Here is a 72,089-nt window from a genome sequence, read left to right on the forward strand (position 1 = left end):
CGGAAACCCTTTTTCTACCCTCCAGGGGCACAGGAACCACCTCAATCTCCCCACACAGAAACATACACAGGGTTCTGATAGGTTGCTGCAATGTAATGTGCTGGTGGTGCATTAGCCCTAATGCGTGCTCTCTGTGGGGGCGTTTTGGCAGCAGGCACCTGCTTAGGGAGGCTGGCTGTGGGTTGCCAGGTTGTCTTGGTCCAGAGCGCCTGAGGAGGATGACACCATTACAGAGCTACAGAGAGACGGTCCTCATTTGCAGGCAGAACCCGTCGAGGTCGGGACCCTGCTGCCTCCGTCGCCATGGCAACCCCGTGTAATGTTGAGAGAAGAGCGCAATTCTAAACTCCCTGGTCTATCACTCTGTCTCTCTCCCCTTTGCTCCTTCGGTGCCTGTCTTATGTCCTACTTCTTCTTTGTCTTTCGGTCGCATCGTCATCCTTTCTTTCTACTCCGACTGTATTTTCAGATTCCTCTGCAGGGCAGCTTTGGTCAATGAATCAATGTTCCTATTTTGGGTTGTTTCGGTTCATTCACCAATTCTACAGGCCTATCCTTCTCTCCATGGCCATTTCTCTCTTTGTATTCTTCTCTTTTCCTCTCATCCCTGTGGGTCCTTCGCTTGCTGCCTTCATCTCTCCTTTCTTGACTCCCGACCTCCCTCGCTTTGATAACTCCAAATGATAATATCTTAGATTAACTTAGACTTACGCAAGCGCTTACACACACACACACACACACACACACACACACACACACACACACACACACACACACACACACACACACACACACACACACACACACACACACACACACACACACACACACACACACACACACACACACACACACACACAGCTTTGGCTTGCCTTCCTTCCTTTCCTATCTGTGGCAGAGGGTTGTTGAGGTCACATAGTGAACACCAGTCTCCTCTGCTAGCTCTGATAAGAGAGCGGCAGGTAGAGATCTGAAGGTAGAGGCCAGAGCAGCAGGTCACTGGAGACTCACACATAGCAAATTGGAGCCTGTGTGAAATATGGTGGCATAACTGGTAACAATACTGCTCTGATACATTTCCCCCCTGCTTTTTAATTGCCTCTATTTAATTGCCTATGAGGCTACTGTAGAGAGATTGTGAATGCACATAAACATACACACCTGTGAAGGTACACAAAGTACATACACACCTGTGAAGGTACACAAAGGTCCATACACATAAACACCTGTGTGGTTCAAGCACTCTTACCTTTGCACTGTGCTCCACCCTCAACTATGTCAACCCTGTCTCATCTATCCAAACCCCATTCCCCCCGCGTCCCCCCCAGTCAATAAGCCCATTCCAACCTCTTAGCAGGTCTATGATTCAGGTTTACAGTAACTTCCTCTCCCTGTCCAATCTATTATACTGTCATGTATCTGGTTTTGGGGAGTACTGATACAAAGTCTGTGTCCCAAATGGCACCTGATTCCCTATATAGTGCACTGCTTTTGACCAGAGCCCTATGAACTGGTCTCACTGGGTGCCATTTGGGACCCACCACCGCCTTTGCTGGTGTAATGGTCAGTGAGCAGTTAGGAGTGTAATTGTCATTCCCATGTGGGCGTATACTGGTCAGGGACAGACAGATCACCCCTTGTGTCCAATCACTCTCCCCTACTGCTGCAGGGAGTCTGGGCTTTGTGCACTACTGCTTATCTACCATGGGACAGTTCTGGCAGGTAGCGACAGCAGGGGGAGAGAGAGAGGGAAAGAGGGAGAAGGAGAGAGGGAGAGAGAGAGAGAGAAGGAGAGAGAGAGTGGAGGAGAGAGAGAAGGCAGATTGAGGAGAGGGAGGGGAGCGAGAGTATGGAGTCAGAAGAAGAGTTGGGGGATGCGAGAGAAAGTGATTGTAGGTCAGTGAGAAATAGAGAGCAGACAGAAGAGTAGACAAGGGAGTGAGCATGGGCGAGAGAGAAGGACAGGAAGAAAGACGGAGAAAGAGAGGGAAAAAGACAGAGAGAGGGAGAAGAGAGCAGCACTGTAATGGCTCTCGTCTTCTTGCAATCGAATTCTCACCGCTCTGTCGCACAGAGGGACACTAATTGACAGGCAACCACTTAAGTCTTAATTTTCTTTTAAGATTGCAGGGTAAAAAGAAAGAGAATGGAAGAAAGGATATGAGGGGAGAATTCTAATGAGAGCGAGAGTGTCGGAGACTGGGCTCTTAAAATGTGATTTTGCTTCCATTTCCCTCCAGACCCCAAACTCTTATTACCATGCATTTGGGATCTGTTATGGCAGGTATTCCCAAACAAGGGTACGCACAATGCCTGTCGGGGTTAGGCCAAATAAAAATGTGATTCACATTTAAAAATAATAATAATTATTATTATTTACATTTTCAAACAGTCCATTTATATTTTCCAACGGGGCTATACATTTGGGTGAGGTTTTTTTCTCGCCTGAGTAGCCTCGTTTCACTACCAATTTTTTTTAACCATCTAGCGTTCAGCGAAATAACAACACAATGTCAAATACAGGTAGCCTAGTCAAATAACGATCCATATGTAGCCAAACGTAACTGCTGCTCATTCTGTTTGCTCGAAAATTGATAAATTGTTAAAAACAGTAAGGCCCGCATCCATAGAGACACATACCAGCTCTACTGGTAGTACTGCTACTACCAGCAGTACTACACCTGCACCTGTTGACGACACAAGTTGTTCTGCTTCCATGAGCACATCCAATGCTAGCATCAGTAATTCTACATTTGTTGTTCGCCCAGCTAGCATGGACACTGACAGTTGTGATTCTGATGCAGCCAAAGAGCTACTGCCCCCTTACCCGGGAAAGCACCGAACAACAGACAGGGACGTTAGACCATCGAAGAGGCGCAAATATGATGAGAACTACATTGATATGGGGTTCACTTATATTGGGAGTAGTGCCTTTCCTCAGCCACAGTGTGTTATATGTGCAAAAGTACTATCTCACAACTCGATGAAACCTTCACTCTTGCGCAGACATTTAGAAACAAAACATGCCAATTTGAAAAATAAGCCACAGGAGTTTTCTGAGCGAGAATTAAGATGACTTTCGAGTAGTAAGACATGCATAAAAGCAACATATACTATAAATAAGAAGGGGTAGAAGAGTCTTATATGGTGAGCTACTGAGTGGCTAGGACAGGCAAGCCCCATACTACTGTGGAGGACTTAATTCTTCCTGCTGCTGTGATATGGCTGGGACAATGCTGGGGGAAAAGGCCAAAAAAACGACACAGATAATGCCTTCATCAAACAACACTGTTTCACGACGCATCAGTGACATGACAGGAGATGTTTTGAAACAATTACTGCTTCGCATACAAGCCAGTGAATTCTATGCGTTTCAGCTGGATGAGTCAGCAGACGTGGCGGGCCTGGCACAGCTCCTGGTATATGTCCGTTACGTTTATGGGGGGTCAATTAAGGAAGACATCCTCTTCTGTAAACCACTGTAAACCAAGACAACAGGAAAGGATATTTTTAAAGTACTGGAAAGCTTTGTGACATCAAATGGACTTTGGTGGTCAAGATGTGTTGGTATCTGTACTGATGGTGCAAAAGCCATGACAGGGAGACATAGTGGAGTGGTAACACGCGTGCAAGCAGTTGCTCCTGACGCCACTTGGGTACACTGCAGCATCCACCGAGAGGCTCCTCCTGCCAAAGGAATGCCTGACAGCTTGAAAGAAGTTTTGGACACTACAGTGAAAATGGTTAACTTTGTTAAAGCAAAGCCCTTGAACTCCCGTGTATTTTCTGCACTATGCAATGGTATGGGCAGCGATCATGTTACACTTTTACAACATACAGAAGTACGTTGGTTATCAAGTGGCAAAGTATTTACACGTTTTTTAAAATTGAGAGACGGGCTTAAAGTTTTCTTTACTGACCATCATTTTCACTTGTCTGACCGCTTGAATGATGACGAGTTTCTCACACGACTGGCCTATCTGGGTGATGTTTTTACACACCTGAATGATCTGAATCTGGGATTACAGGGACTCTCCGCAACTATATTCAATGTGCGGGACAAAATTGAGGCTTAAGAAGTTGGAGCTGTTCTCTGTCTGCATTAACAAGGACAACACACAGGTCTTTCCATCATTGTATGATTATTTTTGTGTGCAAATGATCTCAAGCTTACGGACAATATCAAATGTGATATAGCAAAGCACCTGAGTGAGTTGGGTGCGCAATTACGCAGGTACTTCACGGAAACGGATGACACAAACAACTGGATTAGTTTTCCCTTTCATGCCCTGCCTCCAGTCCACATACCGATATCTGAACAAGAGGGCCTCAACAAAATTGCAACAAGCGGTTCTGTGAAAATTGAATTTCATCAGAACCCTCTGCCAGATTTCTGGTTTGGGCTGCGCTCAGAGTATCCTGGCTTGGCAAATCTCGCTGTTAAGACACTGATGCCATTTTCAACCACGTACCAATGTGAGAGTAGATTCTCAGCCCTCACTAGCATTAACATTAAATACAGGCACAGACTGTGTGTGGAAAATGACTGAGACTCTCTCCAATACAACCCAACATTGCAGAGTTATGTGTATCCTTTCAAGCACACCCTTCTCATTAACCTGTGGTGAGTTATTCATAATTTTCGATGAACAAATAAAGTTTTATATTTAAGATGTTTTATATGCAAAATTTGATATGCAAAATTATTGATTATGATTATTTGTGCCCTGGTCCTATAAGAGCTCTGTCACTTCCCACGAGCCGGGTTGTGACAAAAACTCACACTCATTCTTATGTTTAATAAATGTATCGTAGTTATTGTGTGGCAGGCTTACAATGATGGCAAAAAACAACATTTGAGAGTGCGCTGACCCTGGTACTAGAGGGGGTACGCAGGTGGAGGTTGAATGTTTGAAGGGGTACGGGACTATAAAAAGTTTGGGAACCACTGTCCTATGGTAATAGTCCACAGACTAGACAGTAAGATCATACCAAACGATGCTGTTCAAACCAAATTGGTTACCGGATGTGCTGAATAGACTGTAAAACGAATCAATATTATTTTTAGTGTTAGAACGGATTAACTCGTTCAGCAAATAAGATGTTTACTGTGTGAAACAAATATGCACTAGACATATTTAATTGGGGAGGACAGGCTCGTGGTAATAACTGGAGAGGAATGAGTGAAATGGTAACAAATACATCAAACATATAGTTTCGAGGTGTTCGATGCCATTCCATTTGCTCCGTTCCGTCCATTATTATGAGCCGTTCTCACCTCACTAGCCTCCTGTGCTCGACAGATACATGGACCGGGAGAAAAATGTATAAAGCTCACACACACACACACACACACATCAAGAAGCTCACACACACACACACACACACACACACACACACACACACACACACACACACACACACACACACACACACACACACACACACACACACACACACACACACACACACACACACACACACACACACACACACACACTCTTTATGAGGCCTCAACATCAGTGTGAAAAGGCCACCACACATTTTATAATTATCGTAGTCAAATAACAAACCCATCCTGTGTAAAGTGTCAGGATGTTTATTGTCTAGTAGTGACACAACGGCCCCAGTGGTGGTTAGCTGTATTACTGCTAGGCTACGTCCCCTTTAAATCTCTCCAGCCCTCTGCCTCTCTCAAGCCCGTTACCCTCCTATTAGTCGGCTCACAGACAGGACCCAGGTCGCAGACAGTGAAGCTCGCCCCCTAGTGGCTAAAACATGACACTCCAAGATGCTGTGATCTAAACCTGGCTCAGCCAGCACAGAGGGAAGCAGAGAGGAACTGGAGTCTAATAGAAAACAATGGGCCAGTGAGATCACAGCCCTGGCTGCTGACTTCTATCTACTACTCTATCTTAGAAAACTCTTGTCACATAAAACTCTACAATACTAAAACGAATGATCCGCAGAAGGATACCATCAAATGAAAAATCCTTAATTGCTAATATAATTACGAAATTTTGATTACTTAATTATTAGCTTACATAATTGGTTAATTTTCACTTTTGAATTAATCCAACATTTTTCAGTTTTCAAAGTGGCACTGCTTTTCACTCCGATTTAAACAATGTCGCTTTGATTCTGTTGCAGAGGGTCTTGTAGTTGTGCCACCCACAGAGAAAGACATAAAAGGCATCTTTCAGGGTCTGTATCAGTGTGTGAGAGAGGGGAGTGTGTGAGTGTTTATGGCTTGGTGGGGATATGCCACTCCTTTCTTATCAGGCTGTTTTGGAGACACAAGCAGTTTAGGCAGCTTTTTATCTCCCTCAGGCCTCTTCTGCCTCCTCGTAACGCAGATATGATATCTGGGCCATATCAGTTAGCGCCCCCTCCCTAACTCTATTTTACCGCCCCTCATCAAGCCTTTTCGGATCCTGACAAGGCCCAAGGCCTCTGTGTCGTAGATACAAAGCCGGGCACTCGGCGAAAGCCCATGAGAGAACCAAAAGGCTATTCCTCATACCTTGTTACAGAACCTCCCCTCTCTCCCTAGACCCTCAACCTTTCGCCGAGGCCACCCAATGCCGTCATGGCCCGTTGCCATGGAGACCATACCGTTATCACTGAGCACTAACTGCAGCCTTTCAAACCCTCTCAGCTCCAACCTGAAAACGAGGCCTTCGCCGATTAAAAAAAACAGGGCAAGCAGCCAAGAGAGGTGGAGGTTGTGAAACCGAATGCTTCCTCTGAAATGGCTGAGGTGGAATGGTGCACGCGAGGGCACAGCTCTGACTGAGCAGATTGGTCAGGTAGGGAATATGGGTCAGTGGAATCTGGGTCAACTAGGGTACAGTGGAGATGGCACAAAAGTACCCAAGACATTGTGGGTGCTGTGGAATGACCAACTAACAAATGACCAACTACCAATCATGTCAAGGCTGAATATGCTGAATTTAAAATGCCCTCAAGCTCAACGTCATTACAATAATCAATTGGTCCAACCACTGCACTGTCATACCAAATACATCTTCCCATTCAGAGCGCATCAGTCCCCTACTGCATCAGCTAAACAACGCAAACCATCATTAAGCGGTAATCAGGACTGGAATATGGCGTCTGCGGTCAGATAGGTCCGTTTACATTGTATAAAACCCACCTCTTTATCTGCATGCTGCATTGTTGACACAACAGATATGGTGGAGAAAGCTTATCCCTCTGTAAAGCTTACGTTATCAAGAGCAAAGCTATTACTCCTCACTGATCAGCTACCGATTGACAATACGGTAGTTAGACAGTGTTTACCACAACTGTTTAAGGTTCACACAGGTTCCTATGTGAGACAAGGATAGGCATGTTGTTGCCACCCAAATGGGCCTAACCTATAAATAAGCACCACAGGTATTACTGCAGTTATAGTCAACCACTACAAACTCAGAAAGTTTTACATGCGACACACACCACACAAACAGAAATTCTTTGGTTGCTGCCATTTCCAAAAAACAAACATTGGTTGAGTGACATACAAATGAGTATCGGTTGTTCCATCTGCCACAAAAGGGAGCACAGCATGAACTCTACATCCGCAGTGACTACATGGTGATGCAATTGCACCATAGTCACCCTTTCTCTCAGTTTCTATCGCACCAGCATCGCTACTGTCGGTCTCTGCTTGTCATCCGCAGACACAGACACAGCAGCCAAGAGTGTTGAGTTGAGTGAAGACTAATTTACGCAGCTTCGCCTCGAGCGGCAAAAAGGACATTAGTTCGCTAACCTGCTATTGGGAAACAAGTTCATGTGCGAATGTTTACGATGAAGAAACGCCTTGTCTGCCACGCCCTGTGCCCTGAAGGGAATGAGAAGAGGAGGCTCCGGTTGGTCTGTCTGTCTGACAGGAGAAAGAAAAATAAACAGCACCTGATTTTTCTCGCTCCTTTCTGTCCGTCACCGGGTGTCAAATCAACGTCACGTCCCTCGTTACTTTATCTCCTGCGCTGAGTGTCAGATGCTTGACAGTGTCTGCCACAGCAGTGGTATGATCCCTGGGCCAATGTCCTGCAGGGAGAAACAAAATGGCTGCTGGTTGGCGTTAGCTCCCAAGAGGGCATCAATGCAGGGTCTAGGTGTTAGAGAGGAGATGAAGAAAGGTCAATTGGGAACCCACAGTCACGTCATGCTTAAAATGGATCTGTGACTCAGTGGTGTGTGTCGTAAAAAAAACCTATGCTACTGTCTGTTAAAGTCTTCTGATACTGTTTTTTCAAAAGCTACTTGTAGATGTTGCAGCATAAAACCACAAAGATAGCAATAAAAAGTCACAATAGGTAGCCTATGAAACCAATCTAGGACACTAACTTCGCTACTTTTTCGGGGAAGGTTAAAAAGCTGTTTGACCTCAAGTCTAATTTGCAATTTGTGCATGTGAAATGAACATTGCAAGGGCAAGCACTTAAGCCAGTCCAGGCTTAGTGGTAGAGGCATACACTGAGCCTGAGGGAGGCTCTTAAGGTGTCTCTGTCATTGTGTCCAACATGTCATGGCGCACGGTGTCAATGGGCTTCTCAGACACCAAGCACAGAGTGCACTGCACAGTGAGTGTGTGTGTGTGTGTGTGTGTGAGTCTGGTTTTGGTTTAGGTGCGTGGGTGAAAGGTTCAGATGTCAACAGGTTTCCCTCAGCTCCTGGTCATTAGCCTAAGCGTTGTCTTAACCTCAGGCCATGCATGCTCTTGATCTAGCACAGACAGGCTAATGTGATTACAATAGGGTTGTTTTTTTAAGCCTGGTGTTGCAACGGTAGTTGTAGCTCATCCTAGCCATTCATGTTTATGATCTCTATACAGTATTTTACAGTTGTAGTTGTAATCCACCAAATTGTAGTTCTAGTTCAACTGTAGGCCTAGTTGTAGTCCACCAAGTTGTAGTTCTAGTTCACCTGTAGGCCTAGTTGAAGTTCACCCAGTTCTAGTTCACCTGTAGGCCTAGTTGTAGTCCACCCAGTTGTAGTTCTAGTTCACCTGTAGGCCTAGTTGTAGGTCACCCTAGCCATCCATGTTCATGATCACCATAGTATTTTCCTGACCATGGGAACTGACCAGGACAACCTCCTGTTCCTAGCATCCAATCTTCAATTATTAAAAAAATTATAAATAATGAAAGGTGCCGTATTGTTAGGTAGACAACATCCGATTAATGACGCTAAATAATCAACCACAAATAAACCAGAAAGACCACAAATGTTTGTAGATTCATGCTAGCTATACTGAACAAAAATATAAACGCAACATGTAAAGTGTTGGTCTCATGTTTCATGAGCTGAAATAAAAGATCCCAGAAACTTACCATACGCACAAAAAGGTTATTTAGCTCAAATTTTGTGCACAAATTTGTTTACATCCCTGTTAGTGAGCATTTCTCCTTTGGCAAGATAATCCATCCTCCTGACAGTTGTGGCATATCAAGAAGCTGATTAAACAGCATGACCATTACACAAGTCCACCTTGTGCTGGGGACAATAAAAGGCAACTCTAAAATGTGCAGTTTTGTCACACAACACAATGCCACAGATGTCTCAAGTTTTGCGGGAGCGTGCACTTGACATGCTGACTGCAGGAATGTCCACTAAAGCTCTTTCCAGAAAATGTCATGTTAATTTTTCTACCACCATTTCTCTCCAACGTAGTTTTAAAGAATTTGGCAGTATATCCAACCGGGCTTACAACCGCACACCATGTGTAACCACGCCAGCCCAGGATAGTCTGAGACCAGCCCCCCGAAAGATGATGCAATTGAGGAGTATTTCTGTCTTTAATAGAGCCTCTTTAAGGGGGAAAACTCCCCAGTCATGTGAAATCCAAACATTAGGGCCTAATGAATTCATTTCAATTGACTTAATGCCTTATATGAACTGTAACTCAGTAAAATCATTGAATTTGTTGCATGTTTCGCATATTTTTTTTGTCAGTAGTTATCAATGCTAATAATACCATTATGAGGCAATGTAAGACTTAATGTTATGTTCAGAAATGTGTAAGCCTAATAGCATATTTGTTAACATTTACAAAATGCATGCCAAAATGTTGTTTAAATAAAAATACTTTTAGTTTTACCACCGTCCATACCTGAAGTTTTTTGCCGCCTTTTGGCGTCTCCAAACTCGCGCGCATGGGCATCATTACTTCCGGGCAAAGCACAGGCTGGACCAACATGTAAAGTAGATTTAGTTCTGTAGTGCTACACATTCACCAACTCTGTTTGAAAAAAATCTCTTGTTGGTATTTTATGGAAATTTTAAACAAAGTTGCATAGGCATGACATGCAGCATTTTTTCCTTCTCACCTACCGATAAACATTTGCGTTTTGATCCAGAATGTCTATAGCCCAGTCAGCTGCCCGTGATTTGCATCACGTTCATGCGCTCGAGTTTGTAGACGACCAGAAGGCGCCAAAACGTATCTTTAGGTAAATATAGAGGTACCAGTAAAATATATGAACTACAATTGGGCATGCGTTTTGTATATGTTAACAAATAATAGGCCTATAAATGTATTAACATAAGGCGTAACCCAACTCCTTGATTTATACATAGGCTACTTGCCTCAAATCTACCTGTCCAACCACTAGTTACTATCGATTTTCAAACATTTTGACTAAGGTGAACAGCTGAAAAACGATTTATGCTTGTCAATACATAATATTTGTAAAGACTTGAGAAGTAGGCCTATATGTGTTTTGTTTTAGAGAAAACATTTTGTGTAGGCTACATGGACTGCGTCAACACGGAATACTGTCCTAGTAATAATTGTGGCCTAATAAAGCCCACATTTGGTTCTTCTTATAGGCTAGGTTTACTGAAGGCTACATTATCCAAATGATTGTGAATATTTACGCTTTCCATGAAATTCAGTAGTCGATATATGAAATAGGCCTAGAACTATATGTGAATTTCTATCTGTAACTTATGTGACTATAGGCCTATTTCTAAAACAAATAAGAAATATATGCCATATTAAAGAAACGACATCTCAAGCTATTTTTGACCAGGGAATGAGAACAACTTTGCAATATGATCTTTTCACCGCTTTCCACCACAATGGTAGGGCAGTGGGGCCCCACTGTCATGGCGGAACAGTGATGGAGTGAGTGTGAGCCTGATGCTGGGTTCACACAGAGTGTGAGGGGAGAGAGAGGGATGGAAGAGAGAAGGCAACACTAGGCAAGCGCTGCCTGGTGGGGGTGGCTCCCAAACCTGCTAGTGACTGATGATCGCACTATACATTTAGCCTACAAAATGAGTTTGCTGAACAGCCTTGTCGAAGCCTCTCTGGCGTGACGCCAATAACGCAGCTCAAAACCGCTGCATTGGGAAAAGAGGCAGATCTGATCCCCATTACAGCTTTCAATTAAAGGGTTACTGTAACAAAACTGACCTTCTCTCCCTCAAGTCTTTATTTACCATAGCTGTAGATGTTAGTGTTAGTAATTTGAGATGTTTCATGTGTCTTTTAGTTTGCAGGTGGACAATGAAATTAAGCTGGACGTGGATGCAGGTCATGAATTCATATCAGCAAGATATTGGGTGAGTAAAAACAACGAGTTTTCTTCACTCTTGGTCATCATCTCTTGATGATTGGTTAAATCAGGTGTGTTAATGGCAGGGACAAAAGCTGACAGATACAGCAACCCTTCTGGACCAGTGAATAACACGGGTGAATAACACGGGTATATAGTATTCGCAGCACTTTCGGCCCACCAGTGCAACAGTATTAGCATGATCTATTCCCAGCCCTTTTAGTGTTGAGGAAGCTCTCGGCGGTACAGCAGGCTCTGTAGGACCCACACAGCAGATGTACTGTATCACTGTACATTTGAACCTTGTTTACTCTTCAAATACAAAATAGGGACCTAAGAAGTCACACAGGACTAGTTCTCATTTAGTTGTTCGATCTCAATTTACCTTGGTAAAGGCACATGGCACACATGGGGATTTGAACACAGCACGTGCCAGACTCCTTGTAATTGGGTAATTGATCATCAATCAGTTCACTTGAGGAGAGCAATTCAGGAGCCGGTGTAGCTCTGGTCCACTGGGACGGCAGAAGTCTTCATCACTATAGCATGGATCGGTTGGATGGTGGATTGGTCACTGTGCCACACCAATTATAAGACAGTCAGTCAGGGGACATGATGCAGAGGGATCCACACTAATCAGCTCTGGGGGAGGACCGTACTGTACAGAATGCTAGTTCTACACTGTAGGCAGTGGGGTAGGTCTACCTATCATATTGGTGGTGTCATGGAATTGTCACCGTCTACCTATATGTTTTGACATGCTGTTATAAACTAATATTGTAGCAAAGAATTATAGGGATTGTCATAGACTTCAACCTTTCACTAAATCAGTGTTTTTCAGTTCTGGTCTTGGAGGGCCACTGTGTACAGGCTTTAGTTAGTCCCAGCCCAGGTTAATAGTCTTGATGATTAGTTGATTTGTGGTCCACATAGTAGAAGAGGACCTCAGAGGCTCCTAAAAATGGAAGCCATGCACAATTTGAATGACCACCATTTGTCTGAGAGGAGGTTAATCAATGGAAAGTGGAAGATAGCGTAACCCTACCCTACAGTAGATGTGTGTTGGCACAGGGTTTCCCCATCACTGTTTGTTCAACGCCGGCCGGCCCTCCCGGTGGTCCTAATTCATCCCGAGAGGGTGTGCGTACGCCACGCCGTCTCCTTTACATTAATCGACAGGCAGAACTGTCTACCGCGCGGCACCGGCAGCACCAGGAGAGGAATAGTAATGGGGGGAATATGTGGATGTTATTAAGTCGTCTGACGGGAGGTCCTCAGCTGTTTTATAGGGATCATCCATCAAAAGGCAGGCACTCTCCTCTTTCCTCTATCCTCCTCATGTCCAAAGTTATGCCAACACCGTGGGGCAGAGACACGTTCACAGTTTATAGGAGCATTAAGGAGACGGTCAGGGACCGCACTGTAAATCCTTTCATATTAACTATCTATCTGGAGTGGGCGGCCATTACAGGGGGAGTGGATGAGGCCAAAACGTGGCCTAATTGGCTGCAGTGTGCGATGCGATAGATAGCGGCTGCTGATACAAATAGTTGTTCTAACAGCGGATGGAAGAGTGGAGGTGTGATTGCTGACATTGTCAATGTCATAACTTCTATTAATTAGGCTACCACCCACCCACCTTGTGAGTCAGGTCAAGTACCGTTGGCCAATTCGTTTCATGTTTGTTACTCTTCATACAGGCAATGTAACAGGTGAAGAAGTTGCTGTGTTTGACCCTATCGGGTAGTGGTGCATTTACTGTAAGCTTGGATTGATAGTTTTTACTGTAGGTGTTATATCAAAGGTCAAATATGGGCTGCTTATATTTGTCTTATTTCACACATGTACAAGTGGGTAACCTGCACAAGTGTGTTGTGATATGGAAATGTTTTTTTTTGCATATCCCACATAATCACATTATATCCTTTTAGTCATGATAGTCAATGCTCGACTACTGTATAAACGAATGCTTGTATCTAGCTGGTAGTGCTGAGAATACACCAATAGGACTGTCAATATTAGATATCGATCAGATGAGGAGTCGTTGAGGTATTTGACTTTCCAGTTCCTCAACACAACGTTGAGTCATGATGATTGGTCCAGGAATAACCCAATCTGAATGGCTGTGAAATAAAAGTACACACCATTTAGTAGACACTTTTATCCAAAGCCACTTAGTCATCCATGCATTTTTTTTTGTACGGGTGGTCCCGGGAACCGAACCCAGCGCCAGGGTCTATGAACTGAGCTACATGAAGTCACACTTTACCCGCTCGTTTTGGCGATGAATCATCACATTCATTCTGACTCCTGAATTATGATCCATTAAAGCAGCCGGCTCTACCTTTCATCCCTCCTTTTTTTTCTATCCTTTCACGAGAGCTAAGCGGGAAGAAGAAGAACGACCTTTAATGAAGAATTAGACTCGAGCTCCTCTAAATCCATCAGGAACCGCCAGGCCCTTAACCAAATGATGAATCCTAACCTTTTTACTCCTCAATAAAAAGAAATATCAACCGCAATGTAAAACTGTTGAAGTTTAATTACTTTTTCAATTGTAACTCAAACCGAGTGGCAGTGATATGGCAGATGGTGGCCGCTGCCATCCCACTGCTGCTGCTACTGCCACTGCCATATCACACAGAGGGGATTCTCTAGTCTATTCTATATCGTTGCTACACTTACAGTATACCTAGTCATTTTCTCCAAAACAAAATCTCAGATTTGTCGAATACAGCAGAGTCATGTTGTTTCAGAAATGTAAAGATGATCTGTCGTGATAGGTTGGATTGATAGATCACCAGATAGTATGTGTATCGGTAACTGGGTATCTACAACCCATCTATAGTCCCTAGAGCTTCGTTATCTATTGTTGAACTGTGAAAGGGAAACCAGTCCTACAGGTCCTTGGTATACGGCACGGTGCCAAAACTGCCCTAATGTAACGACACCCCTGACATTTTGTTTAACCAAGATGCTAGTTTGTGGCATTTGACATTTAGACATTGTTTAGTGAGAATAGCCCTCTCCGTCTCTCGTGTCAGGTCTCTCTGTTCAAAGCATAGATTTCTATCACTGCTCAGTGATATTTGTTGCAATTTGACACACTGTCTTGAGTTTCTTCCTACACTCTTAGAAAAAAAGGGTTTCAAAATAGTTCCTCAGCTGTCCCCAAAGGAGAACCCTTTTTGGTTCCTGGTAGAACCCTTTTCAGTTCCCATTAGAACCATTTTGGGTTCCATGTAGAACCCTCTGTAGAAACGGTTCTACATTGAACCCAAAAGGGTTCTACCTGGAACCAAAAGGGTTCTGCTTACAACCAAAAAGGGTTCTTCAAAGGGTTCTCCTATGGGGAAAGCCAAAGAACCCTTTAAGGTTCTAGATAGCACCTATTTTTGTATTTGTGTATTCCTATTCCCATATGTTTTTGTTCTACAGTATTTTGCTAAATGTGCAAAACCTGATATGCTAATATTAATGACAGAACACAAATTTAACAGAGGGCCAAAAGGAGGGGAAGACCATTACAAACTATGCATGTATATCTTTGTATGTCATTCTCCTCATTGAACCTCTAAAGGTACTTGCTGCGTGGTCGCTGAGTTCAGCAGAGGAAACCAAAGGAAGGCGGTGGTGCATGTTGGGAGCTGCTTGTCTGGGGAAGAGAGAATTCCTGTATAGCAATTATTAATTCCTGTATATGATTCCTGTATGTCTCAGTTGGTAGAGCATGGTGCTTGCACTGCCACGGTTTTGGGTTTGATTCCCGGGGCCACCAATATGTAAAATGTATGCACGCATGCACTGTGTAGGCATATACAGTATTATACATATTATTCTATATTATTCTACATATTATTCTATATTATTATACATATTATATATTATTATACATATTATTATACATATTATTATATATTCATTCCAATGACAGCTTGATAGACTCCAGACCAAAGAGAACAGACAGTAGATTTGCACTTGGAACTTTTACCTTGGCTTTAGAATGGCTTTCGAAGCGCTGTACATCTTCAACAGTTCAGATTAGAATGAGATTGAACAATGGCCATTATTTCTGGTATTCTGCACACCATATGTTTCTACTATCATGAGATGACTTTAGACTCAGAGTCAGGGGTGTCAGATGTAACCACAAGTTCCTGAGTGGGAGTGACTCTAGGTATGCATTAGGGGCTCCTGAGTGGGGCAGCGGTCCAAGGCACTGCATCTCAGTGCAAGAGGTGTCACTACAGTCCCTGGTTTGCATCCAGGCTGAATCACATCTGGCTGTGATTGGGAGTCCCATAGGGTGGTGCACAATTGGCCGGGTTAGGCTGTTATTGTAAATAAGAATTCGTTCTTAACTGACTTGCCTAGTTAAATAACATTTAAAAAATGCATGACCAATTTGGTGTCTCACCAGAAAATGCTTAGTAATTGGAATGGAAAGCCCTTATTGTATAAGGCCTTTATCAAAAAAATAAAAAAAATACTCTTCCTGTCACTGGAGTTTCTTGGAATGTGAAATCGCTCCTTCTTTACAGTAATGGTTCCAGCAGTAGTCTAAATCTATGTGGTCATTTTATGTATATGGTTGCCATGTACCTCAATGAGGGTACAGCTTGGTGTTTGACAGAGTATATTACTTGCCACTCTGGCGTCGTTTGATACCTCCTGGTGATTGCACCTCCTGCATGTCCTCAAATGACATGCATAGGATACTAGGCCCTCTTAAGGCCAGGAAACTCTGTACATGAGAACGAGAGAGGGCAGCATCAGGCAGACAAGCAGCCTGCCCACCTCAATGCTTTACCAGCTGTGTCCTTTCTCATACTTACACCCTTCACACCTCACCCTATGTGACTCCCCGGCCTGGAATTTCACCCGCAGTTGAACCTTGTTACCCTCTACTTGAACCATCCATCAACGACTAGGTTAAAACGCATCTCTGTCATACGGATGACATATCAGTCATGTAGGATGCCATCTTATCTGACTTTACTTTTTGACAACTGGTATGACTGTAACAGTTGTTTAGGTAAGCTAACCATTAAGTATTTAGTCTTGATTGTTTTTCAGGTAAGCTCAGGGGTGAAAGTAAGGCGGTCCGGTACGGCGTCTCTGCAAAATAAATAGTGGGGGTACCCTATACCGGTAGGTAAATGACGAGCCTATTACAACAAATCAAACTAAATATCAAGAAAACTGTAGGCTATTACATCACTTTCTAGCATTACCGCATGTCAGAGCCATGGAAAATGAGCGAATGGACTGGTACAATGGTATAGTCTATGCTCCAAAATGCGATGTGGTTCGACAAGAACACTGACATTTTGCCAAGGCAGAGATGAGTGGCCAACACTGAGACGCACACAGACAGCAGTGGACACATACATTCTGGCCTAATGACAATCGCCAACTTCCATTACGGATGTCTCTTTCCATTCACAACTGTTTGGAGGCTGGTAATATGTTGCGACTGTATGAACGTGCACGGGTAGCCTAGTAAAGGAGCCCTTTGAAGTGATTGTTTGACAATCAGATGAAAACATCATGACTGGTTGTGTTTATGCCACAATAGAATGTAATACAAGTTAAATGACAAATCTTTACGACTAGGACCACAGAGATCTTATTAAGCTAGAGGCTGGCTGGTTGGCTGAATTGGCAGGGTGGTGAGGTGGGTAACATCATTGCAGAGATTAGGACTTTCTTTATTCACACACACAGTACCAGTCCAAAGTTTGGACATACCTACTCATTCAAGGGTTTTTCTTAATTTTGTACTATTTTCTACATTGGTGAATAATACTGAAGACATCAAAACACTGAAATAACACATGCGGAATCACGTAGTAACCCAAAAGTGTTAAACAAATAAAAAGATATTTTATATTTGAGATTCCTCAAATAACCACCCTTTGCCTTGATTCCAGCTTTGCACACTCTTGGCATTCTCTCAACCAGCTTCATGAGGTAGTCACCTGGAATGCATTTAAATTAATAGGTGTGCCTCGTTAAAAGTACATTTGGAATTTCTTTCCTTCTTAATACGTTAGAGCCAATCAGTTGTGTTGTGACAAGATAGGAGTTGTATACAGAAGATAGCCCTATTTGGTAAAATACCAAGTCCATATTATGGCAAGAACAGCTCAAATAAGCAAAGAGAAATGACAGTCCATCATTACTTTAAGTCAATCCTGAAAATTTCAAGAACTTTGAAGTGCAGTCGCAAAAACCACCAAGAGCTGTGATGAAAATGGCTCTCATGAGGACCGCCACGGGAAAGGAAGACCCAGAGTTACCTCTGCTGCAGAGGAAAAGTTCATTAGAGTTAACAGCCTCAGAAATTGCAGCCCAAATAAATGCTTCACGGAGTTCAAGTAACAGACACATCTCAACATCAACTGTTCAGAAGAGACTGCGTGAATCAGGCCTTCATGGTCGATTGCTGCAAAGAAACCACTACTAAAGGACACCAATAATAAGAAGAGACTTGCTTGGGCAAAGAAACACGAGCAATGGACATTAGACCAGTGAACATCTGTCCTTTGGTCTGAGTCCAAATGAATGATTTTTGGTTCCAATCGCTGTGTCTATGTGAGATGCAGAGTAGGTGAACGGATGATCTCTGCATGTGTGGTTCCCACCGTGAAGCATGGAAGTGGAGCTGTGGGGGTGCTTTGCTGGTGACCCTGTCTGTGATTTATTTAGAATTCAAGGCACACTTAACCAGCATGGCTACCACAGCATTCTGCAGCAATATGACATCCCATCTGGTTTGCGCTTAGTGGGACTATCATTTGTTTTTCGCTACTTGACCAATAAGGAGAGTGATGGAGTGCTGCATCAGATGACCTGGCCTCCACAATCACCCAACTTCACCACAATTGAGATGAATTGGGATGAGTTGGACCGCAGAGTGAAGGAAAAGCAGCTAACAAGTGCTCAGCATATGTGGGAACTCCTTCAAGACTGTTGGAAAGGCATTCCAGGTGAAGCTGGTTCAGAGAATGCCAAGAGTGTACAAAGCTGCCATCAAGGCAAAGGGTGGCTGCTACTTCAAAGAATCTAAAATATGAAATATATTTTGATGTGTTTAGCACTTTTTTGGTTACTACGTGATTCCATATGTGATATTTCATTGTTTTGATGTCTTCACTATTATTCTACAATGTAGAAAATAGTAAAAATAAAGAAAAACCCTTGAATGAGTAGGTGTGTGCAAACTTTTGACTGTTACTGTATATACTGTACACTGAGTGTACAAAACATTAGGAACACCTGCTCCTTTCCATGACGTAGACTGATCTGGTGAATCCAGGTGAAAGCTAGGATCCCTTATTGATGTTAAATCCACTTCAATCAGTGTAGATGAAGGGGAGGAGACAGGTTAAAGAAGGATTTTTAAGCCTTGAGACAATTGAGACATGGATTGTGTATGTGTGCCATTCAAATGGTGAATGGGCAAGACAAAATATTTAAGTGCCTTTGTACTGGTTTGAGTGTGTCACAAACTGCAACGTTGCTGGGTTTTTCACGCTCAACAGTGTCAAGAATGGTCCACCACCCAAAGGACATCGAGCCAACTTGACAACTGTGGGAAGCATTGGAGTCAACATGGGCCAGCTTCCCTGTGGAACGCTTTCGATACCTTGTGGAGTCCATGCCCCGACGAATTGAGGCTGTTCTGAGGGCAAATGGGGTGCAACTCGGTAAGTTGGAACGTGTTCCTAATGTTTTGTACACTCAGCACGTACGTCATGCTGTCTGCCCCAGCCTTTTCTATCACTCATACTCTCTGTTTGAGTGAGCAACATTAAGTTAAGTCATCCAGGTCTGTTTTACTTCTAGAGAATGAGTTGCTGAAGGAGCATGTGTGTTATCTTCCTCTGGAAATAATGTAGCTACAGTGCACTCGTCTGGTGTTTTTTTGCAGTTGGCAAAGACAGTAGTCACATCCATGTGAGTTCTGGTTTAGATCAGGCTAATTTTAACCCAAGTAGGTCGGTGAAGTCATCTCCCCACCCCCCTCACTCTCACACACATACACACACACACACACACACACACACACACACACACACACACACACACACACACACACACACACACACACACACACACACACACACACACACACACACACACACACACACACACACAGCTTTCTTGTGGAAAATACGTGGTTTCTAATTAGTCATTTGAAGGGATTGTTTGCGTTAAATATGTTTTCCTCAGTCAGTGCAAGGCCCTTAATGAGCTAGTAACATGACAATATTTAAATCCTACAGGGTTGCCCTCATTCTATCTACCTCCTTTACTAACAATGCCCAACCGTTCCCTCTCTCTCTCTCTCCCACTATCTCTCTCTTTGTCTCTGTCTGTTAATCCCTTCATTTCCTTATTTTATTCATCTATTTTTCTTAACATTTATTTCCCCCTTCCTCATTCTCATTCACCCTCACACTCATTCACCCTTAAACATTAGGGCCTAACTTGTAAAACACTCTTTCATTCCGTCTCTTTCGCAGGGATCTGCAGCTCAGTGTTCTATCACCCTCTCTAGCATCTCACCCACCCTGCTCACCCACCCACCCAGCTGTCAAGCTGTATTTGTGTGTTAGAACAGTACAGCGAGCGAACCAGAGTGTCGCTGGTTTAAATCCCAAGTCTGATGGGAAACTAATTGGGTGGGATTCTAGGTAGGTACTAGATGCCATCTGCTGTTGTGCCCTTGAGCAAGGCTCTTAATTCCTAAGATTTGAAGAACAACTTTCTACTTTACCACACAGATTTACTCCACCCAGCCAAGCTCCACGGCAACCCTATAACACCCACCAGAATACCTTATTTTTTACAGCCACAGGCAATAGAGAGTTTATCTTAAAAAAAGGGTATCTCACAACCTTTACCTTTATGTCCATGTGGACAGTATCAGATATGCAAAATCTATATTATATTACCTTCAGTCTAGATTATATGACCCTTCGGTGCCGCCTCTGCACAACTGAGAGAGCATTAGAATAGAAGTTACAGTTGTTATAAGAATGATACCATCTTTGTTTAAACTGTGATGTACTTGTCTATTCATGTTATGTACTATGTCATGTTTTATGTTTTGTGTGGATCCCCAGAAAGAGTAGCTGCTGCTTTAGCCGTAGCTAATGGGCATGCCAAAACAACTGTTGTTGTTAGATTGGGTTGGGTTTGTAGCCAATAAACAAATGATGTGTTATGATTTAGATTTCTCCGTTTTTCTAGACTGACAAGATATTGAGATGTTGAAAGAGGACGTGGGTCCATGCATCCCAACTGTACAGGTAGGAATAGAGGTGTGTGTTAGTGCATGGCCATACTGTAGGGCCTTCATAACCCTTGATTTATTCAACATGTTGTTGTGTTACAGCCTGAATTCAAAATGGATAAAATTAAGTTTTTTCTCACCCAACTACACACAATACCCCATAATGATGAAGTGAAAACATGTTTTTAGACATTTTTGAAAATGTATTGAAAATTAAACATAGAAATATCTATTTTGCGTAAGTATTTACACCCCTGAGTCAATACTTTGTAGAAGCACCTTTGGCAGTGATTACAGCTGTGAGTCTTTCTGGGTTAGTCTCTATGAGCTTTCCACACCTGATTTGTACAATATTTGCACATTAAACTCTGTCAAGTTGGTTATTGATCATTGCTAGACAGCCATTTGCAAGTCTTGCCATAGATTTTCAAAGCTATATAAGTCAAAACTGTAACTAGGCCACTCAGGAACATTCCGTCTTGGTAAGACATTCCAGTTCCAGTGTATATTTTGCCTTGTGTTTTAGGTTAATGTCCTGTAAGGTGAATTTGTCTCCCAGACTCAGTTGGAAAGCAGACAACCAGGTTTTCCTCTATAATTTTCTGTGAATAACTCTATTGTTTATTTTTATCCTGAAAACTCCCTAGTCCTTGACGATGACAAGCATACCCATAACATGATGCATGTGTTTTACATTATGTGGTATTGTGTGTAGGCCAGTGACACCAATTCTCAATTTAATCCATCCAAAATATGTAAAAAGTCAAGGGGTGTGAATAACCGACCGTGTCCTGCTCCAATGCAGATATAAAGAAAGATGAAAGATGGGGAGGGAGTGAGAGAGAGGTAAAGGGAAGTAAAGAAGGAGAGAGGGAGGGAGGGAGGGCGAGAGACAGAGAGAATGCCTTCCAAAACCCTCCATATGACTGACAGAAAAGTATGTACGGCACAGCGTTGGCTGTGAGTGATGTCACATCACTAAATCACGGCACATCCTAGCAGACGCTCGCCGTGATGCCGGGGTCGCAAATTATCATGATGCATTATTACACTGAGTGCAACACAGTATCACGGTGTCTTCCAAATTACGCCTGAGCGATGAGCTTATCTTATTAATTAATCATGCTAATATATACGTCCTCAACCACAGTTTAGTTATTTTTTTTCTGAGTCTAAGCAAGCCGTGTAGTATACCACCCATTCACCGCAACCCCAGATGTTCATTCCATAAAAAAATACTAAAAATTAAAACTTTTTGTATCGAGATTTGTCCTCACCACAAGATTAATTAAGAAGTTTGAGGTTTAATTGTCCCATGACTAGCATCTATTTTCAGTCCTGTGCTCTGGGAGCCACAGCAATAGATTTAGTCACAGAGCAGATGTTGTGTAGTGCAGCTTTCTGGGATGCAATGTCAGTCAAGGGCTTCTGGTGGGGTGTGGGGAGGCAGGTGGACAGGTGAGGGGGAAGAGAGGTACATATACTGAACACAAATATAAATGCAAAATGCAACAATTTCAATGATATTACTGAGTTACAGTTCATAAGGAAATTAGTCAATTTCAATAAATTCACAAGACCCTAATGAAGGGGCACAGCCATGGGTGGGCCTGGGAGTGCACATGTCGGACAGACTGCCAAATTCTCTAAAATGACATTGAAGGCGACTTATGGTAGAGAAATGAACATTCAATTATCTGGCAACAGCTCTGGTAGACATTCCTGTAGTCAGCATGCCAATTACATGCTCCCTCAAAACTTGAGACATTGTGTCATTGTATTGTGTGACAAAACTGCACATTTTAGAGTGTCCTTTTATTTTCCCCAGCACAAGGAGTACCTGTGTAATGATCATGCTGATTATCTTGGCAAAAGATAAATATTCACTAACAGGGATGTAAACAAATTTATGCACAACATTTGAGAGAAATAAATGTTTTGTGCGTATGGACAATTTCTAGGATCTTTTATTTCAGCCCATGAAACATGGGACCAACACTTTACATGTTGCGTTTATATTTTTGTTCAGTATAGTTTACCCCCTCCCATGCACTGGGCCAAAAAACCTCAGTTAAACTGCCTCTAGGGGTTCAGAGTGCTTGTTACCAGGGTCAGGGGTTAGGGGTTTATGGATTGGAAATTGAACACTTTCAGTGTAGATTTGCTCACCACTTCGTTTGGTTTTATATTGACAGTGTAAGCAGGATGGGCCTCAAGCCCTGGTGGTTAGGGTCCCATTCAGTGTTTAATCCTGGTTTTTAGTGCCTGAGGTGTCACTACAGACCCTGGTTCAATTCCAGGCTGTATCACAACCGGCCGTGATTGGGAGGCTCATAGGGCGGCGCACAATTGTCCCAGCGTCTTTAGAGTTTCGCTGGGATAGGCCGTCATTGTAAATACAAATTTGTTCTTAACTGACTTGCCTAGTTAAATAAAGGTTCAATTAAAAACATGAAGGATGTGTGTTTGAAACCCCCACTTCATCAGTGGTTGAGCTGTTGTACTCATGACTGTTGTAAATCTGCCTCGCCACATTCCTCCCTCCCACCATCAGACATACAGCACACACACACAGCCTGCTAAAGAAACCTTACACACTGCACTGCCCCCCAATGGCCCCGGGAGGTAACAGCAAGTGCTCTGCCCCTCCCCCGCTCTCATCTACTCTCTGCCTGAGCAGCAGCTCCCTATTGGCTGTGGTGGAGCCACACAGTTGCATGCGAACACACACACAGACCTAGAAACTCAATACATACACACATACATCTGCAAGGACATGTCACACGAGTAAGACACAACTTCCCCGTCTTAGAAGCGCATAGAGTTTCCATCTTTCATCCAGGCAGTGTCACAGCGGCTTGATTGCTCTCCATTGCTCACCATTAGGAAACGGAACGTCATGATAGTTAGCTTGTCTCTCCATTACATTATTTGGCCGATGCAGAGCTTTCCATAAGTGGTCTCATTGAAAGAAGCTTGGAGCACGTGTTGGGGGTCAGAGAGTGCACCACATTACTCTTCAGATGGGGTTCACTGGGGGTTCTAGAGTTGAGCCGGAAGAAGGGAAATTGGAGGGTGTGTTTTTATATCAGGCCAAATACCCCCAGACCCCCCAGTCTACTACCATCCACAAGTGTGACATTTTGGGATTTTTATATCTGTTTTGTGTCCCTTTGCCACTTTTCCGTCATACAGTATTTCTCGTCGACATGTGAAACTCTGTGTCGAGTGAGTACAGTAAGCAGCAAGTGGGTTGAGCGAGAGAGAGAGAGAGAGAGGGAGAGAGAGAGAGCAAATGGAGAGTGCATGTCAGTGCACTGCCCCAACGAGCCCTTCGCGTCACAAACAGACAGGAAACTGCCAATGGAAGTGTTATGAAACGCAGCAATGGATCAAACGACAGTTATCGCCACATAGAGGGGCATAACCATATTCATAGCCTTTTAAATTGAGCATAACCTCTCATGTTTACTCAGTAGCGTATTTAAAGTAAATACGTGTCCTTAGGGAGGATTATATTGTTGTTGTAGTGTTGCACGTTCATTCACTGTGCCGCATATTGTCCCAGTTAGACCCCCCAGTGGCAGTTACAGTTTGGGGACTATTGCCATCCTGCCACTAATGAAACTTTCTGTCAACACCGGCTTGACGCGTAAACGCTGGCATGTTTTTCTATAACACACACACACACACACACACACACACACACACACACACACACACACACACACACACACACACACACACACACACACACACACACACACACACACACACACACACACACACCTACTCAAAACCTGTCCCCCCACTCCCTCAGAAAAATAGGCGTGAACACTTTTGAAAGCCTGTAAAACAAATAACTTATTTTCTTATTCCTCTTTGTGGCTTGCCCCGGCGAGTCTCTGGTTGCCAAATGTGCAAACAAACGTTTTTTGTTCATCTTTTTCCTCCGTTCACTACCTGTTGGAGTAGTGTTGACTCTGTCATAGTCCCTGCAGATGTCTGTGTATGTAACCAAGGCGTTTCATTCTGCGGTGCCTGCCATTTATGTCTCTGTAAGCGTGTCTTTCAACTCTGGGATAATGAGGGATAACAAGTGCACATTGACTTCCCATTGAATGACTTCAAACTCCAAAAAATGCAGAATATGAAAAAGCAATTACAATGAATCTGTGATGATTAGCTCAGGCATGGTGTATTGTATTAGCTACGCAAACGGCATTCAAGAGGCTGTTTTCCCCCTCTCTTATTAGACGGGAGGATAATTACAACCACAGCCTGCTTTACTTTGTGTATAAGGCCACTGGTGAAGGATGATTACAGTGTTGGTGTAGGTGAAATAACTGGAGAGATTGTCATAGAAACGTTTAGCTTACATAACCCAGTCTGTCTTGGTGGCCACGGGAGTTGTGCTCGGGCAGTACTGTAGGGTGGAAGCAAAAGCTGCTCCCATTTTCTAAGGATTAGTCATCATAATTATGAACGTGAGCGATTGTGATCCACCCTCTTTATAGACCTAGCCAGAGCTCCTGTTGGCTTTCACTGCATGGATTACAAAGGAACTGCATGGGCCTATACCAGCAGCATGGTTTGATAGGTTGATCTGCAGTTACTCAGAAGAGATTTGTACACGTGCAAATAGAGCATGCTACCCAGGGTCTGTTCACTCCTATACGTTTTTTTTTTTTTTTTTTTGTGTAAAGTATGAAATGTAGTATATAGGATACATGTAGTGTATGTTTGTGGAAATGTGGATGTCATATTGATGGGTATGACAGTCAACACCCCGGGTCTGTGTAGTTACAGTAGTATCAACGTGGAGAGTGCCAAGTAAAGGATCACTGGCACAATTCTGAGGTGATGTAACGTGACTCGCAGCAACGGCGGGGCCTGGATGAGGCAACAGTGCAACACGTCACACAGCACAATGCTGAGAGAGGAATTGTGACCTACGTGCCATATGGATCATCAATCTATCACCTTGTCAAGTACCCTTACATGACATTCACTAGGTTATTACTATATAGAGTGTTTCCCCATTTTGTCAGTCAGACTTTGTGTTCTGAGAGTTTTTATTTATCACTTTGAAATATCCCCCCGGTTTCCAAAATGGCTGCCTTCAAAATGGTCTTCTACAGATATGTCTCTCCCAGACCACCCAACATTTGACTGTAGCATAATTACATCTGCTAACGTTTCTTTCGTTGCGTTCCTTTACACTGTCTCAATTCTCTCTCGTGTCTTTTAATATCCCCTAGGATGAGCACATAAGCACTGTTGGCTGAAATGTGGAAAATGTTTCCCTCTTCAATCACACCCTAAGGAAGAAGCTGTCTGAAAAGCGTGGTCAGAACCGTTAATCATGAATCATTATCATCTAAATGTACTCATCCTGAATGTACTTATTCAGTAGTCCCATTCTAAGTCCCCATGAAAGGTGACTAGATTGGAGCCTTCCCGTGCGTTCCCTGAATGCATCAATGGTAAAAACATGAGCCTTGTTCTGTGAAGACGTGGGAAAGTCTGCCTCTCTATCCCTGAGCTAAATATAACCACTGGCTTTTTTTTGTCTCTCTCTCTCTGCTCTCTTTTGACATCCATCTTCTTCATGTTTTTAATGTTACTGTGGGGCCATAAGTCCTCCAGGCCTCGGCTGACAGCATTGTGTGCTGCCTGGCTTGGGAGATGTGCAGTCTTCTGCCCTCCCTCCCTCCCTCCCTCCCTCCCTCCCTCCCTCCCTCCCTCCCTCCCTCCCCCATCATGCCCCACGGCTGCACCCAGATCCAGGGTTCCACGTTCAGTAGCGCACAGTGTTGTGGAACGTGCAGATAGAAATATCTTGTGTAGAACAGACACGTCTCTGTGACATGTAGAGTAGGTGATTAATGTCAGTTCTTTTCTTAGCATATTTGTATCTGCAATGTTCAGCATGTTGTACACTCTAAAAAGGAAAGGTTCCTGGAGGATACTTCAGGATAATTTAAGGTTTCAAAATGAACCTTAAGGTTTCTGCAGGATCCTTTAGGTTCCCTTTTTAACCTTATATTATCCTAAGGTTACTTTAAGAACCCATACTTAGCGAGCAGTTCATTTTTTAACCATTGTAAACTTAAAGGGTGCTTTGAAGAACCCTTTTCAAAAGAGGGGTTTGTTTTGGAACCAGCAATGGGCTCGTGAGTAAAGAGTGCTCATGCGTATAATTCGAAGACGCACTGGAAGTGGGAGCCCACGGATGGCTGGAGATGCAACAGGTGAGAGACAACTTGCAACGGATCGACATGAAAGGTGAGTAAACGCTAGCTATTTGCTAGCTAATACAGTTAATCAAACTACTATATAAAAATATCAAAACAATATGTCATGTACTCTTTGTTTTTATTCAGCTAGCCAAGCTACATAGCCTGGAATGTTAGCTGGTATTTATGTATAATTGCCGGTACGTTTTAGCTAATGTTAGCTAGCTAGCAAGTTAACGTTATTGTAACGTTAGCTAACTTCAGCTAGCTAAATTCAATATTGAGAAATGTTAGTCCTCATTTAAACCCATGGTACATTTTCTCACCATCTTCTTCCATCCTCCTCCCTTTAAGACTATAGTCCCTGTCATATCCTGCCCCTGTCCAGTTAGGTTGTAAGTTAGAGAATTTGGGTGCTGTGAAAAGCTCTGCCCTTACAAACAGGTAAAGGCGTCCGCATGCTTCCCAGCCGAAACAGTTCGGAAGAGTTAGTGCATATATTCTGATGACATTTTGACATTTTAGCTCGTTTTTTATTTTTTATTTCTTGTGTCCTTCAATAAAGTCTTTGTTGTCATTCAACGAGAGATGACCCGTTTGCATGCACATTTTTTCATTGAGAAATACTGCGCCAAACATCTGAGTCAGTCACGCAATTCTACATCTAAGATTTCTGCAAAAACAGATCTCTTGAGTTATCTTTTTTTGAGTAAGTGTATACTAGTCACCTTTCCTGGGGACTTAGAATGGGACTACTGAATAAGTACATTCAGGATAACTTGAATGTGTCTAACGTTCATTTATGTCTTTCAGGCAGTGGTGGAAAAAGTACCCAATTGTCATACTTGAGTAAAAGTAAAGATACCTAAATAGAAAATGACTCATGTAAAAGTGAAAGTCACCCAGTAAAATACTACTTGAGTAAAAGCCTAAAAGTATTTAGTTTCAAATATACTTAAGTATCAAAAGTAAATGTAATGACTAAAATACGCTTAAGTATCAAAAATAAAAGTATGAATGATTTCAAAATTCTTAAATTAATCAAAGCAGATGGCTCCATTTTCTTGTTTTTTAAAAGTTTTTAAACAACTACTCATTCAAAGGTTTTTCTTTATTTTCTACATTGTATAATAATAGTGAAGACATCAAACTATGAAATAACACAGGGAATCATGTATTAACCAAAAAAGTATATTTTATATTTCAGATGTTTGTTTGAGATTCTTCATTCTTGGCATTCTCTCAACCAGCTTCATGAGGTAGTCACCTGGAATGCATTTCAATTAACAGGTGTGCATTCTTAAAAGTTCACCTGTGGAATTTCTTTCCTTAATGCATTTGAGCCAATCAGTTGTGTTGTGACAAGGTAGGGTGGTATACAGAAGATAGCCCTATTTGGTAAAACACCAAGTCGATATTTTGGCAAGAACAGCTCAAATAAGCAACGAGAAACGAGAGTCCATCATTACTTTAAGACATGAAGGTCAGTCAATATGAAGAATTTCAAGTGCAGTTGTAATAACCATCAAGCGCTGTGATGAAACTGGCACTCATGAGGACCGCCACAGCAAAGGAAGACCCAGAGTTACCTCTGCTGCCGAGGATAAGTTCATTAGAGTTACCAGCCTCAGAAATTGCAGCCCAAATAAATGCTTCACAGAGTTCAAGGAACAGACACATCTCAACATCAACTGTTCAGAGGAGACTGTGTGAATCAGGCCTTCATGGTTGAATAGCTGCAAAGAAACCACTACTAAAGGACACCAATAATAAGAGGACACTTGCTTGGGCCAAGAAACACGAGCATTAGACAGGTGGAAATGTGTCCTTTGGTCTGGAGTCCAAATTGGAGATTTTTGGTTCCAAACGCCGTGTCTTTGTGAGACGCGGTGTGGGTGAACAGATGATCTCCGCATGAGTATTTCCCACCGTAAAGCATAGAGGAGGAAGTGTTATGGTGTGGGGGTGCTTTACTGGTGACACTTGCTGTGATTTATTTAGAATTCAAGGCACACCTAACCAGCATGGCTACCGCAGTATTCTGCAGCGATGCACCATCCCATCTGGTTTGGGCTTAGTGGGACTATCATTTGTTTTTCAACAGGACAATGACCCACCACACATCCAGGCCGTGTAAGGGCTATTTTACAAAGGTGAGTGATGGAGTGCTGCATCAGATGACCTGGCCTCCACAATCCCCCGACCTCAACCAAATTGAGATGGTTTGGGATGAGTTGGACCACAGAGTGAAGGAAAAGCAGCCAACAAGTGCTCAGCATATGTGGGAACTCCTTCAAGACTGTTGGAAAAGCATTCCAGGTGAAGCTGGTTGAGAGAATGCCAAGAGTGTGCAAAGCTGTCATCAAGGCAAAGGGTGGTTATTTGAGGAATCTCAAATATAAAATATATTTTGATTTGCTTAACACTTTTTTTTAACTACATGATTCCATATGTGTTATTTCATAGTTTTGGTGTCTTCACTATTATTTTACAATGCAGAAAATAGTTAAAATAAAGATAAACCCTTGAATGACTAGGTGTTCTAAAACTTTTGACCAGTAGGGTGTGTGTGTGTATATATATATATATATATATATATATATATTATATATATAGAGAGAGAGAGATTATAATTTTTTGCTCAGAAAACTTGGGGGGGCCAAATAAAACCACCCGCTGGCCAAATTCGGTCCATGGGCCGCCAGTTGGGAAACCCTACCCTATTGTATCCTGCCCCTTTCCAGTTAAGTGGTGGAGAGTTTGGGAGCTGTGATATAGAAATGTATCAACCTCCACAAACGGGTAAGACACACACAGACAGGCAGAAATGTTTTGCTGCGGAGAGGGACAGAGGAGACCAGAGCACAAAGTAATGCGAGGTCAGTTGTAACAGACAAATTCCAAAAATTAGAAACCATCTAGAAAGATATTATACCTTTTTAAAAGGTTCCTCAGGAAAAAGGTTATTGGAGGCCCCTTTAGGGGTTCCTCCGGTGTTTCAATCTGAGGAACCCCTAAAGATGTTCATCCTAAATATAATCCATCTCTCCTGTAGTAGTATGCTACTGACCCTGGCCTGTCCCATACTGCCCCTACAGGCAGAGGGCAGGGGGAATGCCTGCTTCCCCTCCTCTTCCCTCCTTCAGTTAGTCATCCCTCTCCCAAGGCCTGGCCTCTGGCTGTATGGGCCAGTCGCAGCCCAAACGGATGTAAAGCCACATTCCCAGAATATCTACTGACCTTTTTGGCTCCAAAATGGAGTCTACTCCCACAATTTGATGATCAGTGCCTATGTGAACATAGAAGCACAGCACATATATGTGTGTTTTAACATTTTTGTGTGTATCCATTCTCTTTGCTCAGAGGCAGACTGTGGCGGCCCCCCTGCTCTGTTTGGACAAGTTTGCAGAGCCCAGGGCCCTTTCCGGGGAACACGTCTCAGCCAAAGAGACAAATTGTAAGTCAGGGTTCTTTGGGGACATTTGTTTATCCAGTCAGACATAATTCATTTCTCGGCTAATCAACAGGCAGATAACGGTTGAATAATGGAGCAAAATACTGATCGTATCTCGAAGCTGTTTGCTTAAGCTATTTAGAGGAGAGAGAGGGGAAAAAAAGGACTAATGGGGAACACTAGGGCGCTTGTATCAGTTTTGCAGTAGCAGTCGAAACATATGCCAAATAAACATAACTGAATGCCAACTGGGCTTAGCCCCTTAAAGACGGACACCTGAGGAAGGTGTCAGGACGGCTTAGCAAGCATTTATATCACACACACACACACACACACACACACACACACACACACACACACACACACACACACACACACACACACACACACACACACAGAGCATCCCACCGGCACAAACATCCTGTGCACTTGCGGTAGTAGCCAACCAACTATCCTCTCCCCGTATTTACTCCCCCGTTTGGTCTCATTATTGGCTTTTTACTCTCAATTCCATCCAGTACATCACCAACCTGTAGTTTGGTATTGACAGTGATCCTCAGCTGCTATCCTTTGTGTGCTGTGATGAAGGGACCAATGGGATCAACTCTGGTGCTGTTAATACTGGGCCTCTACTTTGGGAACAGGGCATTGATGCAAACATGGCGGCCCCCAGTGGAGCCCGAAGTCTGCGGTAAGGGGAGGAAGGGAGTGAGAGGGGCACCATTAGGACCCCCCACGGCACACTGTAACAAACTCACCAGTAGGCCTCATGCATCTTCCTAGACGATGCATCTTCCTTTCAAGGAACTCGGCTCAAACAAATTAGTCTCGCTCTCACCTTTTGAAATGAATTTCTGCCAGAGAGCGATAGCACAATTCCGCCCCCACCACCATTTTCCTCCCACACACACACATATACTCCCACACACACACAAACAAATACACAAACCCACGCACATACACACACATACACACTTCCCCAGCGAAACAACGATGCGTCTCACAGCACAACAAGCAGCACGAGTCCTATTATAATTCCACGTACCCCACAGGACCCTGGCAGGCAGCCCCACTACAGATAAAAAGGTATTTAAACATGAGGGTGCTAATTGATGGTGGTCATTACACCCCACAGTGTGTGATTGGTTTCTATAGGAAGAAAGAGCTTATTAGTAGCACTGTGGGCTCGGCCCAATTGAGCGTGGTGTGGTGTGTGTGTGTTTGTGGGTGGTGGTGGTGATGTTGGTGAGGGGGTGGTGAGTGGTTGCTTGAAGCAGTTGATTAATTACTCAGCTAGTTTTCTGTCAGAGTCATACTTTAGATAATCCGCCGAGACGGTTTATGCAGCTTCTCTATATAAGCAGGAAAATTAGAGCCGGACAGTGGTGCAGTGACCTCGGGATTAAAACTGGGACACTCTCTCACCCTCTTGGTCAAGTGGCTCGCTCATGTAATCTCAAAAGACTTGGATAAAACCTTGTCAAACACGTCCTCCTCCCATGTAGTCTCTACTACTTTAAAAGCCTTGCATGTTATGTTAGGCGGTGCTCAGACAGTGCATACGCACAGGAGACCTTTATTGGACCGCGAGCTGTATATCACTCCTTTATCTCAGTCACTTCGAGTCTGTTTCGGAGTCCATTATCTTGTTACTTTATAGTTTTTAGAGTCCTTACTCATAGTTTTCTGACCTCGTCTCTCAGATATTGCTCTCTCCCTGGCAGTGAAACAGTTAACCCCCCTTTGTAAACATCCAGAAGCAGTCTTGCACTGCTGCAGTGCTCCCCACTGGACAGCTGTTTGAACTGCAGCTAACAGGAAACTGCTGCTGTCATCAGCTCCCATCAGATATGGCCATGATCCCCCTAGCGACCAATTACAAGTGAGAACGCGTCCATTGATGAACTAGCCAAGAAATCTGTGTAGAATTTGGGAGTTGGCTATAATAGAATGATCAACTACAGCATAGGCCTATTTAAACACATGTATCACACCTGTTTGTGGTAGGCCTATATGCGCAAGCCTGTACATATATGTTTATGTTCAGTGGGCTAATGCATGAATTCACGGGAAAACAATATGTAGTTTTGACATTTGTACATACCAAATTGCAACTTTGCATCAACACTATGTATGTTTTTGTGTGTGAACACAGTATCAGCTGCTCTGTGAAATGTTGCACTCCCTGGAGAATGGTTTTGGTCAGGTGAGGGAGTTGTATGGAGCGTGATGACTCATGGCTCTGGAATCGGGCGGGGTGACTTTGCCCTAACCCCCACGCTGTGTGTGATTGGCAGTTGAATGGTGCCCAAGGTAGGCGTACTCCCCCACTCCACCTCTCCTGTGTAATCACTGTGTTTGCCCTGACCATCCACCTCCATTCTCTGAGCTCCACACACACACGTACACAAGCACGCGCACACCCACCCACACACACACCGATTCCTCCATTCTCTGCACAACTCTCAATAGGAGACCAGAGCAAACAGCTCCGCCATCACCTACAAAGGCCATGACCCCAACACTCCCATACTCATACTCACAGCCACGCCAGCTAGAGAGAGGTAGCCTTGAACCGTTTTTTGTCTGACAATCCGCAAACACGGCAACTTGTTAAAGTAGGGCCTTCAGTGTTTCTGTGAGTGTTTTTACTTGAGAAATAATTCTCTGATGTTTTGTGTTTTGCAGGTTAGCTGTTTTATTTGACCACTGCTTCCTCTCACTCGTTTTTGTGACAATAGTGCCATACAGTTTTTCTTTCTTCAAACACTACCCAAACTCACTATGCCAGAGAAATGAGTCGGATGGTTTTATTTAGAGACGTTGAGCAGAGAACTTATAATCTTGTGTACATACAGTGCATTCTATACAGTAGCTGCTTGCTGATGCTTAGCGAGGAGGGTATAATGTAGACATTCACCATTCAGCCGAGCCTTCGGAGCTGTGCACATATACATACTGGCTCATAGGTGAGTAATGACGCCCTTAAATCTTAGAAATGAAAATGAAATGAGATCCAGCCCAGTGGAGCTGAAACGCTGGCGTTGTCTTGGCAATTTCTTAACCAAATAATCACAGCGTGTAAACTTTTTTTTTTGTTGCTTCCCCCGAGCCGTGTCATGTTCATGGTTACGGACGGTAAATAATCCCTAACTTGAAAAAACAGAGCGAACGAGTGAAAGGCCCTGGATAAAAACAGGCATTCATTGCTCCTTGTGGGCCCCCCCCCTTCTCCTCCCTCCATCCCCACCATTTCTGAAATGTTCAAACGCATTCATAAAGTTTGGGGCGAACTTTATGAGTTGGAAGTCTTATTTTTTTAATACATATAAATTAACTACTGTTTATTTTAAAAACAACATTGGGGCTCCCTGAGGACATAGCTCGTGAATGATCTCATTGAGCGTGGAGCGGTGTGTAATGACTGGTTCTGCTTGTCCCGGCCTTATTGTGACAGAAGGGCTTGTTGACCCTGCAGATTAATTTAATTGCGTCTTTAATGCTGTTTACTGTATGGCTAAGTGAGGTGCAAATGGTGGCAAATCTGAAGCGATAACGAGCGTGCTGAAAACTGCCGACCGAATCTCGAGCCCTGCCACTTGGGGATAATAGGAGTTAGGGGTGTGTGGCGAGGCGTTCAGCACCCTGCCAAATACTGCTCCCCTCCACCCTCCCCCCTCCGCTCCCCCTTTCTCTCGATCTTTCACTCCAATAATAAAAAAGAAAACCCTGGAACATCAGAATTAAACTGAAACACGTGTGCCTTGTACTGCCGTCCGTCCTTATTTCCCTGCCTGCCGCTCTTTCTCCTACCTCTTTCTGTCCTCTTTTTCCTCTCTCTCTCTCTCTCTCTTGTCCTTTCAGACATAGTGGCCTCTGCTCAAAAGCTCACACGGGGTGGTCATATAGTTCAAGGCATCCTCCTGTCCTGTTTTTTTTTCTACCCGAATGATGGGGCCATCGTTTGTGCTCCTCTTCAGTGTGGAGCTCCCCCCAGAGGTTCCTGTCTGACACTGCAGCCTCTGCCTCCCCCATCTGGAAACACCACATATTTACATATCAGTTTTCCATGCATGGGTAAATACTTTCAATTAAAGAAAAATATCGAACCTTTATTTATGCAAGAAAGTCCCATTGAGATCAATGTGTATTTTGCAAGGGAGCCCTGCGTCGCAAAGAGCAGCAAGCAATAGAAAGTACACAATAAGGAATTATTGGGAGCATAAGAAATAGAAAAATACAATCATAAAAAACATTCCTCTGAGAGTAAAAAAGTGAGAGTAAACGTCCTAATAGTTTAAAATGGAGTAATTCCATAATTATAATAAAAAATGGGCATACAGTATTTCCTTAAAATATATCTAATCTCATTCAGAACATGTCAGATCCTGTGAAAAGAGCAGTCATCAACATACAAAGTAAAGCAGCTCCGTAGTGATCTTTCTTCTAGTTAGAAATAAAACTCGCCCGTCCACTTCCATTGTGTGACCATAAATATAGTCTAATGTCTGGAGGACCTACACTCTTATAAAAAAGGGTTCTGCAGCTGTCCCCATAGGACAACCCTTTTTGGTTCCAGGTAGAGCTCTAATTGGGTTCCACGTAGAACCCTCTGTGGAAAGGTTTCTACATGGAACCAAAAGCATTCTACCTGGAACCAAAATGGTTCTACCTGGAGCCAAACTGTTTTTTTTTCAAAGGATTCTCCTTTGGGGATAGCAGAAGAACCCTTTTTAGTTCTAGATATGACTTTTTTTTATAAGCTTGTACTGCTGTAAGAGACATTACATGAACCTGATTCTCAAGTACCCCCCCCCCCCCCCCCCTTCCCCCTCAGTGGTGTTTTATTACCCCTGCGTTTATTAACTGATATTTCTCTTGGGCAGTAGAATCACTGCCAGACATTCACCCCCTCCGCTCCACTTCCATACCCAGCCCTACATCATGTCACATCACCTGACTGTGCATGGTCTGATTCAAGTCCTGTGGGTCTGTCTGAAGAATGTCCCCCATGGCACTCTATTCCCTTTATAGTGCTCTACTTTTGACTGAGCCCCAATAGGTTACTGTATATATGTAATAGGGTGCCATTTGGGACGTGTGTTCTGTCTGCCTCCTACTACGCCAAACATAAATCCACCCCGCTTGGCCCTTTAGCCTGGCATGGAGCGTGGGAGGTTACAGACAAAACATACATGGCTTACACACATTAACACGTACACGCCTTGATGGCTTGTCGGAGATCTTTGGTCATGGGAACCTACATTGTGATTGACAACTGAGCATTTGAATACGTTGCCTTGACTAGTCGGCAGCATCACAGGGTTGAGGGCAGGGTAGGCAGAATATGTGAATTTACTCTACAATGTATTTGATTAAATAAGCTATTCGTGCACAGGAGTTTGGTGGCACCTTAATTGGGGAGGACGGGCTCGTGTTACTGACTGGAGCGGAATAATTGGAATGGTATCAAATACATCAAAACACATGGTTTCCAGGTGTTTTGATGCCATTCCATTTACTCAGTTTCAAGAGCATCACACTTTTCAAGATGAACTTTCAAACTGCTTTCAAACTTTGTTTACAAATAATCATCATCTGGCGAGTGGCACTGTTTTTTTTTGGTGCAGCTCGCTTGCTGTTAGCTATCTCTTTGAAAATAAAGACAGTGACCCATTGTTGCATTTAAACTTTAAATCACTGGTTAGTGGGATGAAAGTGATCAATTGTTTTTTCCAATGGGAAGTAATAGCAGGTTTGTTAATTTCATTTTGGAAATTAAATGGTTGTGCTTTCGTATTGTTATGACTTCATGGGGCCTACTGGAGTGGATGGGATACTTATTCTTTAACGTTATTTGATGCCGTGCAAGATGGCGGCGATAGACAATGCAGCTCTGTTTCTAGCTTCTAAGCAACTTTGCAGTATTTCTTTTTGTGTGTTATTTCTTACATTATTAGCGTTATTACAGTGTACTGTATTCTTGTCAAGGCCATCCTATTTATCTATTGCTGTATATATGCTATTCTATCCTACTTATTCTACAGATATACTAAATATTCTATCCACATACTGTCCATAATGTATATACATCCCATTTACTGTATTTATACTCCGGACTCCAACATTGCTCATCCTAATATTTATTTAGATATTTCTTAATTCCATTCTTATACTTTTATACTATCTCCCGGGTGGCGCAGTGGTCTAGGGCACTGCATCGCAGTGGTCTAGGGCACTGCATCGCAGTGCTAGCTGCGCCACCAGAGTCTCTGGGTTCACGCCCAGGCTCTGTCGCAGCCGGCCGCAACCGGGAGGTCCGTGGGGCGACGCACAATTGGCATAGCGTCGTCCGGGTTAGGGAGGGTTTGGCCGGTAGGGATATCCTTGTCTCAGTATGTAAAATGTAATAAAATGTATGCACTCTACTGTAAGTCGCTCTGGATAAGAGCGTCTGCTAAATGACTAAAATGTAAATGTAAAATGTAGATTTGTGTGTATTGTTGTGAATTGTTAGATATTACTGCACTGTTGGAGCTAGGAACACAAGCATTTCGCTACACCCGCAATAACATCTGCTAAATATGTGGATGCTACCAATAAAATAGTATTTGATTTGTGTGTGACTGCTGTCGTCTATCTATCAGGCATGTCTATGCATTTGACCGAAACTGTCTGTCCTTCAGCGCCATGGAGTGCACAGGTATTAAGGTCGCTGTCGTTTCAGCACCACGAGCCTGTCACTTTTGATGTCACACTGTTGCTGTCGTTATTGATGATATTGGTGTTGGGCTACCATAGGTTGTGAAAGCAGTGTGTTTTTTGTTTTGCTTGTCGCATTATTCCATGCTGTGTGTCACATGTTGGGTCCATGCTGGTTCTGTCTCTATGGGTGCGGCAGACCGAAGCGCTGTTTGATTAATTCAGAATGTCATCAAAAAGCATTGCTCCTCCTTCACTGCAAGTAGAATGGCCCGACTACAGAAGATATAATGTTGGGAGCATTGATGCTATGTTTTCTGTTATTTTCTAGATTTTTGAGTTTGATCCAACATATTGGAAGATGGTTGGTCCCTCTGAAGGTCCTATAGGCACGGTTCGTCCCTGCTCTACTTTGTATGTTAAACATATCCGAAAATACTAGATTGTATACAATACTATATCCAGTGACAAGGGGTTGGAACAGGTTCAGGGAACAGAACAGAAAACCAGAAAATCACTTAATTATACTGTTATTTTAAAAGCATGGGAGCCGGTTAATAACAGTCTTTTATGTTCCTGGAAATGTAAGTCCCACAAAAACGCAAAAATGGCGCCAATGCAAAGCCCTCACTCTGTCACTCAGAGACTTATTCCAGTGTCTGCCTGCCAGATGAAGATCGTTTCCAGTGTGTAGGCCACCTGTCCCTCTCCCTCCGAAGATTATGCTACTGTAGCCTACTGACGTTACAAGCGTGATTCAGTTTATTCGAGAAGAATGTATTACCTTTTTCAATGCTAGTTACGGATACCATAGTTGTCACGTTTCACATTGGATTTATTAACTACAAAAAGGTAAAAAACGTATTTTTAGTTCTGGTGCCGCTCTGCACACACAAGCATGTTAGCTAGCTCGCTCTGGTCCAACGTTAAGCCAACTTTCGGAAGTTCAAAGACAAAAGTTCCTCCGTAGAATTCTGTGGGCCTTATTCCGATAACTCATGTCAAAACAAGATTCCCCGTGCTTCAAAACAAGCCACCCTTTCCACTCTCTCTCTCTCTCTCTCGCTCTCTACTCACCTGCAAAATTTCAGTTGCATCTCGCACCCTACACTTGTCTGTCCATCGTGCATGTAAACAACTTGACCGCTCTATAGCAAGCTGCACTATTCTCACTGAATGGTGAAGTAATTTAATGTTGAGCTAATGTAAAAAAAATAATGATTTCAGATGTTAAAAAAGGAACAGAAAGGAACGATATAAACGTGTATTTTTGGTGGGTTTGAACCGGTTCAGAACTTTTATTTTGCAGGTCGGAACTGTGGAATGGAAAGAAAATAATGATGGTTCTGTTCATAATTTCTATTCGAACACCTGCCAGTGCTGAAACACAGCCAGTTGGACCCTGAATGAAACTCCATCCTAAAATAGAAACACAGTGTATTTCCAGCTCCAACACTTATTCTTCCTCTCTTGCTCCTGTCCTCTCCTCCTCCTGACCACCTGGTGCCTTTAAACAACGTCAGGCTTGGCTGGCAATGGTCCGTCCAGCAATGACAGAATCACACAGCCCAGGCCTGCACAGAGCTGAGCGGGCCTCTTGGCCTGAGCTGTTGGCCGGGCCAGTGGAGTGGAATGGAGTGCTGTGCTAGGCTCTGGCGTTGATGTGCTCACTGGAGAGGTCAGCACTGCATGGAGCATGCAGCCAAAGGGTGTTCCGCTCTCTCCACCATCGCAGGCGGTGGGTCCACTGATGTCTCTATCAGACACTGCTGCTTTTTAGGGTTTTATCATGTTGTCAAATGTGGCTTTTCTTCGCCATATTTTGCATGCTCTCTATTACCCCCCCCCCCTTATTTCTCTCTCTCTCTATCTCTCTCTTTCTCTCTTTCTTTCTATGTAGCATGTGACCGTGTGCTTTGCCGACACAGTGTTTAATGGGATGTTTTTTCAGAGATGCATGGGCTCACATGGCACCATGTTCTCTTTGAACCATGCCCCAGCCTGCCAATCTCCTTTCACCCTTTACCTGCTTATTTTCAAGTTGGCAAGTGTTGCTTTTACTTTGTTCCTAACTGCTCAGAAGCCCATTGGCGGAGGTCTGGACTGTATTATAGGCTTGACGTCTCGCATGTCGTTCCCGTGTATCTGTACAGTGCTTCCACATTGTCCCCTCCCCTTTTTTAAAAACCGTTTAACTGAAACCAGGGAACGCCAGCGAACATTACCGATGTCCGCCCTCCTAGGAAACTCCAGTTGACACTCCAGGACTCGACTTCCCAGAGCATGGAAACGGCATGCAAGACGTAACACAAATACTGTCCGAAGCTCCACCAATGGGCTACTCAGCAGCTAGGAACAAAGGCAGAGAAGAGGTGAGAGGTGTCCGGAAGCAGCAGCCTGCTGCTATACATGCCTGTGTGGCGCCTAGGTGTCAGACTGAAGGCAAGGCACTTTGTTTTATGTGGCTTTAAAATGGTTGCTGATTGTACTGTATGGACTTTTGGGGGATTATAATTTTTTTGTTAAATCCATCACTAAGACAACTCAAATGGAGCGTTTTTCTTCTCTGTAGGAGATGTGATTATGTAGGTCATTTAATTATAGGCTATTATATATTTATAAACAAACAACAGAGAAATAAAAGTACTTTTCATTTAGATTTTAAATATTGTACCCCAATAATGCTCCCACAAGTCACAACAGCTGGACATAGATTATCTCGTATGTCCAGCTGGAGGTCGGCTCCATCCTCAAAGCCACTCTAACCCCGCCCTACTCTGTACTCTACTGCATCTCCTGACACACCTGCTAGTGCCCCTGGCCTGACCCATCCATTAACCGTTTCAAGTAACTTTCACACACACACACACACACATAATGAGAGCCCAGATGCTCCCTCACCTCCACCTATACGTCTCAGATGTCAGGGTTATGGATGCGTCTGTGCCATCGTCTGTCTTCCTGATCCTCACACTTACTCTCCTCAACGGCCTGACTGATGGCTGCCCTGACCACCGGCCTGCAGGGCCCTGAGGAGGCACCACGCGTGAGTGTGTGTGTCTGTGTGTGCGGCTGCATGAGAGACGTTTGGGGAAAGTTCAGGTGAGATGATGATGATGATATGAAAATACACTTGATTTGAATGCTCAGTCAAATGTGCTGCAGAGCCCTCTCTCTCTAGCGGTATGAGAGAGGGAGATGGAGAAGGTGACCTGTTAATCAAGTCAATCTTAGTCTCAACGCAATGTTCTGCAATTGTTAACAGCTGATTCTGTGTAGTGTAATAAAGTTCTCTACACCACTATCTATTTTGAATGATGGTGAGTTCCATAGAATTTCAGTTTCTGTGAAAATTGAATTAGATTGGAATTCTATGATATATTTTACTGGGAAAGAATGGAGTCATGTGGAAGACCTGATAGTTCAATCCATTAACTTCCCGTCTGTTAAATTATGTGGTAGTAATGTAGCAGAATTTTAATGTGACTGAAATATGCCCAGAGATATGACTTTTTCATGGTTTCCACTGGCTACTCTTGCATATTTGATACTGTACATACATTAGACTTGTGTGAGATCTGAATTCAATATAGGAGAACAGCTCTACATATCTCCATACCATTTCACTATAGAAACATTCATTTTACATACGATCATTTGTATTAATATATAATATGGCTCTTACCATGATCTGAGGAGAAAAATACACTTTAGTTCTTGAATTTTTATACGGACTGAAAGTACTTTAACTTAGGTCTTGAGCCTATTTTTGTGTTGATTTATTGTCTTGATTTATTGTCTTGATTTATTGTCTTGATTCATAAGAAAACCGCTGGATAATATTTTGAGGAAACAAACAATAGCATTGAAGAGACAACCCGGGGTTGCTACAATCATTTTTGGACTGTTAAATGAATGATATATATAGCAATTGATTCTTGAAGAATATAACTTATTAATGCCTCATGAGCTTAGTGCAACTATCATACTGAAAGTATATACGTTTGTTTTAGCTTGTTTTTTTAGCCCAATGTTTGTGAACAAACACTGTATAGCTTCAAAATAGGGTTAAACAATCAATTTGATCTCATGGATTGCTGGGCCTTGCATCCATAGCTCTGTCTATGAATTTGAGTGCGGTTATACATTACCGGTCAAAGGTTTTAGAACACCTACTCATTCAAGGGTTTTTCTTTATTTTGACTATTTTCTACATTGTATAAAAATAGTGAAGACACCAAAACTATGAAATAACACATATGGAATCATTTAGTAACCAAAAAAAGTGTTAAACAAATCAAAATATATTTGAGATTCTTCAAATAGCCACCGTTTGCCTTGATGACAGCTTTGCACACTCTTGGCATTCTCTCAACCAGCTTCATGAGGTAGTCACCTGGAATGCATTTCAATTCACCTCTTAGTGATCCCTTCACGTGCCAATCCCTTTAGCGGGATCGATTTGACAACATCCAGTGAAATTGCAGAGCGCCGAATTCAAACTACAGAAATATCAATATTCAACATTCACGAAAATATAAGTGTAATACATCAAAATAAAGCTTAACTTCTTGTTAATTCAGCCACTGTGTCAGATTTCAAAAAGGCTTTATGGCGAAAGCAGACCATGCGATTATCTGAGGACATGCGCCCCGCATACAAACACATGAAAATAAGTTTTCAACCAGGCAGGTGCAACACAAAAGTCAGAAATAACAATATAATAAATGCCTTACCTTTGAAGATCTTCTTTTTGCAATCCCAAATGTCTCAGTGACACAATGATTGGTCGTTTTGTTCGATAAATTCCTTCTTTATATCCCCAAAATGTCAATTTATTTGGCGCGTTTGATTCAGAAATATACGGAAGATATTTAGTAAAAGTTCATATTATGGCAAGAACAGCTCAAATAAGCAAAGAGAAACGACAGTCCATCATTACTTTTAGACATGAAAGTCAGTCAATCTGGAAAATTTCAAAAACTTTGAAAGTTTCTTCAAGTGCAGTTGCAAAAACAATCAATTGTCCATCCCGTCCCTAGACTCTTCACAATAAAATAAAAGCACTCACACATCTGAGTTATCTTGTTGTATGTGCATGGGAACAATGTGATAACTTCAAAGAAAATGAAAAACCTCATCCACTGCTCTTGCTAGTATCACTTATTTTATTAAAGCTTGAACTAAATTACTGATACTATCAAGAGCAGGGTTTGGGTTCCTCCTTTCTTTGACCATATCCCTAGGCTCTTGTTGACTCTCTCAGGAATATGAAAAGACTGCATAGGTAAGAGAAATTAGAATTTCAAAATATTTATGTGTCTTAGTTCTCGTCTGTTGGCTTTAAAAGAGCAAACAGCGGTAATGCATGTTGGTCTGCAGTCTTCGATTTATATAATCAAACAAATATCCAGGAGACATTAGAAAAGGGGTGTAGGTGACAAGAAGATTCTGTCACTCCATGAACCTCTACAGCCCTCACTGTCCAGGAGAAAGCCCACTTCTTTGCACCTCATCCCTCACTCCCCACCTAGGCTTCACCATGTCACCCAGTCATTCCACTGTCTTCAGTCCTATGGCACTCTTCCAAGATGGCTGCCCGACCTGACCCAGTCAACAGCTATAAAAACAGACCTGGCAGCTACCCTTGGCCCATCTTTAACTTGGTTCAATCTGCCTGTTAGCTCTAATGCAAACATCACTCTGATGTTAATGGTAAGGCAAACGTAAGGGCCCGAGTCGGTTTCCCCCCTTTGTCCCTCTCCCTGTGATGAATCGTGTGGACCCAGAGAGGCAGAGAGGCACTCGAAGGGAAGAAAGACATGAGGAGTGTTTCCAATGTAACCATATCCTCAGGGGCTTCTCCCTCTGCTTCATTACAGTCAGGATTTTAAACATGCAACGTTACACTGAGGAGACGTTACTACCACAGTAGCAGTGTTTCAGGATGCAGTGAGCTGTGCGTCTCGTCTCCTCAGTGTAACGTTGCATGTTTAAAATCCTGACTGTAATGAAGCAGAGGCCCCTGAGGATATGGTTACATTGGAAACACTCCTCATGTCTTTCTTCCCTTCGAGTGCCTCTCTGGGTCCACAAGATTCATCACAGGGAGAGGGACAGAGGGGAAACTGGCTCGGGCCCTTACGTTTGCCTTAGGCAGTGGCTCGGGTGGTTGTTGTCCTTGATGATCTTTTTGGCCTTCCACCCGATGTCACAGGAAGGCCAAAAAGATCATCAAGGACAACAACCACCCGAGCCACTGCCTGTTCACCCCGTTATCATCCAGAAGGCGAGGTCAGTACAGGTCCATCAAAGCTGGGACTGAGAGACTGAAAAACAGCTTCTATCTCAAGACCATCAGACTGTTAAATAGCCATCACTAGCACATTAACGGGGGGCTCCCTAGTGGCGCAGTGGTCTAAGGCACTGCATCTCAGTGCTAGAGGCCTCACTACAGACATCCTGGTTGGAATCCAGGCTGTATCACAACCGGACGTGATTGGGAGTCCCATAGGGCAATGCACAATTGGCCCAGCGTCGTCCGGGTTTGGCCGGTGTAGGCCGTCATTGTAAATAAGAATTTGTTCTTAACTGACTTGCCTAGTTAAATAAAGGTTAAATAAATAAAAACATTTAACATTAGAGGCTGCCACTCTGAAATTGCTCATCCATATATATATATATATCCTTAATTCCATTCCTTTACTTAGATTTGTGTTTATTAGGTATATGTTGTGAAATTGTTAGATATTACTTGTTAGATATTACTGCACTGTCGGAGCTAGAAACACAAGCATTTCGCTACACCCGCAATAGCATCTGCTAAACACGTGACCAATAACATTTGATTTGATTTGACACACAGAGACGCACAGCTCACTGCAACCTGAAACACTGCTACTGTGGTGCACACACAGACGCACAGCTCAGCGAATGGACTCTATGAAGGTGCTTGAAGTATTTCTTAACCAGTACTAGCTGAAGGGTTTCTGCCCCTCTTCCACCCCCCATCCACGTCCCTCCTGTCTGTCCCTCACGTGAGGGGTACTTGTCCTTGTCAGAGAGTGGAGTGGAGTGGAGAAGAGGGAGGGGGGCCCTCAGTCATAAATCAGCCTTGTGTATAGCGCCGCTGTCTCACACCTGACTACCTGAGATTTAAAGGCAAGTGTGTGTGTGTGAGGATATGTGTGTGTGTATATGTTTGTGTGTGTGTGTCCCACGCCTCCGAAGCCTTGACTCCCTCTCAATGTCTGCGCTGGGTCTGGTGTCATGGCCAGCAGAGGCGTCATGCCCATAGGGGGCACAGGGGCACGTGCCCCCTTAGATATGTCCTGTTTAAAAATGTATATATTATTTTTTTCTCTGTAATCCTACTAGCAACCTAGCAATTTTATGAAGTTGACTTTAACTAGCCCAACCTCATAACTAGCTACCAAGAAGCCATTTCAGGCCATTTCAGCTTGTCTAACTATCTTAGCTGGCATGCCTGCTGGCAAGGTTGGTAGACTTTATAAAAGCAAGCAATTACTAAATGTACTGAATAAGAAGATTCCTTTCAAGCTTTTACCCCTCAAATCTTTGGGATGCACGGACACCCGACACTGTGCCCTCCAGTCCACTAAGCCACTGATGGATGGGGCTATAATCAATGCCCCTTAGAGGATTGGGGATGCTGGTTAAGAGGAGGGCCAGATGAAGAGGTGGAGGGTTGGCGTGGGGGCATCAGATGATTCAAAATGTGTCACACACATGAGCTCTAAAATTATTTCAGCAGCAAATCAGTTTTGGCCCAAAAAGTTGTATGTATTTGTGTATGCAGGGTTTATTTTTATTTTTAAAAGAGGCTTAGGTGGTGGGTGTGGCAGGGGGTGTGGCATGGGCATGGCATGGGGCGTGGTCAGCCCCTCAGCGCGGCAAATTTTGAAAGAACATTGTAGAGACCCAACTTGGAGGTGTAGAGAAATTTTTGCAGTTTTGAAGCTAATTCCCTGCAATTATACACATTTTGCCATGTAGCTGAGAGAAAATGTTGCAGTTTTAAAGCAAATTTCCTGCAACTCTACATATTCTACACGGAGCTGACAAAATACTTTGCCGTTTTAAAGCAAATTTCTATGCATTTTGGCTAATGCTGTGTCCTTTTAATCAAACAATATCACCATTTAAACTGCTAAATTCATTGTTTTTGGAATGTTACATTCTCCTTGACAGTCTAGCTTTTATTTAGGTGATTATTAGTTCTCAAAGATTTTATTATAAAAAAAGATGTGGGTCCATTATCTTTCATACTTTGTATCTTATTTGAGTCATTTAACTTTACACTGAAAGCCACCCTGAAAATTAAGTTGACATATTTTTTTACACAGTTTGGACTTCGGCGACCCCCAAAAAACGCTTAGGCGGCACGCCCAAGGATTTCAATGGCAGAGAAATCCCTGTGTATGTGTGCGTGCCTGTATGTGTGCGTGCTTGCTGTACTCGTGAAGGTTTGTGGTGGCCTGTTATCCGAGGCGTGGCGTGGTGGAGCACTATGATGGAATATGATGGAATACGCAGAATGGTCGGCCTGTCAGTCTCAAGGTTCTCCTCTCCAGCGCTGATGGCCTTTAGAACTCACTGTGACCTTAGACAGGAAACCCAGTTTCTACTCTGTATCCTAATCCCCCTGTGACTCCAAACCACTGGATTACCTCATTCCTCATCAGTCAGTCCGTCTCACGGTGGTAATCTCAGTGCTTCCTGCTTACGTCCATATCATTGTTTAAGTGTAATGTATTGAGAGAGTATTAAAGGCATTTTTAAATAAAGTTAGATTCGATTCAGTTTCATTCATAGTGAAGAATAGCAAAGGGGTGACAGGCAAACTGTTCAAAGAGAAGAGAGAAATGGAGAGGGGAGGAGGGAATGGAGCTTTGCAGTGTGGTGATACTCAGTCATCTATCAGATCCACCTCACAAAGCTCATCAAATGGAAACTGGCACAGCTTGCCCCAGAGGGTATGTGCAGTGCGGACATAGTGAAGGGAGTTGTGGCTGGTGGGGGAGGCACGTTGCCCGGTGATAAATTCTACTCCCAGCTGCCCCCTCGCTGGCACCATGGTGAATGCCACTCTCTTTGCTGGCAGTGCTGAGGCTAACAGGAGCACCTGCACTCTTCTACCCTCAACCCCACCACCACCACCACCCTCCTCCCTTTCATCGCCCTGCCTCCCCTTGACCCCCCTCCACCACACACACACACACACAGCCAAGATCCTTATTAGGGGATATTATATCATGGGAACTCCCTTGACCTCTGAGACCCAGCCCTGTGGGGCGAAGGTGGCTGGAGCCCTTTGAACCTTCTGACAAGTCGTGTGACACCCCTCCAGGCCCGGGGGGTGGTTGGTTACCTAGCTACCTTTTCAAAGCGAAGACCATCCAGGTGTCCAGACAGACACCAGCCCTCAGGGAGAGAAGCAGGAGGGCTCTTTAGTGTTGGTGGAGAGGAGGGGCAGGTGGTTTAGGAGGGGACATTACAGTTTTATTACACCTTCTGTTGCTAGCAGGACCCTCATGGACACAGTAATACTGCATGGTCCTCCTACTGTGGTTGGTTCAGAGAGATGAGAAACTAACGCTAGCTGCCCCACCTGGAAATATACAGCAAGATGACTGTCTCGGAAAGATGACATCACTTGTGTCTGACTGTATGTAATGCACCTGCTGGCCTGTCTGTGAACCCAAGTGGGTTTTCTGCCTGGTCGGATCAATGGCCGATGGGGTCGGCTTGGGGTCGTGACCTTTTGACCTCCTTGTGATCAGTTGTGCTGGATCGACGTTCTAATGAGTGACTGAATGTGATTGTAAGATGTCCGGACCCAACTCCAACCTTTCTCAGCGATGACGACTGAATGAGGAAGATTGCCTATTTTGACTGCAAGGCTCATACAGTAGATGAACGGCAGTGCCCATTATGCATACTTGGTATATAGTTTGGGGTAGTGGCTTTGTAAAGCAGGTGTATGTACGGTTCACGTAGGTTTACCCTCACTTACACACAGCGAGCGGCTGAAGGCCCTTACAGCCTTTTCCCTCTCTCTGTTCTAATGCAGCCGACGTGCCAGCCAACAAAGCCTGTGGATCACACACCTCTGTACACAGCTCCGTGGGAGTGTTTGAGCATTGGCTGCCTCACCGGTCCCCTCACAAAGGCACCTTTGTCCCACGCTGTTTGTCTATATGCTGTGTTTGCATATATACGTATGTGTGTCTATCTGTATGTTTGTGTGAGTGTTTGTGTGTGCTCGTTTGAAGGGAGGGGCCGTCGAAGGGGATTAGTTGTTGTCATGGCTGCCAGTGGCGCATCACGCATTGCTCCACCCCTCGTCAAAAATGCGCCACGTGACGCAAGGGGCTGCCCAATCCCGCCGCTCATTCATCACTGCTGACGTCGGTTGCAGAGGTGGGGACGAGGCTCTGCTTCCCTCATCCCGTCCACCCACACACCACCCCCTCCCGATTTAGCGATGATGTGGAAGCTCACTAGCTGCTAAAAATCAACCAAACCTTCCAAACACTGCCACCTCACGGCTAAGTGACGCCATCTCCTTCCCTTTCCTCTGCCCTCCGTCCCTTTTTATCTGTCTATTTTTCTCTTGCCTTCAAAGCAAATACCATCTGTAAAAGATGCAGGAAAGATGGCGTCATTACGATACATCCTCTACCCTTCAGCAACCCCCCCCCCCCCATGCCCTCCCCCCGCCCTCTGAGAGAGTGTAAATGGAGTTCAGAGTTCACCCCCTGTTCACCACCCTCACCAAATGACAGATCCCCTTTCTATTTAACCTCAAATAAAGGTGTTTCATTTCGGAAGAAGAAGAGTAACCGAGTTAGGGAACAGACCTAAATCAGAAAGAAAAATAGACCAGTGATCCCATATAAATGATTCTGCCTATGAGATCTTGCCTCTTTACCCTTTATGGATCAATTCAATTGCAACTAAACTAACCAGTAGTAAATCCCCTCATGTCACTTCACTGCTCCCTAGCCCCCCACTCACCCAGCCTTTTCCCCACAATTTGGAAACATGGCACGGAGGTTGCAGGGTTAACAACCTTTCCTCTTGTGCTTTTGGAGCTGGGGACCTTTGTGAAAAATATGTTAAATATGTCTCCTTGGGTGTAAAGAGAAAGGCCCATGCGTGTCCTGTCCTCTTGCTATGACAATGATACTGACAACCAGGATGGTTCAAGTTCAGTTCACGGGTTCAGCTCGTGTTCCCATGTTAGGATGGGAATCAAAAGCACTGCACAGGGGAGCCAATGCAGCATCTATATGCAGAGCAACTATGGGCGGGCGACGTTTTATATTCGATTGACATTTTCCTTGTTTTGTTGTGGTGCACTTCGTCTTCAAATACCCGCAATGCTGCAACTAAATTCTTAGCCGTATATATGCGTCAAAAATAGTCAGGTCTTCAGTAGCGTGTATAACTTTTTAAATATTATTTCTGTTGAAATGTCTTATTAATCTAATCAACTACACAGTTTTTTGTTTATGTTTATTTCTCAGATAAAATATCATGACCGATAAATATGTCTTTAAACCATGGTCTCAGAGGTACAATTACTCATTACGGTGAAAACTACAGCTCTTTTAAGGCAACGTTTTTCCTTCCACAAAATAACACATGAATTAGACCTCTTTAGATATCCGCCGATACTCTCTCTAGACTATAGTCTGTCTTTGTGTACGTTCCTCAGTTCCACAATCAGAGCTGTCATAGGGGATATTAATATTGTCCGTATTTCAATAAATCCCATTTTCCTTATATTGACCTGAACGTATCCATTGGCACCAAGCCATGCCCAGGTGGAGGTCACCGCATTCTTTCCCCATTTCTTTCCTCACACCAAAACCATTTTGTTTCCCAGAGAAACAGAAAAGAAAGGTAGCCGAAAAACAAATGACTCGTTGGAATCAGGAAGAGAGCCAGAGAGAGAATGAGCAGCTGGGGCAAAAGAATGGAAAACAGCTCATGCTTTAGAGGACGACGACAGACTAGCTGAGAGTGAGAAAGGGCAAACACAGTTCAAGGGTTCAAACGCTGTTCACCTAGTGACGACCGATGACGAAACAGCACATACCTTCAACCATCCCCAAGCCCCACACCAGTACCCCCCCTACCCCGACTCAGGGCCCCCTCTTGTCACTTATCAAGTATTTAACAGGGAGAATTGGCTGTTTCTCTGGCCAGGCTCTAACCTGGGTGCCAGCGCAGGGTCGACGGTGGCGCCCGCGTGCTTTATTCTTCTAATGGTGCGGCTTGTCGTCTCCACTGAGGTGGGTGACACCAGATTTGTAATCGGCGACAGGAACAGATGGAGCCGCCATTGTGGCACCCCACCCCTCCTACCCCCTCAGTCCCCTTCCCTTTGCCCCCCAGCCCCCCTCCTGCCCATATGGTAATGTGAACTGTGTTTCACCCGCAAATGGAACTGGTGACCTGACCGTGTACGCCACTTTACCCCACCCCCAACGTCCCCCCAAACCTAGACTGGATGACAACATTCTCTCCCTTACCCTACCCTGACTCTCTTCCTTCCCATATCCCATCCCATACCTCCAGGGAGTTAGGAAAAAGAGGCTTGCACGAGGACTGTAGGGGGAACGGGAGGCATCACCAGAGAGGGATGAGGGCAGTTAGATTTGGAGCAGTGGGGTGGGAGGTGGGGGTTGTTTTGAGTTTTGGGGTGAAGGTGGGGGTTAGGGAGGGTTGCTGTAGTAGAGATGTTGGATGGAGGGCCATCGCTCCTCCAGAGTTTCAGAGGCAGGGCAAGTTTACAATCTGTCTCCAAGGGGGAGAAATGGTGTTTGTTTTGCGAGTGGCGGAAGGGGGTAAAGCGAGTGGAGGGGAGGGGGTTTATGGTTAGGAGGGGAAGGGGGTTTTCTCAAAGTTTTTTTTAAGAAGAAGAAGCTCAGCCTTGGCAGGAACCTCGGGGGTCACTCTAACGTGGCACGTTTTTGACCCTGTGGTTTTTGTGGGAAGCTTCTGGAAGCCTCAGCCCCTGACACGCATGCAGTAGTGGTCTCGGCGTCTCGCTCTCCGCCCTGTGGTGACAAAGCAGTACTGCCACACACTGGGGAATAGAGGGAGAGAGTAGGACAGAGGGCGTATTGGAGTGAGAGGCAGGGGTAAGGTCAATGCTTGTTAAAAAGTCTCCTGTATCAGAAGTACAATGTATTTCCATATTACCATTGAGCCTCATTATTCTGACACGGCTGACTTCTTTTGCCTGAGGACATGGAAAACATGGCCCTTACTGCAGAGGCTCAATGTTTTTGTTGTTGTTTGCTTAATGGATGCATGAATTATTATAGTCAAATAATGTCAAGGGTAGGCTTACCTGGTTGTTTTGTGATTTTGCAAACCCTTTGAATAAATCACAACCGGTTGAAATTGTATTATCCTTTACCTGGATGTGACTTTGATGCAAGGTTTACGTACCATCAGTCATTGCAATTGTAGATTGTAAACTTGCACAGGACTGACAAAAGAGGGAATATTATAACATGGTCTCAAGTGATTTCAAATGACTCTACGCCAGTATCGCTGCCACTCAAGTTTCAGTGGAATGCTGTGGACAAAATTGCCCATCATTTCCCTAGAGAAAAGCATTTTGATCTTGGCATGACCCTGCCCTCGTGGACACTTTACTTAGTCTTTGGCTCAAATAGGTGCTATTGCTACCTTAAGTGTTTCATGCCTTTGACATGACAAGATACAGCACAGGGATGGATGCACAGATTGTGGTGTTGTTGTTCAGGATCGGGAAGAGTGTTTTCGTTTCATATAACAATAGGGACTTCTATCACCTACTGTATCCATGTCAACCCCCACTCTGCACCCACTGACCACAGCTTACACATACTGTAGTCAAATTGTACATCTGATTATTTACATACACTTGTCAATGCTTTTCAATTTATTTTGTGCAAATGATAGACCTATTTTTAATGAGGGTTATGTTGTTGTTCAACTAAATACATTTACATGCAATTCAATAGTGGTTTAGTGTACAGAAGTGAGCCATGAAATCCTAAAAGCCATTATGTGAAACAAAATAAAGCTTTCCTTTTTTAGAATCAAATATTCATACTTCAATGTATAGCAGTTGGATATTTCAAGGTGTGTTAAGCCAATTTTAGGAGCAATATTGGTGTTTGATAGGAAATAGGTCTTATGAATATTGCATTCTAAGTATAACTGGTGAAGGCTCATTTTGTTGTAGTATAGAGGCCATTTCAGGATCATTTAATTGCAGGATAACTACAGTCCCACATTAAAGAATGATCATATCTGAAAATGTTGGGTAAAGAAAAGACAATTGATACCGTTAACAATATCCAATATTGAAAATAAATGGAAAGTTGTTCAATTGTGTTTTGTGTACTTATGACGATACAAAAATGATCAAGGCAGTATTGCATGTAGAGAGGCAGTAAATGTACTGTGGAAAATGTTGCTTTATTTATCTACCAAACACTTGATAGTGCACAGAAAGAAATAGGCTAATCTGTGTTTATGGAAGAAGCCCCTTTAAATTTTTGACATATTTTATTTTCATGTGAAACCATTCCCTTATTTTACACCCTCCTATATTTATTCATAGTTTTATTTAGTATAAGCTCTTAACTCCATTCATGCTAATTACAGTCAAGTAGCTTACCAGAACAAAGTTAAAAAGGACTGTTCAAATACAGTATAAATACAAATAGCGAGAATGAATTACAATACTGCAAAACATTTCACGATGAGTTTGTAGGTCGGTTTGAGTTAAATGGTGAATGAAGAAAACGCAGCATAATACATTCATCTTTGGGCAAATCATTTTTCATCACATTTTTTTTTTTGCATCTGACACAAAAAAAAAACGTCTTGAATTGTAAAAATGGTCAAATATATAATCAGTCAAATTGACTGCCATCATTTTTGTTTTACTGCTAGATCTATTTTCCAAATAGTTCATATGTCCTGCAGATTGATGCTTATGGCGCTTTGTAATTGTTCCATTCACTGTAAACATTTGTCCTACGTATTGTGATTGCTTGTCCAATGATGACACCAGTGACACTGTTTAGTGTACTGTTAAAACCCTGACCTTATAAACATTGCATATCCAATGTCCATTGTCCAACTCGGTTTTTCTGATGCATCAGCACTTAACACATTCATTAAAAAATGCACTGCACTGGCGTTTTATTGTACTGAGTTGATTAGATGTTTCACATGGTTCATACGTCTTTGTGACATTAAAAACTCATCTCAAACTGTTGAACGAGGTTGATGAATGCTTATTTGGATATTCAAAGTACCTGAAAAACCCAACATTAAAATGTACGACACATAGTATCTTATGGAATAATGGATGAAGAAGAAGTAGAGTTATGTCCCTGAGTGAAAGGAGGAGTAAACAGACAGACTGTGTGTGTGTGTGTGTGTGTGTGTGTGTGTGTGTGTGTGTGTGTGTGTGTGTGTGTGTGTGTGTGTGTGTGTGTGTGTGTGTGTGTGTGTGTGTGTGTGTGTGTGTGTGTGTGTGTGTGTGTGTGTGTGTGTAAAGCACATCATCAGTTCTCCGTCAACATCTGCCTATCCTAAGTAGAATGTAGCCGCTAGCAAAACTATATCCAAGATAATAAGAGCATTTACCAGAGCTTGAAGGTGATGGAAATGGACCATGAACAAGTGTTCGCCTATATGTATACTCTGTCTGTGCCAGCAACAAACAAAAAAACTCCCACAGAGAGGAAGGGACTTTTTGGCTGGAGAACACTGGGCGGTGAACTTTTGACCCGGTCACTCTGTGACCTGTCTGAACCCTGACTGGTGTGGCCTCGTCTGCAGGGCTGACCTTGTGACCTTGCTGCCATGGTGACCGCTGGGATCACTGAGAGGAAAAGGAGCGTGGAGTAGGGCGCTAGAAATGTCTTGTGTTGTTGTTTTCTCTTTCTTCCTCTTCTGGGAGGTTTGGAGTCTGATGAGAATTCCTGGAGACGGGGATCATGAATGGAACGTCAGGCAGACTAGCTCGTACGAAGTCATTGACACAAGTTATGTTGATTTAAAGTAATAGCAGAAATCACATTTTTATATCAAGGGATGGCATGCTTTTGCATCGTCACAGAATTTTCTTCCAAATGATAGTGATAATGTTGTTAATAAAGTTAAATAACAATTAAATGAACTGTTAAAAACGTAAAGACAAACAACATAATATTTGCTCTGTAACACAGAGTGCTCTCTGTCCATAGAACAGTACATTTGATTCTCTCTGATCGTTCTAAACCCAGCGGCGACTCAGCCCTTCGAGCCCAAAGCGATATTCCGTCCGTCCCCTGTCACTGGCATCAGGCCAGCTTCACCTATCTGTCTCTCCCTGGCAACCATTTCCCATGGTAATGCCTCTTCAGCGACCGTTTCCCATGGTAATGCCTTCTCGGTGGCCCTGGCCTTAAAAACTGCGGAAATAAATCAAAGGCGAGGACATTTGACTCTCCTCGTACCCCTCAAGTCTCATTTAGGAAATACCCAGACCCTCTGCCCTCTCTCTCTACCTCTCTCTGAGGGAGGATCCTAGGAGGGTTTGACCCCCGGAGGAGACCCCCCACTAGCTGGTGACAACAGCCATGCTAGAAACACAGACGGGTGAAAACACATGTAGTGTCTCCGTCAGTGGCTCAGGCTTAAGCTAATGGCCGCTGTCTGACAGGAGTCGGGGTACTGAAGGTGTTGTTATGGCGCTGCGGGGTTATGGGATGTCTGATATGGGACCACCCTCCGTATGTCTGTCAGTCTGTCTGTCCATGTGTGATTTGTTGAGGACAGAGGACACCCAAACACCAACACAAATGTGAACGTATAGGCTTATTTCAATTCATACAGACTCGATAGAGACGTGTAAGAGGCATTTTTAAGACTCCTCTCTCTATCTTCTGTCTCTCTATTGCACGCACGCACGCACACACACACACACAGGACTGTGGTTCTGCGAACATCAGACAGAATCAGTGAAATGGTCTGGTTCATTAAGGAAATGGATGTCTGATGAACTCGCTCTCTCTGGGGCCCTGGATGTTAAGTCTGGAAAATGAAATGGAAGATCCTGACGATCAATCACAGCTAGCTCTTCTCTCTTCACACAAGTCTCAAAAGCCAACTAATTGCTAATTAATGTAATTTAGCAGCTTACGGTATGATGACTATGGTTCAATTTTCCCCTATTTGCATTTCAGGCTGTTTCTACCCAGAATGACCATATGTCGTGTGGTCTCTGTCATGGCTTTGGTAATACTGTTGTACAGAAACTGACATCAACTTGGCTTACAATATCTGGCCTAGCGTCTGATTCCTCAATCCCCACACACAACACATATCCAACACATATCCATTATCCAAGATGGCTAACTCCGCAAACCTCCAACCCGCCCCTCCCAGGTTCTCCATCATTGTTAACCTCATTGGCGTTGTCGGCGGCGCTATCTGACCTAGCAGTAAACAATCATAATAATAAGTGCAATTATTATGGTATTGTTCATTTTCAGATGGCCACTGATGGGGCCCTGCTTGTCTGATTGTTTTTAATGGTTTCAACCTGCCTCTCCCTGAGCTCCCAACAATGCTGTGATGAATAGTAGGGTCCATTACCGACGCAGGACCCAGTGTAAATATTGGCAGGACTTAACGTGTTATTTCACTCTGGGGGGGCATTCAATTTCATCACATCCGCAGCAGAATAGACGCTTCTCACCTCATCTTTCTCAGGGCGTCCGCCCAAACAGACAATTTGGAGACTGCCGTGACTGCCAGAATTCGGGAGAGAGAAGGAGAGAAAGAGAGACATGGAGAGAGAGAGAGCGATGGCGAGCGAGAGAGTGAAAGATGGACAGGGTTTTGATTGAGGAAAAATGGCGATGTCTGGACTCCTCAATTTAATCGCTTTCGAATGGAGCGCTCAAGTGTCCTCTCGGATTGAAGCTTTTATTTATTTGACTTCTGTTGGACGCTGTCCAGCGTGCACATTTGTAACTGGAGTCCCATGTCTAAGCAAAACAGGCCATTAGGCGATGGGAAACACAAGTCCTAAGAATCAGGGACTTGGCGTTAGGGGATACTCTGTGTGTTTTGAGACAGTTCTCACACTTCTGAGGTGTGAATGGATATGAAGTGTGTGTGTCTAATATCGTACTGTATGTGCTATCATATGAAGGAATACTACATGCTGCTAAAATCATCAGGGTCTGTATTGTACATTCTGACCAAGTAATTATTTGTGGTGTGTATGTTTTTTCTTTACTCGGGACTGACTGCTTGTGTGTGTGCGTGCGTGTGTGTTTAGATGAGACCAAGGCGGCATCTGTTTTATTTACGTCTCAGGCTGTATTATTGTTATAAATTCTGATTTGACAGATGTCTTTAGTGGTGTTTCATTACGTTCTGATGGCAGTCTTCTTTCGTGGTGGTGCAATGGTGCAATTAAAATTCGGAGCACCAGACACCGCAAACCCCCTCAGAGGATTGGATTTATAGTTTACCATGCCAGTCATGCCAGGGTTGTTATATGTCTATAAAATATGCCCTATGTCCAAAGCGCTCATGTGTACAAACCAAGGGCGAAATTGTGGTGTAGATATTGGGATGGCCAAACAGTAGGGGGGGGGGTCCTCCCCGAGATTTTAAAACACATTTCCTGCAATTCTACACAGTTTGACATGACTAATTATGCCTCTCTTGAGGGGTATATGTAGGGGTATTTTGAAAACACAATATAAGTGGAAGGATTATTTTTGTTGGGGGAGGACAGCTAACTTCCTGCAGCTAACTTCCTGCATTTCAACACATTTTGCCATTGGCCATAGAGATGAATGTGCAGTTTTATAATGCTATTGTACACGTCTTGAGTCTGAGAGAAAATGTTGCAGTTTTAAAGCTAATCTCCTGCAATTCTACACATTTTGCCATGAGGCAGAGAGAAAAAATTGCTGTTTTAAAGTAACTGTCCAGTGAAAATCTAACTTTTAAAAGTTCATATACATATATCTGTCCACATACTGTATAATGGGCTCCTGAGTGGTGCAGCGGTCTAAAGCACTGTATCTCAGTGCTAGAGGTGTCACTACAGACACGCTGGTTAAAATCCAGTCTGTATCACAACCGGCCGTGATTGGGAGTCCCATAGGGCGGTGCACAATTGGCCAAGCGTCGTCCGGGTTTGGCCGGTGTAGGCCATCATTGAAAATAAGAATTTGTTCTTAACTGACTTGCCTAGTTAAATAAAGGTTAAATGTATTTAAATATATATATTATTAAAAAAATAACACACTACATACAGATATAGGATCTTCATTTGAAAAAATTATCCTGCAGCAAAAGGGAATGTCAATTATTATGTGGATTATAATTATTTGAATTTTCCATAAGGGAAAATCAAGTCTGACATTTCAAAGTAGAAATGACAACTTCAGAAGCCTTTTAAAACCTCAAATACACTACAAGTTTTACATTTCCTCCATTGCAGGAAAGTTCTCCTGCAACAGGGTGATCAAATTAAGATCCTACATCTGTACAGCATATGTATGTATTGCAATACATACAGTGCCATCTGAAAGTATTCAGACCACTTTACTTTTTCCACATATTGTTAGGTTACAGCCTTATTCTAAAATTTATTAAATCGTTTCCCCCCCTCATCAATCTACACACAATACCCCATGATGACAAAGCAAAAGCTGTTTTTTGTAGATTTTTGCTAATTTATTTAAAAAACTAAACTGAAATATAAAATTTACATTAGTATTTAGACCGTTTACTCAGTACTTTGTTGAAGCACCTTTGGCAGCAATTACAGCCTCAAGTCTTTTTGGGTATGATGCTACAAGTTTGGCACACCTGTATTTGGGGAGTTTCTCCCATTCTTCTCTGCAGATCCTCTCAAGCTCTGTCAGGTTGGATGGAGAGCGTTGCTACACAGCTATTTTCAGTTCTCTCCAGAGATGTTCGATCGGGTTCAAGTCTGTGTTCTGGCTGGGCCACTCAAGGACATTCAAAGACTTGTCCCAAAGCCACTCCTGCGTTGTCTTGGCTGTGTGCTTAGGGTTATTGTCCTGTTGGAAGGTGAACCTTTGCCCCAGTCTGAGGTCCTGAGCGCTCTGGAGCAGGTTTCCATCAAGGATCTCTTTGCCTCGATCCTGACTAGTCCCCCAGTCCCTGTCGCTGAAAAACATCCCCACAGCATGATGCTGCCACCCCCATGCTTCACCCTAGGGATGGTGCCAGGTTTCCTCCAGACTCTTTGACATTCAGGCCAAAGAGTTCAATCTTGGTTTCATCAGACCAGAGAACCTTGTTTCTCATGGTCTGCATGTCTTTAGGTGCCTTTTGGCAAACTCCAAGCGGGCTGTCATGTGCCTTTTACTGAGGAGTGGCTTCCGTCTGGCCACTCTACCATAAAAGCCTAATTGGTGGAGTGCTGCAGAGATTGTTGTCCTTCTGGAAGGTTCTCCCATCTCCACAGAGGAACTCTAGAGCTCTGTCAGAGTGACCATTGGGTTCTTGGTCACCTCCCTGACCAAGGCCCTTCCCCCCAGATTGCTCTGTTTGCCTGGGCGGCCAGCTCTAGGAAGAGTCTTGGTGGTTCCAAACGTCTTCCATTTAAGAATGATGGAGGTTACTGTGTTCTTGGGGACCTTCAATGCTGCAGAAATTGTTTGGTACCCTTCCCAGATCTGTGCCTTGACACAATCCTGTCTCGGAGCTCTACGGACAATTCCTTCGAACCTCATGGCTTGTTTATTGCTCTGACATGCACTGTCAACTGTGGGACCTTATATAGACTGTGCCTTCACAAATCATGTCCAATCAATTGAATTTACCACAGGTGGACTCCAATCAAGTTTTAGAAACATCTCAGGGATGCTCAATGGAAACAGGATGCACCTGAGCTCAATTTAGACTCTCATAGCAAAGGGTCTGAATACTTAAGTAAATTAGGTTTTTCTGTTTTTTGTTTTTAATATATTAGCAAAAATGTATTAAACTGTTTTCACTTTGTCATTATGGGGTATTGTGTGTAGATGGATGAGAATTTTAAATTATTTAATCAATGTTAGAATAAGGCTGTAACGTAACAAAATGTAGAAAAAGTCAAGGGGGTATTTGACTGTGCATAATATGATGGAAGACATATTACTGTCGAGTGTGCCTAAATCGTAACGTACTGTACTTACAACAGACAATATACATTCATCAGGAATTGATTGTTGTGATGTGCGCATGCAGGGGTCTTATTCATTTAAAGGAGTCAATAAGACCAGTAATGTTGTCACGATACTTAGTATCACGATCACAATACTAAGTGAAATCAAAAGCTTTGTGTGACATAATACACAGTAAAATCGCAAGAGTTAATTCAGCTCCTATGGAATCAAATGTAACACTATTTTGGGGTTTATATAGTCCCACCCCCATTTTGTGTAAATACTACTCATGGACATGGTGTTGATATTTTTTTAATTAAAATATTGCGAAATAGAGTAAATATCCAACTCTCAGAGAGTTGCTTTAATTGAACTTTATGCTCTTTTCAGTGTCATTTTTTAATCAACTCCCTTTCCATTTGACACTTTCCTGTGTTGTTTTGAATTAACCATCAACTCCAACACGGTACATTTCTCTTTCAGTCTACTTTCTTTTAGTTATAAGTTGTCACGCCTTATTTTAATATTTCTTATGTGTCACATATTGGTGGTTTGCAATGTGACAGCCAATCTCCGTTGGAATCCAACTTGCAGGAAGATATCCAGCACTTCTGTATCACCCACAACTTGCATTTATAATGCCTGTCAGCATAGGGGGGAAAATACGGTACATGGAGACTACATACACCATGGACACCTGAACAACTATCTCACTAGCTGTTGCTATAACCCCAACCACTTACAGATTGGATTAGTAAAAAAAAAAAGTGTGTTTCTTATCTTTGTGTAAAATAAGATAAAAAAACAATCAATTTACATTCAACACAGATATTGAAACAATTGTTTAAATCAACCTGCAACAGAGCCTGCTGGGAAATATGACAATTAGGCCCCTCCCACATCTGTGGATAACTCCATAGATTTAACTCCCTATCTCTACTTACTCTTAACGGAGTTGAAATGACTCAATCCCAATGAACTCCAGTTATCAACACTAACTCCAGGGAGCGTAGCACTCTCTTGAGTGTTACGATAACTCCCAGTAGTGTCAATTTAACCACACATTTTATAACACAGTTTTGTAACTATCCTTGATTTACTGTGTAGTGGGAAGAGGGATCAGTTTAACAGGAAGTTGAAATGCCTCTGTCAACACCTGCATTATATCCCTGTCTGTTTGTCTCTGTCTGTCTGTGTCTCAGTTAGTGTCTGGCTGGCCACACAGTCCCTTCCTCCCAGAACTAAGGTGTCACCAACACTCCACAGACAGACAGACACACAGAGCCTCTGGCCCCCAGACAGCCCACAACCCAACACGTCCATTGCTTTGAAAAATTAAGCAAAACCACGTGTGGCAACGGACGACTGAAAAAATCTAAGATGTTAGCTGGGCTACCCACTCGAATCGACACCAAATGTGGTTGCAGTGTAGTAGGTGAAGCCTGGAAAGTCCTTCTTGTGCGCAACGGGTTTAAAAAATGTCCTTTCTCCTGAAATTAATGAGCTAGTCATTTCCATTGTGTGCGGGACACGGCCCTTCCGTAATTAAGGAAACCAAAATGTAGAAAAGCTCCGAGACCATCTGTAGCACTGTAATTTACTGCTCACGGCTTCACGGGACAAAAAGGAAATTGAAGTCTAAGATGATATGTTTCAAGAAATGTGTCCAAGCCGCCCTCAATCACGGTGGGTAATTGTCGACAAGCCAGCTGTTTGTTGAGGAGAAGAGAATGAATTTAATTAGACGATGCTAGTTACACATCTCCCCTTATTTAGTAATAGTGGACATTTTTGGTAGATTTCTGTGTACTGTATATTTGTCAAGTTATTCAACTTTAGACAAAAATAACCATTGTCTACTCTCATTTTCTGAGATATGTACGTAAGAAGATGGCCGGTTCAATGGTATGTACCCAGTTGTGTGGGCAGATGGTGGCATAGCATTGCGTCATGTATTTAGGATGCATATTAGCCTGTTCTGTACTGAACACAACCACCTTATCAGCAGCAGTCCAAAACCATAAAGGCAATAACCCCTAAAACAATGGTCACCCATCTCTCTGACTTTCAGATCCCTCTGACTTCTCTTATACCACGTCACCCCCGGTCTTCATATGTTTATTTATTTATTCCCTCATTGATGCATTCCTTTATTTGTTTAACTCCTGGCTCTGCGAACAGGCAGGACCCTATCAGAGGAAAGCGGGGCGCCCAAGATTAATATTCCAGGGGCGCGTTCGTGCATAGATCCAATAAGCATCCGAAGGTATGATCCATTTGCGGGGCGCACAGAGCGTGGTAAATGGCTTGTGCTTTGATGACGCCCCCCACCTCCCCTTCTTTCTCCCCCTCCTTCCGCCCCCCGCCCTCCAGTCTTAATGAATTGAAAAAGAGCCCTTATTAGAGATGGAGAAGGGACTCGTGCAGCGCGGCCCCACTCCGCCCCCGGAGTGGGTTCAAAAGTTCAGCCCTATTCCCCGCAGGCAGGGGAGCCTCGGCAGCCGCTGCTGTTACTGACACCTCCATTTCTCTACGCTCCACTCTCTGTGTGTGGAGAGTCACACACACATCCTCCACAGCAGACATTTTGAAACCCGCACGCATAAACACAGACATACTCACAAAAGTCATTAAGACACGTTATTGCTCACCCCCACACACCAATAGGACACATGCATTCATGCACCAACCTTCAAACAAATGTTGTCCAACTCCCTCTCTCCTCATGCCGCTTTGAGCTGCTTCAGCCCTCCACCAGCTCTCCAGAGCTCACCCAATCTCCCCCTACAAAGTCTTTGTTTGCACTAGCCTCTTATAGAGGGTCCGGGTAGAACTCTACTGAATGTAGCCTACTATCACAGCCTCTCTGGCTGGATACAGAAAGTCTATGCCACTACATTGTGTTCAAGTGCACCCTTACTTGTTACTTACGTATGCTTATGTGCTCTATTCAACGGCCTGATTCCCAGTCAGGTTAAACCCATGAGTGGGTGGCATGGCTGGATCTTCAGATTAGCCCTGATAGCTAGATAGATAGTCTGGGTACTTTATATGGCTTTATGGTTACCCCCTCTGCCATTCTGCCACTCCCTTAGCTGGGCACTCTAAAACCCTCTCCGTTCCGCATACATAGACCCAGTCTATGAGGCCCATGCAGTCACAGTTCAGGCTTGCCGGGGCACGATTGTCAATAGTGCATTCATTCAGGGACTACAGTGTACTGTGTGGCCTGTCTGTTGGAGATTTATTGGAAAGGCATTTGGGAAACATGGCTCTGTCCTGTTACGCTATTCCACCTGTCCCTAGACTGTTCACATTTTGTTGTCTTTCCTTAGAGGAATATACATACACTGAGTGTACAAAACATGATGAACTCTTTCCATGACCTAGACCAGGTGAAAGCTATGATCCCTTATTGATGTCACTTGTTAAATCTACTTCAATCATTGTAGATGAAGTGGAGGAGACAGGTTAAAGAAGGATTTTTAAACCATTTGACAATTGAGACATGGATTGTGTATGTGTGCTATTCAGAGGGTGAATGGGCAAGACAAACGATTGAATTGCCTTTAAACGGTTATGGTAGTTGCTGCCAGGCACACCAGTTTGTGTTTTTCGCCCTGAACAGTTTTCCTGTGTGTATCAAGAATGGTCCACCACCCAAAGGACATCCAGTCAACGTGACCAGCTGTGGGAAACATTGGAGTCAAAATGGGCCTTGATCATCTGCCTTCTCTTCCTCCAGGACCCACACTGCCACTGAAGGTGGCCCACTTCTTCCCACACTCTCTGCAGTTAAACTCCCCAACATTGCCATTTCTGCTGCGTATTAGAGCACTTTAACAGTCACCCAAGTCCATTCAGCCCACAAGTGTAGCCCCGACAATGCTCTTTGTCACTGCTATGGTGTCTGGTTGTTTCAGATTGGATTAGTATAGTCATCGTGATAAGGCCTTTTCCAGTTAAGCAGCATCCTACTCGGTCTAAGACAGAACATTGTATATATGCAGGCTTTTTCTCTGACCAAGCACCAAGTAATATCATGTTAAATATGATTCAAATGAATATTGGTGGAACTCAGGGGCGGACTGGGCATTTAAGCCACACCAGCCCACCTCATGCCTTATAAATGGTTTATTACAGAATGAATAAACACATACATCACTGAATAAATGCCTTATAGATGACCATTGGGTTATATAATACCTTATAACATCCTTACTACATATTTCAAATTAGTGTATTTCAAGTGTTCCCCCCTATCCACCCCCTATCCACTAGATACATGTTTAAATATTACGCTACATATAATTAAATTGACGAAAAGAGAGAGAAGCCAGTTCCTTAATGTTTTGGCTGTAGCCAATGGCTACATTAAGGAACTGGCAGTGTCTCTCTCTCCCCCACTCTCTGTTTTCTTCTATTGAATTCAATGTACAACCATCTGTGTTTGTCAAAGAACGATGCCGGGACTAGTTTCTGCGTATAGATTTCTAGCCTTGTGCTAAGTTTGACTGTATGCGTATCTTTCAGGCAAGAAGTGATCTGCCTTTCAGCGAATGAATTAAGCGGGAGATAGGAGGGACTTTCCAGCCTTCAGTGCAGGTGGCAATGTAAGTAATCCGACACAAAGGTTGCTTGTTAATTCAGCTCATAAACTCACTCACTGGGTTGAAGAGACAGATTCAGAAGCAAATAAACATTGATAAAACAATTAAAATACACAGACAGTCCCCGAATTGGCCTTTTATTGTAATACTGGATGACTTGTGATTAGTAAAAAGCACTGTATAAATGTCTAGTAGATGACTATTGCCTTACCTATGTGTTATAAAAGCCAATCTAACAGTTTGTTCGTCTATATTCTAAGTAGTCTAGCATCTAAATGTTCCCCCGACTCCCCCTTCCCTACTGAGCCTACTATAGTAGGTATGAAATATATTCCATACAATATACTGCTAAAATATTAGGCCTAACTGGCAGTATTAGGTTACATGAGCTGTGTCAGTGTGCCTAAGTGTGTCTTTCTCTGCTTTCTTCCTACCTCGACTGCACCACAGCAGCTGATCTGTCATTTCTCACAGACACATACACAGCACTCGGACCAGCAGAACCAGAACTTTTAGCAGATAAGTTGGTTAATTTCACACATTTAGCAACGTCGGCCTCAAGCCCTTTTTTTGGTCTCTCTAACTTTTCCGGGACCATGTTCTGTTTTGACTGAGTGACTGACAGAGTCAGAGTGGGTCTCACTCCCTTTGATGATGAGCGTTTGACTTTGAATGTGAATTTGCGCCAGCTCAGCCAATCAGAAAACCAGGCCGGCCGTTGCCCACTGGTCAGCCAAATGCTCAATATAGACAATTACAACAACAGAGAAATCATTGTCATTAAAAAACAGGTACATGGGCCATCGGCTGTGTCAAGTATTTAATTTTTTTTTGTCCATTTCGACCAGCCCACCCTAATAAAAGATGGTTCGGCCCTTTTGGCATTTGCCCGAATTGCCAGAAGGCCAATCTGCCCATGGTTGAACTTGAAACAGGTGTATCAAAGCAGGGCTGTAACAAAACCCTCCACAGCTGCCCTCCAAGACACGAGATGTCCTTCCTTTCTGTTCAGGCCTTTTTCAATTCAGTAGGATCCTAATGGGTCTAAGTAGAACCCCTTGACCACAGAGCAGCAGCCAGAGAGCTGTAAGTGTGTGTGCTTTTTTACTCCGGCATGACAGAGTGGAGGACTTACACAGGGCTGCATGGGTTATTATTTATCCATTGTTTATGTTCAGCAAGCTTCAGGAACAAGGGTTTTAGCTGCATGCCTCGACGAAACATGCATACCGAATCAATACGGAACTCCGTTCGTTTTTCACATATGCCAAACCTCTGTATAGGGGTTTCACCGACACTGTAGTGAGTGGAAACAAAATAAAATACTATAGTCAGCCATTTTGTTTGGAATTTGAAAATAGATCCATTCTAGATTAGATGTCAATAATGATGTTATTATTGTTTTATTAGTGTTGCTATGCTTATTGATTTTAAGTCAATAAGCATAGCAACTACAACTACTACAAAATTATTATGAAAGGTCCTGTATTGTAGCTTACCCTGCATATAGTTACATAAAATATACACAACAAAATATAAACGCAACATGTAAAGTGTTGGTCCCATGTTTCATGAACTGAAATAAGATCCCAGAAATGTTCCATATGCACAAAAAGTGTATTTCTCTCAAATCTCAGTTAGTGAGCATTTCTCCTTTGCCAAGATAATCCATCTACCTGACATGTGTGGCATATCAAGAAGCTGATTAAACAGCATGATCATTACACAGGCGCATCTTGTGCTGGGGACAATAAAAGGCCACACTAAAATGTGCAGTTTTGTCACACAACACAATGCCACAGATGTCTCAAGTTATGAAGGAGCATGGAATTGGCATGCTGACTGCTGGAATGTCCACCAGAGCTGTTGCCAGAGAATTGAATGTTAATTTCTCTACCATAAGCCACCTACAAAGTTGTTTTAGAGAATTTGGCAGTACATCCAACTGGCCTCACAACCGCAGACCACGCATATGGCGTTGTGTGGGCGAGCGGTTTGCTGATGTCAACGTTGTGAACAGAGTGCCCCATGGTGGTGGTGGGATTATGTTATGGGCAGGCATAAGCTTCGGACAACAAAGACAATTGCATTTTATCGATGGAAATTTGAATGCACAAAAATACCATGATGAGTTCCTGAGGCCCATTTTGAGGCCCATTTTTTTAAAGGAATATGTGACCACCAGATACATACAGTATCTGTATTCCCAGTCATGTGAAATCAATAGATTAAGGCCTAATTAATTCATTTCAATTGACTGATTTCCTCATATTAACTGTAAATCAGTAAAAATCATTGAAACTGTTGGGTTTATATTTTTGTTCAGTTGTATTTGTATTTGAATGATAACAGCATAAGAATGTGTTTGAGTATTGCTTGAGGCCCAAGGTAAAGCAAAATTATACCTACTGTAGGATGAATTGTGGCTGAAACATGCTGTGGATGCCATCAACTGACTATATGAGATGCATACCTAAATTACCTAAAGGATAATTTAGTCTAACTGTTCTTATTCTATACAACATGTATCAAAGTGGCATCCACTTAGAGTATGGAGGGAAGAGCCTGACCTACTACCTGTTTGTTAGTTTTAGCTAGTTAGTTCAGTTTTAGCAGGTGTGTAATTAATCAAGTTTGTTTGAATTCTCCCTCAAGGTAGATAATGAGCAGACATGCCAGGTCCTAGTTAGCTGTCTTTTCTGCCTGAACAGAAGGAGGATAAACACTTAACATGCATACAGCCCTCAGAATAAACCTTGTCATTCTGTGGCTTTCGAAAGCCACTCGGCTCAGGGAGGGGAAAAAGGAACAATGGAAAACATTTAAAAAGAGAGAGAGAGAGAGAGAGAGTCCAAACACACGGACGCACTCACTCACGCACACAGACAAACACACACACACACACACACACCGAAAGCTCCATCTGCAGTGTGTGCGAAGGCAGGGTAAAAAATGTGAGCCCAGCGGTTTCCAATCTGGCTGCTGGCTGTCTGCTCCTCAGATGGATGGAGAAACAGTGTACGGAGGCCGGTTCACCAGGAGGTCATCCTTCCCAGGTATCTCCTGCTCTCAGCACGCACACACACACACACAGTCACACAAACAGAGTTCAACCGTCCCCCGTCCCCCACGCACACGCACACACACCAGTCCTCCTCCCTCCCTCCCTCCAGCCTCCCTGTGCAAATGAGAATTTGATTTTTCTCTCCATTTGAGATTTATGAAATGTCGATGCTCGGCCCAGGTGCCCCTGCTGCTTTGTTAGGGGAATAAATGGTGCTTCCATAGGCATGACAGCCTGCGCACAGACAGCCAGGGAAGGTGTATACATCTCGGCTCTGCCAGGGAAAAGGGACTGTAGCCGCATTGATTTTTTGCCCCCTTTCGTTCTCTTCCCTTTTCCAGTTTTAGTGCTCGCTCGTGTGTGTGTGTGTGTGTGTGTGTGTGTGTGTGTGTGTGTGTGTGTGTGTGTGTGTGTGTGTGTGTGTGTGTGTGTGTGTGTGTGTGTGTGTGTGTGTGTGTGTGTGTGTGTGTGTGTAAAAAGGGGTGGGGAGGGCAGAATAAATGGGATTTTTCTTAATGATAAATTATTTATAGTATCTGTGGAAGGGGCCTCTATCCCGCGCTGATCTAATAACCACACCCAGGCTGGTAGGCAGGCACACACACACACACACATATACATGCATGTACAAGCACATACAAAAGAATCATTCACATGTGTGTTCATATACTGTAGAGATACATGAAGACTACAGCGCATGTCAGAAAACACACAGTCATCTCCTGGGTACTGTAGTAAAGTACCATCGGTCCTGCTAATAAAGAACAGTACAGCTAGCTCACATTCTCTAATCAGTTTGGTCATACTGTACACCAGGGCTGCACTACTCAAGTCCTCAAGGGCTACATTGCCATTGGCACTTCAACACGAGGGAGTAAAGAAAGGGGAAAGAAAATGGGAAAAGAAATGTCTGTTTTATTGTACATTAAATGTCTTTGTATTACGTTTTGCTGTCTTTTTGTTGTGGAAAACCGTAAGCAAAAATAAGTTAATAATAATATTGTGGTTCTGTTATATTGCCTTTAAAAAAATCCAACTTTATTTTATCCGAGCCCCAAGTGGTTAAATAGGAAGTTTTACTTAGTAGGACCCTCTGAAATACAAAGTCAGACAGACACACAACCAGCAAACCAAAATTGGTTCCTAGAACAAATGATTTGCACCCTGATACAACCGTTAGCTGAATGTCAGCACAGCTGGACAGTTTTAGTGTTTAGGGAACCTACTGTATCACTTGTCATATCCCCACAATGTTCCCACAACCTAAAGAAACATTCTGGGAAGGTTTAAAGAACATACGAAATGTGTTCTGGGAACGTTCTTGTAACATGAGGTGTTTGTTTTTTGCACCATCAAAGAAACATTGTATTAATATCTGCACAACTGTACCGTTTCTTGTGTTTTGGGAACATATCTTTCGTGATGTCGCCACAATTTTCCCACCAGACTGTTCCCACAACCTAATGAAGCATTCTGTTTTATGTTGGTGAATGTTAGGAGAACATTCCAACGATATTCAATAAAATAAAAAACATTAAATATATATTTTTTTTAATCAGAAACATTCTTTGAACGTTTTTGGGATGTTATCATCCTAATTTGAGATAAAACCCTAATTAGAACTTAATGGGAATCTTAGCTAATGTTTTGGTAATGTTCCCGGTTTGCTGGGTACACACACACACACACACACACACACACACACACACACACACACACACACACACACACACACACACACACACACACACACAGCTGCTAAAGTTACTGTACTCATCCCATTTGGGGCCGCACTTTATTACAGCAATTATTATTTTACGAACCTATTATTGGAGTATAAAAATGTCAGAGGTATACAGCTTACACATCTGCTCTGAGAAGAGAGGGAGAGAGGGGTAGGGAGGAGAGCTGAGGGGAGGATAATAAAGAAAAATATGAAAGAAAAGAAAGCAAAGGACAGGATGGGACGGGTATCTGGACAAGGAATCAATCAAATCCTGTTTCGAGCAACAGGTATTCCTATGTACTTGAAGTGTAACATCCATTCTGTACAGTAAAGTAAATCCTAATCACACAGTACACTGTTGTCTGCATCAATCTGGATGTTGGAGTCATCATTCAATATGATCAAACTTCAAATATAACGTTATGTTTTATACATAATGTCGTCTCTGAACGGCCAGCATGCTAGAATCAGGATACGAGGGTAGGAACAGTGTTTGTGAGTGTGTGTGTGTGTCAGTGAGTGAGTGAGTGAGTGAGTGTAGCCTGTCGTGTCTCAGCCCGACAGGGAAGTTCACAAAGAGTGGGAGGTTAGGGCGGAGGGCTGGGAGGGAGGTGGAGGGGGTGGGGGTTAGGGAGGGTGTTGGAGGTATGGGGTCTCCCCCTCTCGCTCACTAACAATGGGGAGGGCTTCAGACTGTCAACCTGGTGAAAAATGGACTTCCTGTCCCGGCTCGCAAACAGCAGGAAGTGGCTGAGAGAGAGAGCCACGCACACAAGAGCAGGCGGGACAAAGGGGGATACAGAGAAGGGACACAAACATCTATGTGTGTGTGTTTGTTTGTCTGTGTGCGTGTGTGTGTGTTTTTGCATGGGTGTACCAGATGTACTGTATGGGTGTGTGTTTCTCCTGTTTTCCGTTCTCTCTCCGTCAAACCCAAAATCCCACCACACTGGTCCGGTGCTGTGCCTACCAGCCCAGGTTCAGGTTTAAGAGCTGAGAGTGAGGGATGGTTCTTTCTCCTCTGACCCGGTCATGCCCTGCCCATGCCCTTCTTATTCAAACATGGCTCCCACAGATGTGCTCTGCATCACATGACCGAGGGGGGGGGGGGGGGGGGGAAAGGGAGAGAGAGAAGATGGGCGACATGAGGAGAGAGGTAGACGGAGATGCTGACTGAGAGGAGGAGTAGATGAGGGGAAAGAGATGGAGGTAGAAAGATAGAAGAGAGTAAAGGAGAAAGGGGGAGAGTATGTGGAAGGGGCCGTAGAGGTGAAGGGCTGATCACAGTATACCAGGGTGAGCATGAGTGCAGAGGGGGGGGAGTGGAGGGTTAAACTGGTTTTTCAGCCAGCTCATGAGCCTGTGCCTATACTCACATGAGTGACTCACATCCATAAACGTACAAAGCACACTCGTACACGAACGTATACATGCTGCACATGTGTAACCGTGTACAGATTTTGTGACTGTGCTTTTGTTCTAATTAACAAGTGAAATGCATGCAGTTGCATACCCACAGTAGATACATTGCCATGCAGATTCATGCGGTATACTTTGTCAGTATGCCTTTACCATGAAAAATAATTCATATCACCTGGCAAATACGTCATGTGTTAGAGATCCACGCAGTCATCCTGTATTTTATTTATTTAACTTGAGAATTGTTGAAAAGACTTTAAAAAATATATACATTGTATTTCCAAGGTCATTAAAACTATTTTGGTTTTCTTCAACTGTTGTGAATGTTGGTTGTCCTGGCAACCACTGTGTGCTCCTGGTCCAAACTGACCTCTGGAACACAAATATTTGCATGCATACAAATGTGTATAGTTTTACAAAATATTCTCATTACATTTGTTTTCAATTGATTTTTACTACTAAATTAGGACAGCACTTCATTTCCATGACTAGAATTTGCTTAGTAGTTAAATGTACTTACTGAAGCAATGTCCCTTAGGACTAAATGCGCTAACCTACATTTTATTAGCTAATAAAGCCATTTTGAATGTGATCTATGTAGTTAGAGGTACATCATTGAGTTGACTACTGGATTTAATTCAATAAAACTAATCATGATAATGGTCTATTATATTATATTATATTTTTTATTATAATAAGAATGTGAAGCTAAATAATAACTTCACATTTTTAATTGCAGTCATCATTTGACTTTATTTCTTGAACTTAAAATGTACATTTTGAGCTGTAAATTATATATTTAAAAAGGATGGCTTGTTACCTGAATAGTTAAAGCATTACAGATAATGTAATATGAATAGATTCCATTGAAAAATACACGTTTGTCTTCACATTTTCATGCATTGTGTTATTTTTCTCTGTGTGCTTTCCTTGTATTTCTTAAATCAAATAATACCATAATAAATGTTTGGACAAATTATACAATACATAATGATCAAGATTAAAAATAAAAAAATAATAATTACAACTTTACATTAGTATCACAGCAGAATTATTTTCTACATTTTCATTTTTCACAATGCTTTGCTAATAACTAATGGAGAACATGACAATTGCTGCAATATTTTAAATTAGTTGTACAGTGTGTTCATGCAATTAATACATATATTTAGATATATTTATATTGACCACTCTTGATGGAGATTGTTCACCCGATTTGTGAAAACGGCTTAAATGAGGTTGTCTCTACATTAGCTCTCATTCACTGCTGTAAGCACCACTGTGGGAGTGAAAACATGCAAGGGGAAAATACCATCAAATTCCTGGGGTCTGGAAGCTCAAGTATGCTTGGAGTACGAAGATGATCCCTGCGTCGTTTAAAGACCATTTATAGATAAGAGGGCACTTAGAAGTATTTTACTGTTTTATTGTTGTTTATTTACGGATTTTTATATGTTTCCTTTTATGATTTATACAAATGAACACGGAACCGTCTTTTCTTAGTACTAATAAGTAAAACAAACAAAATAGGATCTTTGAATATAATAATTGTGTTTATTTTTAGAATACGCATCAAAAGACAAACAACAAGTACCGGTATGTAATTAGAATGGAAAACATATATTAAGTCTATCATTTGAAATTGTATCGAAAAAACAAATAAGAGCGTACATTATTGTGACAGACACCTGTTTATTTATATCTCATTGCCCTGTGGTTAATTCCAGTGAATTAATGAAAATATTCCGTATACCCTAAGAAAGAAATACACTAAACCACCTGTGTTGCCAGGACGTTCACAGTCTCGCATAATCAAGATCTTCCCAAGCGAATCATCCCAAACTATTCAATCAATGGTACTGTAATAAAACAGGTTTGGCATATCATCAGTGTCGTGAGGGATAACGGATAGAATGTGACCCAGTTGTAATATATATAACCACCACTCAATGCTATCTCAGTCCGGGATGTGTGTGTATACAACCAGGGGTAGAGGCCTCGCCCTTTGAGCCGGGTCCCTACTAGTTCAGCTCCTGTCCGGACACACAGTGGAGATAAAGAGGGATTTGTCGTTTCTACTCACACTCTTTTTCTTTCTTCGTCTCTATCTCTCTCTTTCTCTTCCTAATCGGACTGTTTGACAGCCGGAGTGCGCCAGCGGTAGCAGTATGAACAGAATGGGTGAGTCATTGTTTTGAACCCCTCCCCAGCTTCTCCATTTCTCTCTCTCTCTCTCTCTCTCTCTCTCTCTCTCTCTCTCCTTCTACCTCTCTTTCTCTCCCTCCCACTTTTGCTGCTCCATTACAGAGGGAATGGTTTTAAATGGGTAATTTGGGACATTAAAACCCCCAATGGTGTGCCCTCATTGTATCCCAGTACCGGAGTCAGTTTATGCCAGATGGAGTCCCATGCCAATGTATGTAGACCCCTCCCCCAGGCTGATCTGGAGTCAGTGGTCAGGCCCATGCTGAATACTGTAGATCTTTATTAATTAATATGGCTGCTAGAGCACCTTCACCAGGGCCTTAATATCACTCACATCTAATTAACCCAGCTACAAGCAGCCAGGGAGAGTGGAGGGCACCCATACACAACAAAGATAAATGAGAAAGTGGAGTGTGTTTGTGTGTGTTTCCTTATGCACATATATTTGCACTGTACAAGTGCATGAGCAAAGGCGGGGGTGTGTGTGTGTATCTGCTTGCTTGTGCAAGTATATTTGCACTGTACATGTTTAAGCTTTGTGCATGACCTCTAGCATGTTTGCA

The sequence above is a fragment of the Salvelinus alpinus genome, chromosome 1, assembly GCF_045679555.1.
Source record: "Salvelinus alpinus chromosome 1, SLU_Salpinus.1, whole genome shotgun sequence".
NCBI classification, from domain to species: Eukaryota; Metazoa; Chordata; class Actinopteri; order Salmoniformes; family Salmonidae; genus Salvelinus; species Salvelinus alpinus.